Below are 70,964 nucleotides of genomic sequence, written 5' to 3' on the forward strand. Positions count from 1 at the left end.
GGGCGCAATGCTGAACGTACAAGACATTACATCTGTTCCCTATTCATTATTCTGTTACAACATTTTTCCTGACAGCGCCCTCTCAGTAGGCCTATATGCCAGATTGCCAGCCACACTGCTATGATATTAGAGCATGTCTGGTGGTGGAGAAGTGCTCTGTGATCTTTTTGCTTTGTGTTATAGGTCTCTATTAATATACCCTGTCATTCCCCTGCTGTACTGCTGTGTGCAGGCAGCCTTCAGCACACATACCTGCCTGGTTAAGAGCTTCTGTTCCAGAGCACACTATTTATAAAACAGAGCCTGTCTCCCTCTCTTTCTCCCTGCTCTCTGCCCCTCACATCATTGCTCCACTGCATCATCCTGTATTTATACCCCCTCCTCACTTGCTCTTTCTTTTCCCACTCTCCTGCTTTATTCCCACATGGCGCCCAGCACCAGCACCTGTTAGTGATTTTATTTTATTTTTTTTAATGTCTGTCTGTGTGCTCCTTCTCAGACACACTGTGCAGTGCAGAATCTTCCATTTGTCCGCGCTGGGCTTGATTTGTCTACATTACAGTTTGTGTGACACGTTTCTCAGCCCTGTCGCCACACTGCACCATTTCAACACTCTTGCACGGCCCGACGTTCGACATTTTCCCCTACCGTCCTCAAACGCCGTGTACTCCACTCTGTAGGTGCCGTCTCCCTTGTCGGTAATGAAGCTTTCTGTTTTGGTGCCAGAGGGGCTGATGACGTGCACCTTCACATGACTTCCTCCAACCTTGTTGAGGGCGCGGGCATCAACGATGAAGTGGGTCGTGACTTCTCGGAGGACCCCTAAAAAAAAAAGGTGGTTCAATAACAAAAAATAAGCTGAGCAACACATGACTTTATATTTCTTTACTGAGACCAATTCACCAGCTGTTGTATTCGAGGAACAATATAAGATCTTCACATTTAATGGATCCAATGCACACGATTATGTTTGACTAACGAAGGACATCGACTCTAAATAGCACTACTAATTGCGAGGTTATACTGTGCGTTACCTCTGGGCTCCACTCCTGGTCCGTAGACATGCACCCCGGTGGTGTCCACAGAGGGTTCAACCTGCAGGACCTTTGGAAACTGGGGAATCATGTGGCCGCCGTACTTGATCGTGATGGTGTGTGAGCCATGAAAGGAAGGGATGTAGGTGACGGAGAAAGTGCCCTCAGCGGTTTTCTGAATGTGCACCTCAGCTTTCACCCCGGTTTCGGACACAATCTCGATGGTGAGCTCGCCGTCCCCCGCTCTGGTGCAGTCCACAGTAAACGTTGCAGGCTCGCCTGCTTTCGCCTTCTCCAGACCCGGCCCGCTGGCTGTCACCTTGCTGGGGTCGAAGGCCGGACGGACGGCGGCTTTAAAAGGAGAGCCCGGAATGTGCTTCTCCGCGAACAGGATGTTGATGGCGTACTCGCCGGCCTCGGTGGGCAGGTAGGACACCGAGCACGTGCCGTCGCCATTGTCTTGGCACTCGATTTTCGCCTCACAGGGACCTTCCACTGTCAGGCCAAGCCCACCAGCACCAGCTCCTTTTGTGTCAATCGTGAACGGTGCTGGTTTTCCCACAATGCCTCCCTTCAGGCCAGGACCGTAGGCTCGCACCTGTTTGAGATACAATTTTACAAACCACATCAAACACTGCATCTTTCTTGTGCACTCCCAGTGCATGAAATGATACTTGGACAAATATCAGACTGAGATACAGTATTTTTTTTTGTTGTTGTTGTACTTTTACCTTTGAAGGATCAGCAGGCATCACTGCTTCAACCCCAAAAGGGCTTCCCATCACAGGGTTCCCATCATAGCTGACATCAACCTTGTACTGCCCCTCCTCTGGGGGAATATACTTCACACCGTGAGTGCCTTTGGCTTTGTCTGATTCAATCTTGCACGGGATTGGTCGTCCAGAGGGTGAAGTCATCTTCACACCCACATTGCCCTGCCCACCAGCTCCCTTTGTGTTAACTGTGAACTCCTGATCCTTTCCAACTTCCACTTCTGCAAGAAAAAAAAAAAAAATGATACACTCAGCCACTGCTTCTTTCTATTGGAAAATCTATGCAAGTGTACATAAATCAATGTTTGCAACTCACTATTGTCTAATCCCTCCACTTTTACTTTCCCGATGTCCAGAGCCGGAGCCACTGTGATGTTGAAGGGGCTCTTGGGAATGGGATCGCCTCCGTGAGTCACCGAAATCGCCATGTTGCCCTGAAAATTACAGAACGAGACAGATGTATGTTTACTTATGCAGGCTCTATTGTGAATGATCTCATTGGAATCATTCTGGATTTCAGAGGACTGCAGTACCTGTTGAAGAGCAGTGTACTTGACCGTGTAGGAGTAATCGTGGTTGTCGATGATCTCAAAGTCACGCACCGCCTCTCCCGGGCTCGATGCTGCGAAATGCACCTCAGGCTTGGCCTTGCCTGCTCCCTTCGTGTAGATGTTGAAGTGGGTTGGAGTGCCCACCTCCACACCTGAAACAGTGGCGTCGGCATCAGTGCGATCGCGGCCCGTCGCATTATATCACATCTGTGACATCAAGCCGCGGCAGTGGGTTTGCGGCCCAAACGCAAACACCTGTTACATTAGTATGCTAACAACAAACGTTTTCAAATGTAAATATTCACTCACCTGTCTTGTTGAGTCCCGGACCCTCGGCTCTCACTTTGCCAGCATCATGGGAAGGATCCACTTTGACTTTGAAAGGACTGATTGGAATTTCCTTAAAAAATAAAATAAAATAAAAAAGTCAAGTGATAAGTGTTAAAAACAAACAGTTTCATTTCACAGTTGATATAAGACAATCCATCAGTTCTGCTTCAGCTGGCAACTGTATTCTTACTTGGTCAGCAAACAGCACCATGATGGTGTATCGGCCCGGACCTGGGGGGGTGTACTTGACAGTGAAGGTGTCATTGTCATTCTTGATGATGTCAAATTCGATGTCAGCCTCGGCGGGGCCCACCACCCCCGGGGCGCACTTGATTCCAATGCTGATGTCTCCTAATGGCGCATAACAATGAGCACAGTTCATAAAGGTTATTCAAAAGGAGATGAAGTGAATAAATTGAGGCGGTCAGTCCGCCGCCTTGAGCTTTATCTTAAGTATCACATTTCTTATCGCTCAACCTGACATCACAGCTCGGCCTCGCCGACTTATCTGCTCTGTGTTCCGGGACTTTTTTTGTGCTTCTCAGTTCTTACCAGTGACACCATTCCCTTTGGAGTCAACTAAACTCAAGGATGTTTTTTTTTTTCACCCATCCACATCAACTCCTCACACAGGCTCACCTTGACCAGCCTCGCCGCAGTCCACAGTGAAGTATGTGGGCTCGTTAGCCTTGAGCCCCGTCTTCTCCACCCCGGGCCCATAGACCTTGACTTTGTCTGGATGACATCCCTCGCCGACCAGCACCTAATGAATTCACAGTGCACTTGAGACAGAAGCAGTTGGCTGAAGTACAGCTTCTGCACTCGTCTAATTTCGTCTATATTTAGTGAAGTATCATTACACTAAATTGACTCCGTTTGAAGTGTGGCTATGTGTGTGTGTGTGTGTGGGTCTACATCACCACGTCTCTTACCCTGAAGGGGCTGTTGGGGACATTGACCTCACCCCAGGTGATGATGATGGTGTGTTTAATGGGCTTGACAGCAGTGTATACACACAGAAAGGTGCCGTCTCCCTTGTCAGTGATCTTGATGTTGATGGTGCTGCCTTCAGCATCCTTAGTGGAGACAAAGAAAATCCTGTCAGTTCTGGTCCGTGCGGCCACATGCAATATAAATGATGCATTCTTATGAATAAAAAATGAAGGTTCTACAAACTAGTGCACAGAATACCTGAGCGTAGAGCTTGAGGTGACCCTTCCCAGCCATGCGGGCGTCAATGGTGAATTCAGTGGGCTTGTTCACAATGACACCAGTTGGCTGAAGACCCGGGCCAAAAGCTTTCACCTGAGAATATTTGATGAAGAATATAGGTCAGAATGAGTGCAGTGTAAAGCTGTTTATGTTTCATAATTCAGTAAGGTTACATTACCTTCTCGGGGAAAATGTCATTGGCTGCAGGGAGAATGTGGGCCATGAAGGGGCTGTCCTTGATGTCCTCATCATCACAGATGACGTGCACCGCATAATCGCCAGGCTCAGTAGGCCAGTAGCGCACATCACAGGAGCCGTCACCCTTATCGTCACACTCAATTTTCGCTTGGGACGGGCCTTCAATGGAAAAGCCTGTGCAAAGAAAGCATTCATTTTTCAAATAAACATATACGTATATAGAAATAACGCATCTTTTTAAAAGTCCCAAGGCGATGCGGGATTTGCATACGACTCACCCAGAGTTCCCACTTCGGTCCCGATGGCCTCCACCACAAAGTCAGCTGATTTTCCCACCATGCCTGTTTTGAGACCAGGACCCCAGGCCCTCACTTTCTGGAAACCTGCCTCCGGGCCCACCTCCACTTCGAAGGGACTACAGCACACAAGAATACGCAATATTACCTGACATAACTGTTATTGCATTGTGTTAATGACTCGCTGACCGCTGCAATAGGACCTTACCTGCGTGGGATTGGCTGACCTCCCCAGTTGATGCCGACTGTGTATTTACCGGGCTTAAGGGGGTAGTATTCACACTCGTACACGCCGTTCCCTGCATCTTTCACTTTCACTTGCTCTTCTGCTCCGGCTGAGGAGAAATAATATCGTCAATACGCGTGTTTATCAGCTCAGGGAGATTTCATGCATTTTCTTTAGTGCCATATTATATGCATAGGTAAATGCAGCCCTGCAGACAAAAAAACACATAAACAAAGGAAATAATTCCCAAAAAATGTGGGATTGAGGAGTGAGTGCTGATGCTGAGGAGAGAGAGCTGTCTGACTCACTTGGTCCTTTGACTGAGACGTTCAGTGCACCGCTGCCAGCTCCCTTGGTGAAAACTTTGAAGTCTGCAACCTCCTTCACTCTCACGCCTTTAGGCTGAAGCCCTCTGCCAGTAGCTCTGCACGCATTGGGATTTGTGGCTGAAAGGAATAACAACAAGTGTGAAAAAAAAAGGGAAAAAAAAAATAATGCACAAAGCAAAAAAGCTGCAAGCAGCCAGCACTTGACAGCATCGGCAGCAGCAAATTCCAGTTCGGCTGGAATTCCTTAAAGATTGGCTGAATTAACCTGGAAACTGAGAATGATGCACACGGGCAAGAGACATTACACCAAATACATGGATGCTGGATACAAGTCTTAAAAAAAAAAAGTACAGTATATTCAGGGAGCATCTGACAACATTTCAGTCAGTCGCTCTGAAATGTTGAAGACACACTGAATGCTGGCTGATGCAAATTCCGACATGATGAAAACAAACATGTCAACAGCGAAAGCAAAGATACTTAACAAAGAAGAACAAAGAGATGCAAGAACTAACAGGAATGCAAACGAGGACAATCTGTAGCCTATTTGTACTATATTACATCTCGTCTTTCTCCGAACATAACAAGATCATCAAGGCACGGGGTGCAAGAGGATCAAGCAAGGCGACCAAGCATGGTATAGCGCCACAGCACCCTAATCTGAGACAAAGCACAGAGGGGGGGGGGGGGGGGGGGGGGGGGACGGCAGGGCCCCGACACAGGGGAAGGCATTGGGGCGATCTGACTGAGCAGTGAGGAACAAGCCTCTCCTCCCAGACAATACTAACTTGGACGGCCAGGTTTTGGGGGTGGAGCCCCCTTTTTTCCAGGAGGGGTACGCACTGCCTGAGGAGCTATCTGCAGTGGGACTCCCTTGGGAGGCGCAACGGGCGGAGCTAGAAATGACAGATAGGAAGGGTTACGGTCTCCGCAGGGTGGCTGCTCCCGGGGAAAATGACGATGAGTGTAGATTGTGATGGATAGATCACCCTGACACGAACAGCACGCTAAGAAATCTGATTTGTCTGACAGTAATGTACAACACAGACAGATGGCTCACCCTCTGCGACGTTGACAGTAAAAGGGCTCTTGGGGATCTCCTGGCCTGCAAACAGCACATGGACGGTGTGGGGTCCCTCCATCACGGGACGGTAGGTGCAACGGAAAACACTGTCGCCCTTATTTTCCAGGACGAGCTCTACGGTGTCCTTCTTGCCCTGCGGGTCTGCGATTACGACGCTGACGTCGCCGTGACCTGCACCTGAATACGCCATGAGACAAGACAGATTGTCATATCATGAAACATCAATAAGAAGGAGAAACACTTTAAGTCTGCTATTACACCATTTGTTTATTGAATGTGTGTGAGTGATGTTTTTTTTTTCCATACTTACCAGCTGTGTAGATGTCAAAGTAGGTGGGTTTGTTGGCCACATTGCCGGTCGGCTCCAGGCCGGGTCCCCTGGCATGAACTTTGTTTGGGTCGCCCATAGCTTTCGCAACGTTCACCGTGTAGGGGCTCTTGTCAATGTCCTGGCCTGCGAAAAGCACTTTTACCTAAGGTAGAAGAGGAAAAAACAACAACAAATAACATTTAGATACTTTAAAATACATGTTTCTGAAATTGATGTTCATAATTATTATTGCTATTGCACACGTACCTTATGGACACCCTCAACTTTAGGAACATAGGTGACAGTGTAGATTCCAGTTTTGTCTTTGATGGGTTTAACTTTAGCCTGGAGATTGAGAGGTTCAGCAACAAAACATTCAATCAACAATAGCGACACTTGACAAAAATTCAGCACGAAGTCAGATTGTGTGAGCAGGCTTGAGGGCACTCTCTCTCTCTCTCTCGCTCTCTATCTCTCTCTCTCTCTCTCTCTCTCTCTCTGAGCATTCGTCACTTTCGTGTACAGTAAGCGGCTTGCCTCCTCTTTGTGTCCCTCAGGATCCTCCACATACACCAGGACTTCCCCACTGCCAGCTTCCAGCGTCTCCACAGTGAACACCGCTGGTTGCAGCACCTTGTTGCCATGGGGTTCGATACCTTTCAGGTAAACATGGAAAAGTGGAGATAAGTGTCAAAGAAGTTGGATACTGATTATCCAATCTCAACATTGACAAAAGGATTTTACTGAGTTTACAGAATTTATAATCCAAAATGTTTTTAAAAGTGCTACTAGATTATAATGACTGTAGACACAGGAGCAAAGTTTTAACTGGGTCGTGTTCATATACATGCAATAAGGGCATGTGGAGCAAAAAACACAGCAAAGCTAAGATTGGATGTTGTTTCCCATCAAAAAGGTTTGATGCAATGCAACATTTGTGGAGAAATACAACAAAGTGACATACAGCAACAAAAAAAATATTGGAACGATTCCCAGAGGAAAAGGCTTATACTATTGCTACCAGCAGAACTGCTTTATATTCAGTACTGAGCAGGTAAAAAAAAAGAAAAAAATCCATTATTCATTTTATAGTGTTCAAATGAACTCCTGTGAGCCATGCAAGCAGTCATGTTGAGTTACCCACCTGGTCCATAGGCTTTGGCCTTGTTTGGAAATAGCTGTTTGGGCTTGAGAGGAGCCCCGGGCTTCAGCTTCGCTTTAGGAAACTGAGACAGGTAAGTCATCACGGAGTGCTCATCCACATCCGGGTCCACGATTTCTTCGGGGGCAATCACCTAGGACAGGAAGTGGAGATTTAAATAAGTAAGTGTAATCAACAGGAATGGTAATGTACCCTTTAACTTGACTTCATGACTACAACCGGAGACGACTATAACCATGACAACACAGCTTGATTTAGTGAAGTGATTGTACTATAGCATGGGGTACTCTTTGTACAACTTTCCATTCTTAACAATAGTGCAATGGGATTGAAGAAGGATTAAACTTATTTATTCCCTCCACCTCTTGCTCTTCTTTCCCAAGGAGCACTTGTTTGCCTATCTGCCCCACACTGGTTATATTTAACCTCAGGACAGCGGGGTTAAGGATTGTTGCCCTAAATAAGCCGACCGGGGGGGGATTTATCCTGAGCCAGACCTCTCCCACTTCTCCTTAACAACACCACACTGGAATCCAGCCCCCGGGCCTGCAGAGCCATGACATACAGCCCCTGGCTATCTCACCAATGCTAAGCCTCACGGAGAATAGCTAACCCCGTGTCTTAGACAAACAAGTAAACAACCGACATGGTGCACATTTCAATATGGAGATGCAGTCCCACAAACGGGACGGGAAGTTCCTGTAGTCATGCTCCGTTCACGTTGTTATTCTGATGAGCACGGGCATATTTACACCTCTGTTTTAAGTGGCTGGCTCGCAACGGTGCTAAGAAATCTCACACCTCCACAAAGTCACAGATTCTCCGAAATAAAAACTCCTACACGCTGACTTACAGAGAGCTACAATAAAGCAAATGGAAACATTAGAAGGTAGCTGGGTAATAAATATTTCATGGCACCCTCCAGCATGATCTCCTGGAAAAAAAAAAAAAAGCACTGAGCTCCACATCATACACAGTACGGCTTTTTTTTTTTTCCAGTGAAGAATTGCCTCACAGTTATGTGGTGAGCTTTGTTTGCCTTTACAAATTAGGAATTGCGTCGAAACTGCTGGGTTTATTTGCACACATTAAATGTCTTCCTAAAGAGGAATGTCAGAAAGCAGAGCAAAGACTGGTGCTTTCTTGTCAGGCTGTCCGTTGAGACGTGTCCGTTCAGCCTTGCAGAGATTAGAAAAAAAGCACTTTGTGGCAGACGTCTTACCTGAGGCACACCCAGCCAGTCGTCAGCCTGTTGCATGGCTTCGCGGGCATTCTCCACAGGCTGCTTGGGGTCCCACTTGGCCCAGTCGGGACACAAACCTGAAAGAATGCAGAAGGGCAATTAGACAATGGCACAACGACCAGCGGTACACTGCAGTTGCTATAATAAGGCCACTTGGGCTGTCACTACTATCTCTTCAACACCTCTAACGACAACGCTGCATGACCTTACCCACACCGCCGGGGCCCCAATGCACTCAATACGTTTTTTTTTCAACTGTTGAAGAGAAACAACTTGGAACAGACGCCGTGGTACGTCCACTGCAGCTGAAGCTAGCCTGCAATGTGCTGCTAATACCTAAATTGGATTAGTGTTGGCAATGGAGTGGGCCACTCACTCAAGTGGCCCATGCAGGCACACTACAGACTACGATCATCCAATTAATATAAACACAGGACCACGGTATTAACGGGGTTGAGTCTGAATGAAACTGCAGGGAAGGAGTGTGTGGAAGCTTAGTACGGCTTGTCATTTCAGGAGGAAGCCGGCAGGGCCCTTCACCATGTCACTATGAATGCTTTCCAACATCACGGTAACGCGGTGAAGACAGGCATATGTCTTAGTTGTACAAGAAAACTGGATGTTACTATTGGAAACTAAAACTAATTGCCTGTCAAAACCAATAGCGGCCCTGTTTTAGGGTCAGGATCCTCTTTTGCAGATGTGAGGATCCTCTTTTGCAAACGTGTAAATGAGTGAAGAGTGTGTTTCTGTGTTTCTGTGCTTCAAAGCAGAGCTGGTTTCGTCAGTAGTGCTGCTGTTTAGTGTGAGCTGATGAAACAACACAACCTTGTATGGTCAGCGTTGCAGCACAGTGTTTGAAAGATGCGTCTCCCCTGATCAATGGCTCATATAAACACAGTTAAACACGCTGTTCTACACTCCTCTCCTCCTCCACCTCTTTGCTCTGTGGAGCGCAGTTAGGAGAGGAATCGCTAATGTTCAGCGTTGGAGGAACAAGCCTGGACTGGCAATGACTCAAACCGTGGCCTTGTGGTCCCTGGATCTGTGGCTTAGGCACCTCCCCGTGACAGATTACCCTGCATTTTGATGTAGGGCCAAGCATCCCCTTGACAGAAGAGGAGGAATGGTGCCCAAATTTGGGGGTGTAATATAGCGGCGAGGCTATAAACACTAACGCCAGGCCCGGGCCCCGGGGCCTGAAACCGCCAGCGCGATCGCTTCAGTCATTGTGGGACAGCTGGCAGGGACGTCCTCCGGCCATCAGCTAACCCTCCTCACCCCACTGACACTACCTGCTCTCCAGAGACAGATTACAACTGGCTGACATCTAAATCTGAATTTGGATGTGTGTCTCAGTGTGTGTGTGTGTGTGTGTGTGTGTGTGTGTGTGTGTGTGTGTGTGTGTGTGTGTGTGTGTGTGTGTGTGTGTGTGTGTGTGTGTGTGTGTGTGTGTGTGTGTGTGTGTGTGTGTGTGTGTGTGTGTGTGTGTGTGTGTGTGTGTGTGTGTGGACAGATTACCCCGAGAAACTGATACCGTTTCGAATGCACTGATTGGCAGATGCCTGACCTCAAACCAACATAGCAACCGAGGAAAACCGGCGAACACAGCAGGCCGGTCAGCAGGCGGTGCATGTAATTCTGACTCAGCAATCCCACCGCGCGGCCTGTTGCCGCTCGCTTCTTACCAGGGGCACAGTTGTCAACCAGAGCTCCCAGGGCCTTGCCGTCCCGCCAGTCACGGTTGAAGTTTGTGATGGGCAGCTGGGGCACCTTGTTCTGGATCCAGCCCAGCAAGCGCTGTTTGGGGGTCAGCTTTTTGGCCTCCTCGTCGTCCTCGTCGTCCCACATGGGCATGGAGATGGAATAGTGGAGGATGAGGGTCCAGATAAGACCGAGGATCAGCTTTAGATTCCCGTCCACGATGGCTTTGCTGTCTGGAGTTCGATAAGAGACAACAACACAGTTCGTGAGGATTTAAAAACCTGTGAGAGTTCACAGCGCGAGCCGGGAAAGTAGCTGAATGGATTTGGCACATTTCGGTAGTTTACAGGGCATTCTGATAAAAAAAAAACAATACAGGGCTTATAGTTTGCTGCTGGCCCTACTGACAAGTAAGATGTAAACACAAGTGTAAAGTAAGAAATATCTTTCTTGGCCAATCTGAAAAAGTTGACCGTCCCATTCCTGGTAGAAAAATAAACAATGATGATTGACTGCTGAGGAGACAAGAATCTAATGCTCCTCGCTGCTTCCCCCGAGCCCCTTTCACTCAGACAGCTGTCTGGCTGAGGACCCCTGACAATCTGTCATCCAGTCACAATGGTACTCTGAAGACAGTGACAGCTGAGGATATGTGGAAACAGATCCCTCTCTGCATAAATACCACTCGGATTTCAATTACCTCCTAAACTTGTAGCGCCGGAGTGCGATAAATCAAATAGGTGGAGATTAGTCTCATTGACAGTGAGCACGCAGCTCATTTCCTGAAGTTCTCTGAGGAAAAGTTTGTCAAATAAGCCATTTAGAAATCCACTCTAATTTAGAAATTCAGCCATTTAAACCAAATAACCTCAGAGGAGTGGTAGACTTTCCATCGACTAATCTCGTACGATACACTCCAGTTAATTCAGTGAGACTTTTAATACGAGAGGGCCTTTGATGCCAGTTGTTTATTACAAGGCTGTTTTGTTGAGGCTGATTTAACTTTTTTTTTTTTTTTCTCCCTGCAAATCGGTGGCCCCCTGACAGAAGCTAATGTTTGACGTGTCACTGTCTGACGGACAGCGGCAGGTGACACAGTCGGGCAAATGTGGCTTTGATCCTGCTGTGGCCCGACTTTAAGGGCAACTGTGTTGGTCAAAGAGACGTCCATCAAAGAGGATCTGGTTTCACACTGTGGCACATGTGCAGCTAATTTGGTGGTGATTTTTCATTTTTTGTTTTTGTTGTTTTTTGCATCCCCAGATCACTGTAATGAGCATGAGACATTATCTTAAAGAAGACTGCATTGACCTACTAGTGCCGCATGCTGTGGAGAGGGTGCCAGGCCTTTTATTATCACGCCCTGTTTCTGTCACAGCAATGTGAGCTAGTGTGTGTCTGTTTCCCCCCACCCGTAAAAAGACGCACGTCGACGTATCAAGTCCCAGACGCGCCATGCAGAACATCCAGACTTTGAGGTAATATCTGTGATTGTGACCTGTGGCCTTCAGTAATCATCGGGACCCCTCGAGATTTCAGATTGCCTCGGAGAGCTTCCTCTCAATGTCATCACACACACACACACTGGCTCAGTTCTTGTCCAGGTGGACACGCTGTGGCCTTCACAGTCCAACGGCCAAAGCCTCAGCCATGCCAGGAATTTCACTCAAGCGTGTGGCAGGATCATTAGACACCGAAACAGAAAAATGTCCTGTCAGAGCCTTTATAACTATTTGCCTGTATGACTTGTGAGGTTATCTACAGGTGTATAATGAAACCACTCATCTTCTTAGAGCAGCCAGGGGTTTTTCACACGAGACTACGAGTTTCTCCTGAGTCATGAAACATTTTTTTAAAAGGTGACACTCTCGTTGGAGCGAAGTCCAGCTATTGTGACTGGATAGATGTGAGGTGGGGGAGAGACTCCGCAAATCAACAACAATTTTATTGTAACTTCAGCTGTCTGCAGCACAGCCTGATCCCTCACATCCCAGCAGAGTTAATCCTCACCTCACAAGAGTTGCTGATATGCTCGGGACAGCAACTGGCTGTCAACGAAGCACCCCAGTGAGCAGCTCTGACCCCTGACCTCACAGAGACAAGCCTTGTGTGTGACTGTGTGTGTGTGTGTGTGTATTTGTCTATCCAGGCATGTGTGTGTGTGTGTGACTGCTGTCCATAAATATAAAAATGGTGTCATTCTCATTAGCACAGTCCTAATGAATTTGAAGCCCATAGTTTTGCCACATGGCTGCGGTGGGGAGTCGGCGAGAAGCAATGCAGTGGAGTCACTGGGTCCTGGCCTTGACACGAGTTAATGATGTCAGTGGCACCTCGGCAGTAACTTTCCAATAAGCTGTTGACCTCAACTCAACACGGCTTTACCGGAGGCCTGCGAGAGCCATGCCTCACCGCTGGCTGACACCTGGGCTGATAAGGCAGCTCCCGGATGGGCGTGACAGCATGTTTGTGAAGACATGACAGCATCGCGAATATCAGAAGGCACCAAACCTTACCAACTGGAATCTACTGTAATCTAATACTATGCAGTACTTAAAAGGTTTTGATGGTTTTTTTGCTGTTTGTTTGTTTGTTTGTTTGTTTGTTTGTTTGTTTGTTTGTTTGTATGTGATAGCAACTCACCTATGGAGACCAGCTTGATGTGTTCCCTGTCCAGGAACTCCAGAGCCACCGAGACATTTTCCAGTTTCATCTGGCGAAAGTTGGGCCTGACGTGATACTTCCTGTACATCTTCTTCTGGCTCAAAACCTCCAAGAGCGAGATGAGCTTCTGCCCGTCGCCAAAATCCCTCTGCAGGTCAGTGACGGTCTTGTTGACGCACTTGAGGTGCTCGTTGCACCACCTGGTGAAGGTGTTCTGCTGGATCTTCTTCCACGGCGCGTCCTCGGCCAGGTCCTTCTCCGTGGCCGGCATCTCGTCCTCCTCCTCTTCCCCGAAGTCGGTGCCCTGGTAGTACTGCGGAGGCAGCTGGTCGTCCCCGTGGTTGTTGCTCATCGTGACGGGCGGTCTTATACCTTGGGTGGGTCGAGGTGCGCGCGGAGACTTTTCGCGGCTCGGTGGCAAAGTGCGCTCTGGCGCTGCGTAAGGGGGAACTTGGCTGAGTTCAAACGGCCGCACAAACTTCTCACAAGTCTTTGCGAAGAAGCCACGTAAGTCAAGACGGTGATGGATTAAATTATCCGATTCTTCTTCTTCTTCTTTTTTTTAATTGGCACCCTCCCGACAAGTCGTCGCTCTCTGCTGAGAATGTGGCGGAGATGTTCGGTGGCGGGTGATCCGGTGCGTCTCGGTAGTTCGTTCCCTCTCGGTGTGTTTTTTCAACTTGAATGTTGGGACAGGACCCGGGACGGGTTTATAAAGGGACCCCGGGGGCCGCGTCACTCCGCGTCTGTGTGATCATAGTCTATTTGCTCGTCGGTCCGGGTGACAGGAGGGAGTCGGGGGTGCAGCGATTGGATGGACCCCGCGCGAGCGCAACAGTTGTGGCATGCGCCTTTATTTTTAGTCGCTCCTATTTGGGGCTGCCCGTGGGGCGGGGGGGGTCTGGGGTTTACCGATTGTTGTGAATGTGTGTCACTCTGCCCAGGGTCCAACAGGCTGAACAATCGGACTAAGAAAAGAAAGTGAAATCTGCGCTCTAACTTTTTTTTCTTTTTTTATATTATAAACTTTGAGGGGAAAAGTTCATAAAACTCCTTCACTGAGGCCGAGGAGAGGAACAATTCAAAATGATGAGATCACTGTGATAAAGATGAAGCAACTATGGCGCTGGTTTGAGAGTTATCTGTCACTGCCGAGTGAAATGCATTTCTGTGTAGATAATCAACACCCAGAGAGGTTTATTAGACGATCGAACTACTGGCAAACAGAGGCGGAGTTACAGGATCTATTTTCTTCATCTTGTTGTTATTGGGTTTGTGATTTAATCTCAGTGGTTCATTGGTTTGATCAACCATCTCACCCCGGCCCTGCAGGTCAAAGTGCCCTTGGGCACACACACTGGCTGCCATCACCTGTGGGTTTCAGTCCAGAACAGGCCTTTCAGTGATTTCTCCATATGCTCTCATGGTTTCCCCCACAAAAATATCCATTTGTTGACAGTAGATTGCAGGTCGGTGTGGATTTGAGTCTCTGTGTTTGACCCGTCCAGGATGTACCTGCTTTTCATCCATGATTGGCTCCAGTTGCAAAAGCAGAATAAAGTTGTCTTCATCAATATCTGGTTCTTGAACAGAATCAGGACGCTATTCAGCACAACCCATTGCAGCTTCAGCGGAGAGAAAGAAGAACATCGGTCATCTCACTGTGACAGATTTTCAGTTATTTACATTGAAAAACTTGAAAAAGTCAGAGTGAAGAGTTCTACACTACATTTAAGCTCCCCCTTGTGTTTTCTTCTAACACAATGATGGGTGGCGACTATACTGAATGATTGAGATCACTCTGGATTATTGACAATTGGAGACACGCCAGTGCAATCCTAAAAGCACCACCCATGTAACCACATTGTTAAAATTGAATTAATTTAATCGTCTTTTTTTCATGCTTCATTCAATTCACGTTGGAAAGGTGCTCAAGCTGATCCCACTGAGTGAATGAGGGTATATATATATATATATATATATATATATATATATATATATATATAAAATCTCCTGCTCCTTTATTCTCTGTTACCAGAACCGTGTTGTGGGTGTTTGCAGGAGTATTTTGTGCTTTATCAAAAGTAATAATTTAGAATAAGTCATGTACATTTTACACAATGAGTAGAACTACATACTAAAAATCACGCATGACCGAACAAATACCACATAGTACTATTTCATCACTATTTCAAACATATTTTTATGTTTTTTACTTCCGCTCACAATGATTTGTCTCAAAGAAAAGAAAAACACTTCACTCAGCGATTGATATATCCAACAATAATTTAAATTTCTGCACCATCAAGCAAAACCATATCAGCTTGTGTCGCAGACAAGATATGAGTTATTTCCTTTCAGTTCACTAAATTCAAATTTCAAAGCTCAGTTCACACATTAAAAAAAAAAAAAAAACACCTTTGGTTTGAGTGTGTTTTCTAGGCAATGTGGGAATGGGTGTCATCTCCAGCCCTGCCCCGTGACAACATGACATGATTCATTAATAGTGAGGCGGAGGACAGAAATACACCGATACATGCCCGGAGAGAAGGCGGTAGAATAAGCAGCCGTCTATAGGCTCTGCAAAATGAACCGTTTAGAGAAAACGCTGTGCTGACTGCAGGTCCGGGGTCTGTCATGGAGCTGTGACTCAGCACACGGTGAATATGTCAGTGACACCAGTTGCCAGTACCAGTCTTTATGAAGTAGTGGGAGGTAAGAATAACTGTGACACATGCAGGAGGCATTCTCAGGATAGTCAGTGTGGACTCCGCAGGGGTTCCGGAGTCGATGTCCCACCAGTTTCAAATGATGAAAATCTGTTTTCAGAATTTTTTTTTATTTTGTTTCGTTGTTTTTTTTTCTTCCCCTTATTGCAGTTTTAGCTGTTGGTTAATCGACTGTTCCAAACACAATCTGAGTCACGTACACTGTGAAGCCACAAGAATATATTTAGATCATCTTCTCACTTGAATGGAGTCAGAGCTTCCCGGGAAGCTGAGTGGACATTCAGTAACATTAGAGTGGTCTCCTTTCAGACAGAGGATTTACTCGTCACCCCCCCCCCCCCCCCCTTTTTTTTTTTATTTTATTTTTAATGTTCACAAACTGTCCTGAGGACATTAAAACTTTGCTCTACTCATATAACAAAGTGGGTGATTATAGCAAGACGTTTGCGATGCAGATTAATGGTTCACTATACTGCCAATATTCCTCAGTAATAAAGATAAAGAATGTGTTTTCTCTGCGGATTCAGTCAACAGGAAGCGAGACCAGCAATAATTCAAACAACAACGACATGAGCATCTCTTGTTTCCATCACAGCTTTTCCGTCAATAAAAAAATCTGATGGAATGTCTCATATGTCGCATGAAATTTGATATTTGATAATAATATTAAGGAAAGGCAAGAGAATAGAAGAAGTTTTACTTTGAAAGAGATTATTGATAGTGTATTTACAGAGGCAGGACATTGTGACTTTGTATATCTGGATAATTTTATGATGGATTCGAACCTAATTCCCCAACACGCAAGATCCAGGCCAAACAATTTCCACCGAATCTTTTCAGAAAGTTTCACTGACATGAAAATGACACCTACTTTCAAGTTTCGCTCTCTCTCTCTCTATCTCATAAGACATAGAATGTGTGTGTAAAGAACTTCAAGCAAAAAACCTACACCACAGAGCGAAATCTGTTAACCTGGACACTGCTGGGTCGGCATTATATCTCCAGAGCTTGCCCATGGCTGCTCTCGCAGTCAGATTTCTACCTTTTTTAATTAGCTTTTTCCCTGTTAGCCTGTCAGCTGAATATATCAAATATTTAAGAAGGGATTTAGGGTGAATTTGCTGGACAGATAGGCCTAAGGCCACGGGGCAGTTGATTAGATTTTGCTGTGGACCGGAACCTGACATTTCAGCAGTTAAGACACATTTTATTTCTTTGGCCATGATTCTGACTTGAAATGAGACAGAAACCCGATTCAGAATCTGAGGGGAACATTTGCAGACTTTGGAAACATAATATATGAAACCTCGCAGTGACAGATGGCCGTTCAGTGAAGGTAAACCACGACTGGATTCCCACAGAGCTGAACATCCAGACTACTTTTAGATAATTGGCTGCACTTAAACTTAGCAAACCGCGAGCCGTGACAACGGAGTAATGAGCGTACTTTGGAGGTCTCCTCGGCGACGTTGACACACCGGTTCCCCGCCGTCTGTAAAGACGCCGCGTGTCTGAGCTTATGTCACGTCTCTGGAGCGCACGTTATTAATATCTACACAACCCCTGTAATGTAACTCCAGCCAAGAGCCGCGTCTCACTCAAGTCGACTCCTGATGTTTTCATGAATGGGATTCCACGACACCTGAGACCTTGTGACTATGACGGCCGGTGAGAACATCGCCCCCGAAAGAAAAAGCAGTCTCTCAGACATCATGTGGTTTGGGTATATTTATTCATTTTCCAAGTCATTTACAGTGCAAAATAGACCTCCAGGTAACAAAATAGCCACAACTATATTGAAAACAACAATGCTATCCAGGTGTAAAGCAACAAGCTGAGAAACAGATACAGAAGCTTGTGATTTCATGGGATAAGCTGAGATATAATGAGCACATCCCGAATCAGACAATATTCATTAGGGCAATTGCCTTTAATGGGACTTCAGTTTGTTTCAGTTCATTGAAGCGACGGCGACATCTTGCAGTCAAGTGGCAAATCGTTTCCCTGGTTTGCGTTCAAATGCAGGAATACTCCTGTCAGACATTGTTCATCAGAGCTTCGCTTAATCACACATTTCCACATTTCATAAAACTTCAAACTGAAAGAAATCCAGAAGCCAACATGGGTTTTTTTTTTCCTGCATCCGAGGTCAACCGCAATCTAAAATGCATGCGATGGCGTCACCACTGTCGAACACAGAGCTCCTGAAAATGGTAAGCGATGTCAGCGACTCCTCGGAATGACATCACCATAAATAAACATTTATATACTGTAGCATACATTTTGGCTATCAAATATACGATGCTCTTTCAAAATAGATTAGACTTTCTACAAAGCTATTACAAATGGATTTAAGAAATATCCCTCCCATAGTGCTATATGTCACACCTATTTACACGTCATACAAAGTAACAGACCACATAACCAACATAAATTATATATTGTGCTTCTATGTGTTTTCTAGCATGCTTTTTGCAGTTCTTATACGTTTTCACACTAAAACATTTAACAAATGTAAACACATTCCTTCAATATATGTATACATTTTCTATAATTGATGGCTGGACCCATTCTTTTTGAGAACCTCCCATTTAAGTATCCTGGGTCCAAACGTAACATTTAAAAAAACTGTGGAGCTTCATGTCACTGCATCTGTGATCTGACCTGGTTTTCATCAGATCCGCAGATTTGTCACGTAAAGTTCATCTTTAGAAAAGCTGACGTGTGTTGAATTCTGTACCTTAAACAATCGACAGCCACTTTAAAATTCAGTCAAATTCAATAACAGTGAAAACAAAAACAAATTAAAAAAACCCAAACAAGCCAATGCAATCCCGATGGAGAAAAAGGAACGAAGAGTTGATTCCACCTCACTGAAATTGACATTGATTTAAAATGTTGAGAAAACAAGACGACACAGAACCAGAATCTTCTTCTTACATTAGCGTCCGAAAAACATCTGCACCGGCACAGAACAAGACAACGGCAAGTCGTACTATACTGTAGATGTAATTTTGCAGAAATGGCCATAAAATGTAGAAGTCAGAAGCACTGCTGTGATTTTTTTTTTTTTTCTGGCATTTTGATTACCTGTGAATTAAAAAAGGCAGGAGAAGAAAATTCAGGCCAGCACACGGGTGGCGTGACGTGCCTGGTTTGACAGGATATTAGTTCGTAACAAATTGTCTGCGTGCCATTTTAAATTTGTATTTACACATCTGATCAATTATAAAGGGTGAGAGTATCCATGGCAAGGTAAAACTGTGTAAATCTCCATCATTTCATAAAAATTTTGCATTTAAATGTTCTGCAGTGAACAGACCGGTTAATGCCTGTAGGGTATACAGTATGTACAGTACATTTCATTGTATTCAGTGCATTCAATGTCCAGACTTTTCCATTATTATCAGAGACACAACAACAGTTTAAGAAACAGGTAAATAAATTATAGTTAAATAAAGGTTTAAAAAAAGAAAAGAAGAAGAAGAAGCTCATTTGGTACACGTCAACAACTTAACTTCATCACATTGTCAAAGGAGACAAAATCATATCCACAGACACAGAGGAGGAATGACTCGGCACTATCATACACTGAGTGGACAGATCCGTCCTCGCGGCGTCTCTCTGCGGGCCGGCTCGTCCTCACCGCTATTTTCAATCTCGACTGTGACTGAGCACATCGACTCTCAGTCTGTGTGCTGCTTCTAGTACCGTCTCTGGTCACACTTCCCAAATGCTTTTTTTCTTTTTTTTTTTCCACTTTTTTTTTTTTTTATTTACTTTTTTTTACTACAGTTATCAGCTGTGTTACATTTCGGTCATTCCAGTTCAGTTCTACGGACGTGGCAGAGGAGGGAGCGAGGGCTGGCCTGAAGCAGACGTCCATCCCCGTGCTGTTTGTCAGCCGTCCAGTCAACTCCGGACGAGGGCTCTCAATAAGCTATTCACGGCTAGTAGTACTGCTGTGGCTGCAGTTATAGTCACAATGGACCTCCAGCCTACCTCACTCCCCTGAGGGAAGACATGAAAAGAGCAGTGTTACCAGTTGGCACAGGCGTCCTGTCACTCATTGATTAACCATTACCAGGCCCTTTTCACCCGCTTCGGAATTTTGTCGAGGGAAAAAAGTGCACCCTTGCTTTCTCGCGGAGAGGAAAGACGAGGAGGCGGTCAAGCCTCTGGTGGCCGTGTTCAGGTTGGTTTGACACTGGAGGAGAGTGGCTCCTCTGGACAACGGCTGGCCAAGACGAGGTCAGCTGAACTGTGTGTGAAACGCTTCAGTGGGAAAAGGAGGGCTTTTGATTTAAAAAAAAAAAAAAAAAAACTCAGCCTGTTTTCACTTGGATGCCCTGCTGGTGAAACTTCTTCATTCAGTCATTCGGGGTGTGTTTGCTCCTCTGATTAAAACCATCTCGGGTGTCTTTTTTTTTTTTTTTTGCAGTGATGCAATCTGTTAGTGGAAGTGTGACTGCTGCAATACGAACACGTGGACAGACTGTGTTCGGAAAAGCTCCATCCCTAAACCCACCAAGTATATCCGTCAGCCTCCTGTACGGCTTTTATTCAACGTGAGGTCATTCCAGTCAATTCCAGCTCGCCGTGGGGGGGAAAGCAGGGTACAAACCGCTGTTTTTACCTCTTATACGGAACAGTGAGTTCTTACCTGGTCTAAATGCCTGGTTTAAATTCGCATGGCCACATTGGGTCATTATAGATCCGCTGCGTTGCAGGATGTGTTTTGTTAAAATCATATAGTCTTATAGATTTTAGAACGCTAAAAGCAAATTAGACTATCTTTTTTTCCATTGTTTCTCCAAACTTGGTCGGCACCGAGGAACTGCAGCACAAGACTGGATCAGAGGATGCAGTTCAGTTTGTGCACTCTCCTCCTGCAGTCACACTCCTCGTCACATATCAACTGGCTATTAGTGTTGTGCCAACGAAATAGGGTTATTTCGGTTCCGCTGTTATATATTCCGCTGCCGGAGCACAACATTTGACCCCGGCCATCTCTGAAATATACACTTATTTACACAGACGAAATGTTCTATAGATGAACGTTTTGTGCGGCCGACACTGTAGCCTTTATTTGTATTGTGAGGTTTGGGGCTCTTATGGATGCAGCTGCCTCTGCTTCTGCTCCCTAAGTAGCCAAAATTGTGACTGCCGGGCGCCAGAATTGTTTCTCACACTTAACTTAATGACTGCTCCGAGCACACTGTATGGATAATCGCACTGCACTGCAGTGGGTCTCACTTACTACTTACTAACAGTAGGAATTCGCTTAGAATAGTAAGTATGTGTGTATAATTTGAGACAAAGCACTCCAAAAAAAAATAAATAAATAAAATGAACCAGGTTAGGAAAGTTTATATTTAGAAACAAAAGCTTCAAATCCAAATATGGTTTTTTTCAGTCACTGAAAGGCATTTTCTCCTCAAAAGGTCACAGATTTCCACACCTCATGCACTGCGCTTGGAGAGAGAAACTCCACATGAATAAGTGTTAATAATACATGCGGTGACTATTACTTGACAACAGCAGATTTTTTCTTTTTTTTTTCATATGCTCAGGATTTAAATGCTGCATCTGTTGTAGTGACAACCCCATGACTCTTAGTTCCCTCTCTTAAAGAACTCTAATTATTGTTTTACATGCCGCTGTGCCGACTGTTAAGCACACAGGCCACACTATGTTAATTAGTGAACTTCCAGGGTGGCTTATTCCTGACTGCTGCATCCTCCTGCTACTTGCTAACACAAATTCACAAGAGTGGCTCCAAGTCCTGCCATCTCCACCTGAGTGAGCAAACACCGAGGCTCCCACAATTAAATACTCTTGCAAATGAAATATTGTTCGAGACAAGAATGGTCATAATTTGCAAAACTGCCTACTCGTCCGTTGTCCGACCTTCCATAAATAGTTCTTTGTATTAAAGATATAAATCAACCAAGTCCTGGAATAAATGAAAAGGCCAGTTCACCCAAATTAGAGGAAATACATTTGATTATTGTAATATTAAAAGCATGGAGAGAATGTTCTATATTTGTTTTGGGTTTTTTTTTTTGCTTTTGTAATTTAACTATAACACACTTTTGGTGGACGAGATTTGTTTTTAATTTCTTTTGTTGTTTTTCTCTTCTTCTTTTTTTTTTTGAAGCAGTGGAGGGGGGACACACTGCTTTTGTACATTTTCAAAGGGAAAACATAAAAGGCTTCAGCCTTGGCATCAGCTGTTGCTTTTATGCCTCAAATTCACTCGTCCTATTGATTGCTCGTGTGTGCGCGTGCATAAATGTGTGTGTGTGTGCGTGTTTACAGGAGTTGTTTAAGCAAAATAACCTTGCTGGGATTGTTTCGGAGCTGCACTTTTAGATAAACTGAAACTACTACGACCGTTTACTGTGAAGCGTCTCCCGGGTCTAAATGATCCACTTTCTGCCAAAGTCGATTTGTCAATGAAATTTTTTCTCAGATTGTCTGTAGTAATCAGAAACAAAATTACCCTCTTTGCTTTTTACATCCCATATCTCTGAGCAGATGCAACTTTAAATGTCGTATTTGTTTTCTGCTCGACGCGAGTAAGAAAATGCTTTTGTGTTGATAATTTGGGTGAACTCATCTATTGCGTGTGCGTCAGACGGAGATAAGCTCCTCCCATACCTTGCTCTCTGGGACGCCAGCTCCGACAACCAGCACCAGACCACAGCCACAATTACTATCATTCCTATGAAGGGGATGGAGAGAACAGGGTGCTCAGACGGATGGATGAATCTCTGAGGAAGGGACAAAAAGAAAAAGAAAAAAAACAAGCACCATGGGGATGAAAGGGATGGATGAACGAATGAAAGGACTGAGATAACCAAATAATAAACCCACAGATAAGGAGATGTGACAACAGCACAAATGAATCGCCGCTATGAAAAAAACAACAACAACAACACAGAGACTAAATTAAAAGCTGCGATACCAAAGGGAAAGGGCCATGATGGAGTGATTTATGTTTGCCATTAAACAAACAATGCATAACTCATTGGTGACATAAATATCAACTCAGCGTGAGTTTGTGTGAGCAGTGCTGTGTGGCATCTACTGGCTGCTTGTGACGTTATGGCGGCAGAGAGAGAGAGAGAGAGAGAGAGAGAGAGAGAGAGAGAGAGAGAGAGAGACAGAGAGAGAGAGAGAAAGAGAGAGAGAGAGAGAGAGAGAGACCAGTATGTAGAAGTACATGAGTCTCTCTATCCTTGTCTTTCGAGATAGTTTGGTTTTGAAACGTTTGACAGGATTTGTGGTGGTTCAGGCTGAGAGGTCATGGACATTCAGAGAACAAGGACAGCAGCAGAGACATGAGGCACGAGTAGACAGTTTGACACAACAGCAGAGACATCCCATCACAGCTCCTGTTGACAAAACACACAGATTCAGATCCGGGGCTTGGTTTTTTTTTTTGTTTGTTTGTTTTTTTGGCTGCTCAACTTTATTATAAAGGACCACCTTAGTTGTTTTTTTTTTACATAAATATTCAATGTTACGGCATCTTTTATAAAACAAAATACAAATTCCCACATGTTGGTGCTTTGTTTTGGGTTCCTATATGTCCCCAACGACCAACATTTCTACCCACTCTATTTAAAAAACTGTATAATAATCAACTTTCCGAGCACTCAAGTCAGTCTGGGCATGAAAGCACGGTTTAAAAAAACATGATCTTTTTTTATAGGGTTTTTTTTTTTTTTTCAATAAATTGAAGTTTCATCTGCTAATGCAATAAAAAAAAGAAAGACAAGTAATGAGCGAATGTACCTTGACGTAATGAGAAATAAATCATTTAAATCAAGGCTCTTTTCGGTTTAAAAGAAAGTAGCAGCCGAGGTAGAAGTGTTTGAACACACAAATCCTGCCGGATTGTTTCAGATTACCGCTACTTCCAAGCACTTATTATGTAAGAGTTGCACAGGCGTAAATCGGCATACCGCCGATTGCATTATATTTCATTTCATTGCGAGTAGATTCTCATACAGCCTCTTATTAAAAGGAGTAGGCAATGAATGTAAAGAATAGTTTGTATCCTGCAAAAGTCCTTAAATTCCTTTTGCCCTAAATATGGTCTGCAGCAGTGCAGCGTGCATTATTTCCCTTGAGCCCAAATACTTTCTCTCTTTTTTTTTTTTTTTCACAGATTTTGTGTTTTTGTCTAACAGCTGTATTTAAGCATCGCTGTCACAGGGCGGTTAGGACACAGACACAGAAGGGGGGGGGGGGGGGGGGGGGTAATATCCCCCCGCAACCCAAGCACACAATAAATAGTGATATGGGTTGACAGGCCAGGTCAGCTCATATCAAAACATACACTTCTACATTATGGGACACGTACAAAAGTGGGCTCAACAGACAGAGGAGAAGCACAGTGTAACGTGAGTAGAGTCGAGAGGAAGGAAAAAAAAAATGTTTTATTTCTTCAGTCATGTAGAAAATCAGAGCTCGAAAATTGTTTTCCAGAAAGAATTCATAGCAGTTTGGAAGTGAAAACGACGACCGGAGGCTAGAATGCAATGAAGATAACACTAATACTACTGAATATCCTATTATTGATCACTCAGAGCTGCTGGCACTGACGTTGCGGCCGTGTTAGTGTCATGCCAACGGGACCGGATTGTGTTATTCGTTCCTCACCTGAGTTCCCCCCGACAGCTTCTCCAGCTCTGCCTTGCAGCACCGCAGCTCCTCCTCCAGCGCCGCCCGCTCCCTCTGACTGCTGTCATACAGAATCTGCAGCTCCTGCAGCTCCATCTTCAGCCCGTCACACTGTCGGACACAGAGGTCAAACCATCGATCTTCATCACCGACGTAATTGTGTTTTATTGAATTTAAAAACCCGCAAAAAAAAACACTGAACAATACTAGGCCTGGATTATTGACATGTTCTTGTATTCCCTATGACACGCTGTCCCCCCGTACCTCTCTCTGAACCTGCGAGGCCTTCTCCTCCGCCTGTTTCAGCTGGTCTCTCAGGGAGAAGATCTCCCCGACGCCGCCATTCCAGCCCGTCGGCGTCGCGGATTTCCCATCGAAGGAGATGTTCTTCTGGATGGAGGCGTCGACCAGGCGGCAGTTCTCCGACTGGGCCATGGTCATGTAGCTCTCCGTCATGACCTCGTCTGGGCCCACCTCGGCCTCCTTCCCCTCTGTGGGCCCCTCCTCGCCGTCCTCCTCTTTCAGGGACAGGTACACACTGGAGCTGGAGGGTGGAGGAGACGGTGGTTATTCTAATGTGCTGTTTTAACTCGTCTTCGTGTCCTATTGCAGTGTTTTTCAACCTTTTTTGAGCCAAGGTACACTTTTTTCTTTGGAAAAATCTCGAGGCACACCGCCACCCAAAATTTTTAAAATGTGAAACTCTGTAGCCTATATTAACAATATAAAGTCATTCCCATCAAAGTTTTATCAACATGAATCAAGTAAATACAGAAAAAAAGTATTTCCCAATTTCTTTTTTTTAAATTTGACTCACTCAGTGTGAAACCTGGACCTGATGGATGAAGAGCTGATATCCTGGTTAGCATTCTTCCTTTTCAAAAACTTCTCCATCACTGTCACTGACACAGTACTTTGATATAAGATGGTAGCAGCCGCAGGTGGTGGTGATTAACGAGACTGACGTCTTTCAGTTTCGATTTCAACAGCAAAGTTCTGTGCTGCCATCTAGTTGTGAAGAGTATTTATACATGATTACTCTGCAACACACTGCTCTCACAGCCGCTGTCGGCTGTGAGAGCAAATGTTTTTTAGAAAGAAATGTGAAATTGGATAATTTGCATGATCTCCCTGTGGATAATTATTGTCTGTAAACTGAACTTAGGTAGGGGTTTTTCTCCTTGTGCTTCAGCTTCCAACCAACATGCGTATTTTGGTAAACGTAGGTCTTAGTGCAGGAGTGTCCACGGGCCAAAACTGGCTCACAAGAGGCTCCAATCCAGCCCACTAAACCGCCAAGACAATGACAACAAGAACGTGCCCTCGGTAGAGTGCAGACCTTCACCAACGCTGCATCTGTTTGTGGAACTGAGTTATCATCGCAAGTATATTAGCCGCTAGCTCATATCGATGCGAACTCGCCCGCAAGATAGCAACATCACTGTGCAAAACACTGAGTGGGGGCACACAAGTGAGCAGTGAAAAGTTAGTCAAATACATACATACAGACCAATAAATTAATACAGCAAAAAGGAAAAACATGCTATTTTTTAAACAAATGTCTTAAGGGTTAGACTTGAGACTCACACTCAGATATCAGGGATGCTGCCAAACTAGCATCAGCCTCAAAGCCATGCTGCCGGGGTGAGTTTGTTAAAATATGCATAATACAACAGTTGTAGTAAGTTTCCATAGTAACCGTTTGGGTTTTATGGAAAAAAAATAGACATTTCCCTCACTCTCCGCCACAACAAACGAAAATGTTATCGTTTAAATTTAAAGGTTATTATGGTATTATTCTACCTGTCCAGCCCACTCAACATCAAATTGCACTGCATGTGAACTAAAATGTGTTTGACACCACTGTGTTAGTGTGTGTGTGTGTGTGTGTGTGTGTGTGTGTGTGTGTGTGTGTGTGTGTGTGTGTGTGTGTGTGTGTGTGTGTGTGTGTGTGTGTGTGTGTGTGTGTGTGTGTGTGTGTGTGTGTGTGTGTGTGTGTGTGTGTTCTTGTCTGTTTTTGCCCTTTAATAGATTGATGATCGTTCTCTGGTTCGTCATCTGAAATCAGCTACTTTGCTCGCCTTGTTTCTACATGGGATAAAGTGGTTGAATGAATAGATTGAATTAATATTAATATTCAGAGCTTGTGAAAGGCCAGATAAAAACTAATGAAGGCACTTGTTTGGTTGTTTTGTTTTTTTTGCCTGTGGAATTTCTATCCATCAAATAGTTCTAGTATTTTCACCATTACATCGCAGTGTCTCCAAAAATGCTATGAAATTAGTAAAAATTGTCCATTAAATATTTCAGAAGCGCTTTAATCATTAGGAATGAAGGATCTATCTGGAAATTAAATGTAATTGCTTGTCAGTTAAACACCAGATGGTTTTTTCTCACTTAAAGCGAAGTCTTCTTAGGATATAACACATTTAGAGCAGTCATTAAGGCAGGTGGCCGGTCCTTCCCGACTGAGACGCCAGGCAGGGCCTGGGCGAGGGGGAGGATTCCAGAGGGTCTCCCCTCCAGCTGATCCAGTGAGCACAGCTGATGAGCGAACAGCCGTTGACCTCTCACCATGTCCTCTGTCTCTGCAGCAGCTGCAGCCGCTCAGAGAGACGTCTGTTGTCCTCCTTCAGGGTCTGACACTCCTCCCTCAGCATACGGCACTCCTCCTTCAGCAGGACAACGTCACCTGTCAGAATGGGGAAGGTCGGCAATAAAGACATTTTTAAGGAAAACAATCAGAGGTCAGTGGAGCTCCGCTTTAGCTGCAGGTGCATTTGGCAACGTCAGACCTCGTGGAAATACACATTAAGGACAGAGCTTGACTGTTTTTCTAATAGGTTCATTTGCTCAGCAATTCCATCACAGGATTTAGATTGTTCCTGTTAAATATTTAATATACAGACACAGCAGAAATACAAGCCTCATTGTATTATTCTTATTCTTATAGTTGTTGTTGTTGATAATAATAATAATAATATGGGGAAAATGCAGAGTATATCTTCTTAAGGGTTAAAATTAGGATTTTAGCCTAAAAGGGTACAAGTTAAAGTCATTTACTATCAAATAATATTTGTGACTTTTTTTTTTTTAAAGTCAAACAATTCATTTCAAATTTACACCCAGTTGGAATCGTGCCATGCTTGAGAAGCAAATATATTTTGCGTGACAATTCCCTCAAAGAGTTGGATGAACATAACTCCCCTCCTGCAGTCCCACTCCGGGCTCAGCTGCACAGCCCAGTGCTGATGTCAGGAGTTGGACGTCTCTGTGTCCCTCCTCATTATGACCTCATGCTCACATGCTCTCTCTCTCTCTCTCTCACACACACACACACACACACACACACACACACACACACACACACACACACACACACACACACACACACACACACACACACACACACACACACACACACACACACACACACACGCACGCACACACACGCACACAGAGCAGTCCCATTGGCCCACGTTGAGGCCCTGCTCATATTTGATGTTCTGGGCTGCAGGATGTGAGCGTGTTGTGAAGGAGCAACACCATCTGTAACCTTGTGTTTTTATGAATACATTCATAAGGAATAATCAAACGTTTTGTGTACTAGTTGCGAGCTGGATAAATTGCACACTATATACTGAGAAACTGGGTAGGGTGGGGGGTGTTTATGTGTGTATTTTTCAGGAGCCTTATTCACCGACGGGGTGATTGCACAAAGTGAAAAAGAGGACAAAAACGAAGACTTGTCTTTGAATGCACTGAACGTCCGATGATGCATTGGCGAAGAAGCCATGTGTGCAGTCTAATCAGGCCACAGTCACCCTTCCCACGTTGGTGGTACTTTTTCTCCAAACGTCCTCCTTGTGATTTCTCTTTGTTTCCCTCATCCCTCCACCCTCTTCATCCCTCCGCCCTCATCCCTCCACCCTCTTCATCCCTCCACCCTCCTCGTCCCTCCACCCTCCTCATCCCTCCACCCTCCTCGTCCCTCCACCCTCTTCATCCCTCCGCCCTCCTCGTCCCTCCACCCTCCTCATCCCGCCGCCCTCTTCGTCCCTCCACCCTCCTCGTCCCTCCTCATCCCTCCACCCTCCTCATCCCTCCACCCTCTTCGTCCCTCCACCCTCCTCATCCCGCCACCCTCCTCGTCCCTCCTCATCCCTCCACCCTCCTCATCCCTCCACCCTCTTCGTCCCTCCGCCCTCCTCATTCCTCCACCCTCCTCATCCCTCCACCCCCTCATCCCTCCACCCCCTCATCCCTCCACCCTCCTCATCCCTCCACCCTCTCTGTCCCTCCACCCTCTTCGTCCCTCCGCCCTCCTCATCCCTCCACCCTCCTCATCCCGCCGCCCTCCTCATTCCTCCACCCTCCTCGTCCCTCCACCCTCCTCATCCCTCCACCCTCCTCGTCTCTCCACCCTCCTCATCCCTCCACCCTCTTTGTCCCTCCACCCTCCTCGTCCCTCCACCCCCCCATCCCTCCGCCCTCCTCGTCCCTCCACCCTCCTCGTCCCTCTACCCTCCTCGTCCCTCTACCCTCTTCGTCCCTCCACCCTCTTCGTCCCTCCACCCTCCTCGTCCCTCCACCCTCCTCGTCCCTCCACCCTCCTCGTCCCTCCGCCCTCCTCGTCCCTCCGCCCTCCTCGTCCCTCACCCTCTCTCCTCTCGGCCTCCCTGCGCTGGCTCTTCATGCTGATCTCGGCCCTCAGCGTGGTGATCTCCAGCTCGTACTCCTGGGTCTCGTCGCTGAGGCGCTGCAGCGCGGTCCGCCCGCGGCACAGCTCCTCCTGCAGCGAGGCGATGTCGTTCTCCCGCTCGGCCACCGCCTCCTCCGCCGCCTGCTGGAACAGGAGCGCCTTCTCCTGGACCGCTCGCAGCTGCTCGGCGGCCTCGGCCAGCTCGCTGTCCTTCTCCTCCACCAGGATGTCCATCTCCTCCTGCACAGAGCGCAGCTGGGCTGCAGGAGGAGGAGGAGGAGGCGGAGGAGAAGGAGGAGGATATTAGGTTGTTGTTTTTTTTGTTTTGTTTTTATGGGGGATGTGTGGGTGAGACTGCAGTGTAGGTGTGAGTGTAAATATGTGTGCTCTCACTTGAGTTTTAGCATGTGTTTGTGTGGTTGTGTGTGTGTGTGTGTGTGTGTGTGTGTGTGTGTGTGTGTGTGTGTGTGTGTGTGTGTGTGTGTGTGTGTGTGTGTGTGTGTGTGTGTGTGTGTGTGTGTGTGTGTGTGTGTGTGTGTGTGTGTGTGTGTGTGTGTGTGTGTGCATGCACAGTTTGAGAGAGAAGCTGATGTAACTGACGGTAACCGTCATGCTTTTTTTTTTCCAGGTTCAGGTTGAGCTTATTACTTCAACATTCCCAGGAAAACAAAATGGTCTCCACCTTTTTTCACCAGAACAATGCTGCAATCGCTTTCTCTCGTCTTATCAGTTAAAATCTCCTTTTATAGCAAATCACCTCAGAAACAAAGAAATAGTTGCTTTTCTTCTGTTTTCCATATTAGTTCTCTTAATCTTTCACTGCATGTTCTCTGAGCCATCACACATGGCTTTTGGAGGGATTCAATTCTCATTATATATTTTTTTTTTATTTGTTTTATTCGCCCTCACATGACTGAGCACAAATCCCATTAAGCCTTGTTTTTTGGGGAGGAAAATGAAACGGGGGGTGGGGGGAATGGTCACAAAAAAGACAATGTCCTCAAATCAATTAGCCCAAAGGATGTATCATTTTCTACTCAATTACATCCCCAATATGCACTTTCGGTCTGAGATTAGACGATGAGGGCTGCGAGACAACAGAAAATCCACAGAAGACACAAAAAAAGACTGAAGACATGGTGAGTGATTGTAATACTATGGGCCGCTTAGAGAAAAAGCCGCCCTGAGCGAAAGATTTAAGGGGGAATATACAAGTGGAAATGGATTTTTTTTTGAGCACCACCAATGTTGACACTGAAAAAAATGAAATTTCAAAGGGAAACCACATGTTGGCACCTTGTAGATTCTGGATCTGTCGCGTGAATGCCTCCGCCTGATGGGCGCTCGCGAGGCGCTCGTCCTCCAACAGGCCTGTTGGAGACACGGAGACAGGAGAGGGGAGTGGAGGGGGGGGGGGGGGGGAGGGGGGGGGGTGAGTGGAGAGAGGGGTGGGGGTGAGGGTGAGGGGGGGGGATAAGAGGAAAAAGTCAGTTCAGCAGGCCAATAGAAAGATGACAACTTGATAAGCTGCTCAACCTTGAGGCGCAGCTGAATGACACAGGCAGCTTTGTGTGTTTAATACAACGGATATGACTTTAAAGGATGTTGCATCGTATTAGCATGAGCAGTATTCATCTCCTGAATATATATTAAAAAAAAAAAAATTAAGAGGGAAGGAAAAAAGAAAAGTTGAGTATTTTGGCTGCCAGTTTCACAGCTTTTTGGTTCGCTGCTATTTTTTGCTTTCTATTTCTTTTTGGTCCCTTTCGGAACGTCTCATGCCAAATGATTTCTGTTGCACACTTAAGGCAGATTCTCTGATGGCTTTATTTCGACAGCAGTGAGCTAAATACAGATCACTGGCGAGTTAAATCTGCGCGCTGTCATCTTCACAGATCACTCAAAACCAAATAAAAGTACTTTTTGAACTGACTGACATAGTAGTTTCAATATGGGGCGAAGCCCAAAGTCAAAGTTATGGGGGGGATTTGAAATAGACTATACTGGTCAATAAAGTCAAGACAAAATGCAGTTAACAAAAAAAATAAATAAATAAAGAGTTTACTGCCAGCAGGTTGCTGTTCCAAGCATTTTAATATCTTCTGTCTCTTATCCCAAACTGACTCCATGACGTGACGATCAGGGCTCTGTGGGGGCAATACCATCTGTTGCAGGACTCCTTGTTCTTCTGGTGGCTAAAGATAGTTCTTTATGGCTGGACAATTATTTTGGGACGGATCAGATGCCTTGTTGATAGTGCTGTGCACATCCAACTCCCTCAACCTTTTTTTTCCCCCCAGTATCCTGCTCTTATTATTCACCTGTACGTCAAATCTATGCAGATTTATTGAAAATTTTAAATTTTGGGGGGGGGCACTTCCACTAATTGGATTCACACTCAACAAGCCTCAATTGGGCTTTTGAACACGTTGAATTACTCCAGATGTCGGTTCGTTGCGGATTACCTTGTAGAAGCTAAATACTGACGTGGTGGTTGAAACTCTGGCCGCGTGAATGTTGCAGGTTTAAGCTTCTTTCTTTGTGGAGTTTGCATGTCCTCTCTATGTGCATGCAAAAAAAAATGTGTTGGATGCTTTTTTTGGTGACCCTAAATTGCCCTTGGCGGTAAGTAAGTGTGTGTGTGATTGTCTGTCTCACTGTGTGTTTGCCCTGTAATGACCTGCTACGGTTGCACACCGCCTTCACTCATTGTTAGCTCGGAGTGGCTTCGGCGCCTCGTGACCCTGAATCGGCTGAAATGGTATAAAAGATGGATGGATGGAGATAAATTACTGGAAGCACAGAACTAATGACATTCACACCAACCGCAGGTTTAGTGTTTTGTGTTAGTGCCAATTAATATACAGCAAATCAGCGGAAATTATATGACCGCTGACATTTAAAATGAAGACCACTCATCACCTCCTCATCCCGTTAGTGGGTAAGATACATTTGAGAGCACGTTAAGTTTTTCTAAGAGGCACTACAAGGTTCAAGTGTAAGGATTCGAGCGAGTTTGGCAAGGACCCAATCATGAGCGCCAGGCGATCGGGCCAGAGCGTCTCTGAGTCTGCAGCTCGATCAGCGCCAACCAACAGAGGAGCTGCAGAAGTTATTGACGGCACTGGAAGGTGTCAGGACACACGGCGCGTCACAGCTCATTGTGCATGGAGGCGTAACGCAGCATGAGGTCATAATGTTTAGGCTGATCCGTGTATTTAAGCAAGATGCTAAATCTGAACTAAGACAATGGATGTAACAAACATTATATAGACTTAACATGGACAGTATAGTACAATAGATAGCTGTTGTCTTATTATCAAGCACAACCTTCTATTGTTACAGTCATCATCATCATCCTCATCATCATATTTTCAGGAAACTCAAATATGATTCACAGGATTAAAGTGCAATAAAACCGAGAGCAAGAATAAGAACTTGTTTTAAACACACAGTGTGCACAATAAAAGCAGTAGAGGTGAGTTTTGACTTTATATGTGGTCTGGTTCTTACAGTCTCAGGAGGTTCAAGACAGAGTTCCTGAGGGACGGGGCAGGATTGGGGAAAAAAAAAAATGTTTTGTGCCCCTCGGTGTGGTGCCAGGTCCTGCAGGGGGTTAATATCAGACATCAGCTGAGCAGAGGTGGAGGAGGTTAGAGAGATCCCGGCCAGAGTCGTCAGTTTTAAATGTATAAATAATTCGAAAAATGATTTATTCTTAAAAAGCAGCTGACAGAGATGGTGGTATAAGATTTCTTCGGGTTTCTAATTAACTTGGGACATGTACAGCTCAGTGCCTGCGTTTGTATATACGTACTGATGTGGGGAGAGAAACCTCAAACCGAAACTACAGCATCTGCACACATCAGCTGCTGACAGACGTAGCAGCTGACTGATCCCACAGGAGCGACACTGACTGTGGTTTGTCGTTGTGGTCGAGGACACTCGGTCTGGAAGCTTCCCTCAGCAGTTGTTGGAGGAATGCCTCCACCGAGGACACACCGAGAGAGTGACACGCCGTCTCTCCCACACACACACACACACTGAACTTTGTGCAGGCTCATTCCCAAGTACTTACTCACCGTTCACGTCCCTGAACATTAGGCTCATCATTTCGAAGGTATGATGTGACGGCTCTATTCAGTGACTGTGAGCAAAGGCCCGTGTAAATAACCACGTATAAACAGTTACGCCTCAACACAACCAATATGTTGTCGTGAGCAGAGTTGGCATGACTGTCAGAGGTGGAAAGTGGAGCTGGGAAGACGTGTGTGTGTGTGTGTGTGTGTGTGTGTGTGTGTGTGTGTGTGTGTGTGTGTGTGTGTGTGTGTGTGTGTGTGTGTGTGTGTGTGTGTGTGTGTGTGTGTGTGTGTGTGTGTGTGTGTGTGTGTGTGTGTGATGCAGAATGAGAACATTCTCTCTGATTGCACTTTGATGAGAGTTCATGAAGGTTAATGTATCGAGTTTTCAAAGGAAATGTTATATGACATGTTATATCATAAATGAAGCCACTCTTAATGCTTTAACCTCTTGGACGGTGGCCACAACGTTCTGGAGCTGCCTGATTTAGACTTTCACGTTTCAATGAAGGCACATAAGACATTTACTAGAACAGGGTCAACCTTCTTCAGTCTGAGGGCGACTTCAAGGTTGCAATGGGAAAGGCTGATGCTAAATAACTCCCGGAATCATTATAGTTAACCATTCATTTCAAAACTTCCAGGTTCACCCCAGTTGATCTAAAACGGTGATTCTCAAACGGGACGGCTCGACAAGTTTAACACAAGGGAGTGTTGAACAGGAAACTCCTGTCTCCAATGCAGACAAGGGTAAGCTCACGAAGTGAACATCGGGAGAAAAAAATGGCAGAGCAACGAGATGAAGAGGATGAGGAATCCACCAAAGTTATGTAGACTATGGCCTTGTTGAAGCAATGGACACAATTAGTACTGAAGGCATCTTTTGTGGTGAAAAACTGACGAATGAAACGTGCGAGATGAAGGAACGCCAGTCCAGAGTGTAAACCCAAATAGTTTCTCCTCAGAGAAAAGGAACTTATAATTACAGAGACACTATTTTATATATACTTTGTTATGAGTTATTCACTGTGGGCAGATCAAAGATCGTGGGGGGAGGGTTAGAAACGCCTTTTCCAGACAATATGAAGACACTTGAATAAGAGGCGATCTGAAGCAGAGCTCACACCCGGCCGGAATGTTTGACAAACGGCTGCTTCAATGTGAATTGCAAACAAATTTATGAGACTGGCTCTCGGTGTGGAGTTGTTTTCCACCGATAAATTGCGTCAAAATTAAAGAGGGTGGAAAATTACCTTGGCGAAAAAAAAAACGGCGAAACTGGTCCTGGTTGGCATCACATCACTGTGTCAAGCCTTCGATTTAACTTCTCGTGAAACGGATGTAAAATCACAGATTTCCTCTCTGGATGTTTTCACTTTATTGCAATTAATTTGAACAGGAATTAATTTTTATTGAGAGAATGATTGTTTTATCTTAATTCACTCAGAACTGCAGTTGCTCCAGTAAGCTTTTGTGCGTGTGTGTGTGTGTGTGTGTGTGTGTGTGTGTGTGTGTGTGTGTGTGTGTGTGTGTGTGTGTGTGTGTGTGTGTGTGTGTGTGTGTGTGTGTGTGTGTGTGTGTGTGTGTGTGTGTGTGTGTGTGTGTGTGTGTGTGTGTGTGTTCAACATTTTCCTCAAAGTTCTGAAGGACAAAAGCAAAAAGTCAGTCACCCATGTTGAGAAATGGTGTAATTTACCTTCACTGGTCATAAAAAAAGCCATTATTTAGGCAATGTGGTTGGGTGATGGAGGACATTTTGTGTGGAGTTCATTCTGAGGTTGACTTAAGGTTCCTAGATGAATACGGGGTTCGGGCACCCGGTCCCTCTCTCAGCTCTCGTCTGAGGCTGGACGTCTCACCTTGCAGCTCATGGAAACTCTCCTGGTGCTTGTTGGACGTCTCTCTGGCGTCGTCCAGCTCCAGCAGCAGCTGCAGCACCTGGGCCCTCAGCTCCTCCAGCTCCTCCTCCTCCGTCAGCGGCTCCCGCTCCTTCGTCCTCTTCTCCTCCCCCTCGCCTTCCTCCTCCTTCAGCTTCTTCTCCTCCTCCTCTCCCCCCTCCCCGTCCTCCTCCCGAGCCCTGTCCCGGTCCATCTCCTCCTTCTCGCTGCTCTCCAGGACGCCACGCTCCTTGGCCGTTATCTCGTTGTCCATGACGGGGCTGCTCTCGGCTTTTAGATCACTGGGGTCATCTGGTGGGGAGATAACACTGATATGAGACGGGGTGCTGACGGGGACAGAGAGAGTGACAGAAAGAAAGATTTCAACCCCCCCCAACCACCCCTCACCCCCCTAAAGTGAGATCCAGTCATGCTTGGGTGCAGCCGAACAAATTATCTTTCTTTTTGAATCAACAGCACCATCTTGTGATTACATTTGCACTGATGATTTTTTATTTTTTTTTCTGAACACCAACCTGAACATCACTCACACATCTAATTTATCTTCAATGCTGCTTTATCCAGCAACCAACCGCTCGAGCCAATCCCAGCAGACTATGGGTGAAAGGGCGGGGTCCACTCTGAACAGGTCGCAAGGCGAACCAGAGACACAGACAATTACCCACCAGGGGGCAAGTTATGCTCACCGGCTGGCCTCAACTGATTGTTTATGGGACTGCGAAGGGGAAACTGGAGCAGCCAGCCAAATAAACACACACACACACACTCATCATATGAGAACTCCCAATAGAAAGGCAGACAAGCCCAGAATCAAACCAGGGATTATGTCACTGTGAGGCCAGACTGCTAACCGCTACACCACCATGCAGCTCACTCAGCTGTCTTTATTTACTTCAAGACCCTCATTCTAGTTCACAGACAGACAGACAGCACACAGGACTCCATAAGAGACTATATTTACAACTCTGCATGTTTTTTTTTCTTCGTTTTGCTGCGAAGTATTAGTGCATTATGAAAACTTCATGAAATGTGGGATTTCAAAAATATGTTGGCAAAAGCCCAGCGCTCCGTGAAAATACACGATTTCAATCAGAGTGCCACCCCCAGCGAAATAAAGTGGAACAGCAGCCTAATGTTTTATGTTTTCGTTTCATGATTTCCACACTTTGGAAACTCAGGCCAGAATGGATCCTTTGGTGGTTCCCTTTTGGCCCGCAGGCCGTATGTTTCTCATTAAAATAGTTCATGTAAACGTACAAAGCAATGGGTGGCCATCGTACGTGTCTATTACTTAGACTGGACTCTCTCTCTTTCACACACATGCACTGGACCAGAAACAAGAAAACAAAAATTGTACCAGAAGCAACAGGAAGCGTGTTTTCAAATATTATGACAAAAACCACCATTTATGGAAGATGCATCAGTTACTTCCACATTAAATTTTTTTATTTTTTTTACAATCTGGCCAGTAGGGGGCGTGAGTTAGCTGACTGAAACTGAGAGAGGGTGAGCAATGGGGGAGGTGGGCTGCTCTGCTGAAGCAACCACTGTGACTCACCACTCAGCAATGCAGCTCAAAGTCCATAATAACACCAGCCACCACTCATAGTACGAGGGATGTGACACACATCTCACTCCTTTTACACTGTCACATCACATGGCTGGACCACGGTTTTGTTTTGGGGTTTTTTTTTTCTTTTTTTTGCAATCTCATTCAGCCTGGGATTGATTGGAAAGCTGTTTGTTAACATTGACTCAAATGGGATGTTTGCATATGAATGACAAAAACAAAAATAACTGGATTTGACGTCCTCACAGCTGCTGCTTGCTTAAGGTGAAACGTACAAACACGGGAACGGGTCAGGTAAACTGGGAAAGGGGAAGGAATTGATTCTCAGAGCAATATCATGATGACAAATCCCCGTTTGGAGTCATTTTCCATTAGTCAGGCTGAGGCTCCCAGAAAGGATGGAGCGAAATGGTGATTACATTCAGTGTGCTGGTCGCTTCTCAGCAGCAATTCGGAAGGTAAAAGATCACTCTGATGGCTGTCTTATCCTTTTCATTTCTACCTGCGTCTCTCTCTCACAACACACACACACACACACACACACACACTGGCCTGCTTTCATCCCACTCTTATTACCCAACAGGACGCCTTTTGGGTGTGGAGTCCATCTCGGGAGATAGATGAATATGTAGCGTTGTGGATTCATGTTGGAGTGGTTCTCTGAGTGCCTCCCCACTGCTGTTTGCACTCAGGAAGCTGTGAGCACAGGAGCAGGGGACGGTGTTTGCAGAGAGACGAGATGAGAGAGCGGGTGCAGCAGGGGGACAGACTGCAGCATTAACTAAAGATCTATCTAATTAAGACTGATGCTCACCAGTGTAATCTTGGCTCTGGGGATGCTTCCGTCTCTTGCGATAATTATTTCCCTGCCTTGTTTTTCTCATCTCACTACACGCAACTATTTCCATCACAACCTCTCACACGTGTCGCCTATTTTTCCCTCATACATCTGTGACGCCCTGCCTCCATCCATCCCTGTTTCGTAATAATGTTACTTTAAACAATGCAGGCCCTGCGAGGCTTGTGAGAGGTTTCATGAGCACGGGGCTATTTTGTCATTAAACTTTGATGTGGGTGTAATGAGTTAGTCATAAAGAGGGGAGCTGGGGCACTGTAGCAGAGAGTGAGCTGCTCGTATAGCCGGCGGCAGCTAAAGGCCATCAGGAGACAAAAGACTTCCCACTGAATATCGCTCACATCCAAATCCTTTATGATGTGGCGCTCAGGGTGCAATAACTCCGCCAGCTTCCACTCCAGAGGTTTTCCCGCTATATTTCAGTTTTAGGTTTGAAATGCAACTTTCACATGATTTACAAATGTCATATTACCAACTTAATCGAAGTTATTTCCCGACAGCAGTGGCATTAAAAAAATAATACTGGCTCCTGGAAGAAGCTGGCTTCTTTTTTTAAACGGCAAAAGTAAAAAGCAAGCAATCACATGTACTAGTATGCTGGCAAAACTGGACATTTTAATGTGGATCATTCACATGTTTATTGGAAATGTTGTTTCTTTTGCTTTTTTGGGGGGTGTAAATGATGAATTAAAACAAATGTGCTATATCTATTTAAAATGCCCAAAGGAGAGGTCCTACAGAATGACAAATATGATCAATCTGATAACAAATATTGTTGGTTGTGAGCAAGAAAAGCAATCATGAGAAATGTGGATAAAGAAACACCACCAACAGAGGATTGGTGGCTAAAGATAAAGGATTAGATGGAAAAGGTATCACATAAATGTAACAAAATGAAGGAAATGGACTGAATACGAGACTAAAAATGACAATACTGGATTATGAACAATGAGCGATGTTTAAACTTGCCTTTAAGATGAGTATAACATGAAGTCTGCGCCCAAGTGGCACTGCTTGTTGTGTTTGTACATATGTTTGTATCTGGAAATGTGCTAACTGATAAAGAAGTGGGGGGGGGGGGGGGGGGGGGGGGGGGGGGGAAATTGGCTTTTTCTATATATAACACAGCAAAAAAAGAAAGTAAAATTAATTACAGATCCTTCCAAAATTAAAGGAGTTGCTGCAAACAAGCCTTGAGCATAATGAAATGTCAGACTTACATAAATTAATACAACAAAATCATGTTTATTTCTTCTTGTTTTTTAAATTTATACCATGAAAAAATATGTGTACGTAGTTTAAATATAACATCAGGAATAACCTAAAACATTAGCCCAGGTGCTTTTTGCTTGCATGTTTATCATTGAGGTGATACCAAAGACATGATTGGACTGGATGATGTGCAAATTGCTGCAAAATGCAAATTGAATCTTCTTTATATTTGTCCAAACAACGTGCTCTCATCATGTATCACATCCATTAAGCTGCTTTTAACACTGAGGTTTTCTTCCTGTCTGCTGAATCTGCTGCAGCAGATTTATTTGCCTGAACTAAAAGCAAAGTTCTCAGGTGAAATGAGAAACATTTTGAGTCGGAGTTTATAAAATATTGCCCCATTAAATGCCTTAATGTTCTATTCCTTCTATAATTATTTGACTGCAATTAGCGCGTTAAGGAATATCCATAAAAAGAGTTGATTATCTTTATTAAAACTGACTTAATTTTTAGTGTAATGGAGACAATGTAATGTATATATATCCAGCTTTAGTCAGAAACCAGCCCTCTGGTGGAACAGCTACAACAGATAAACAACCAGATATTTCTAAAGAACGTTGTTCTATGTTGCTTAACCAATGTCAACATTAATATTTTGTCATGTGAGAAGAAAAACCCTGGGAAGTCTGACATTAGACCAAAACAGAAAGCATGTGTTTGGGGGTACTTGGAGAGATGCAATGTTGGTTCAAACTCTCCCTGATTGGTTTAAACAAACGGTGTTAAAAAAGGCATTAACTTAACAATCGCAATCTCTCCACTCACAATCTACACTTACATCCTTTTGGGCACCTAAAGCACATTTAACATATAATCTTTCTTTGATTGCATCATTGCAAAATAATTAGGTTCTTCTCAACATAATATATACCAGTCACGTCCAGATGTTTATATAATCATATCGACCTGCCCCTGCCGCCGTCTCTCCAGCCTCTTTGTTAATTATTTCCGCCCTCATTAAACATCTTTATTGTGTCACCTTGTGAGTGAGCGTCGACCACGTTGTGCGGCGGCAGCCACTGCAGTGACACCTGTGCACTGCATACTGCATACTTGGCACGTGGGCTCAGTCTTTCGTCACGCCGGGATTGCATTCGACATGCGTACCAGTGCAAGGACGGACACAGGCAGAGTCATCTCGGGGAGGAGGAGATTGGCTTCACATTCCTGCATGGTCACGTCGCAGCAAACGCAACATGAGGACGTCAACGCAAACGTCGGGCCGCTTCAGAAAAGAGGCCACAAGCAGTGCGTCACGTGCATTTTCAACATTTCCGTGCAAAGAACACCCGCCCATTGATTCTGATCCGGGTGCTCGGCAGCTCAGTGAAAAATGCAACGGCAAATTTGCATTTTGCCAAACTACTGTGCTGATTTGGTTGAAGTGAGTGAGATTCTGCAGTGAGACTTGACAGGACATTAACTCTGCAGCAGAGACCGAAACCAAATCTCACAGTCACAGAGTGGATAACAGTTGCTGAATAAGCCACGTCGATTCAATTTCTACATCCCGTCATTACTCGTGTTATTCAAGTCAGGTGTGATACGACACCAAATGTGGCGCAGGGCGTTTGTAAAGGAGTCGTCTGCGTAGCAGATGAGTCCACACTAATCCGTCCCATTGACTAGCGATTACAAATCTAAATCAGCTGTGTTTTTGGTGAACATCTGGAGTCAAATCAGCTGTGAAGATAAAACTGCAGCCCACTGACAACAGGAGCCGGAGGCCACCCTACAGGTGTTGGTGTGACGGGTGATTTGTGCTGAATTGCGTATGAAGGGGATTGAAGAGACGGGAGTTCACTGCAGTGGGACTGCGTGACGGTGTAACGAGCACCTTCCGAAAGGAAACAGCAAGATTATAATGAACATGTCAATAAAAGCTAGTTTAGGATGATATAAGATATCATTTGTGTTCAGGCTAAGGGGATGGTTCGGGGGTTAAACAGGCGGGTAGTAAAGTTTAAAGGGACGCCGCGCTACTTTACACATTTTTATCGCCTCACTGGTTCAATGCATTTCGTTCACTTTCCAGGGAACGGGAGCGGAAATGTTATTACACCGCTACACAATTATGGGAAGAACATTTGTTTTATGTGCTACATTGACAACACTACTTTGTTATCGTTTTTATTAATCAAAGTTGAGCAATTTGCACTCAGACGGGCACGTTTACGGTGCTTTTTGGACGTTTACTGGCACAGTGGAGGAAGCATCACCAAGCTTATTGGCTAACGTTCAGTTATTTGTGTATAGTGCTCAACTGAGCTATGCTGAAGAAAGGAGACGTCCAAAAACTCCCATTGTTTGCTGTTAATTCATATTCTTTTAATGCAACAGTTGCATTATTTTTTACCCCTTTGGTTATAAGGCACTTACACTTCATAATGAGGTGAAAACTGATTTTCTTTTGCTGAATAGATCAATAAATCCTTCCCTGATGATCCTGTGACAAATGCTGAGCCAGTAGATTCTGAAATCCAGATGTTTAATTATCTTACCAAGTCTATTAGAGGTATTTGATAACATGTGGCTGAATGAGCCTCCTGACATTGTCTGATGTGTGTTTTTGATGCCCTCTTACAAACTAGCCTCATTAAAACTGTGCATCTTGAACGTGTGGACAGCCCTGGACAGGTCACCAGTCCATCACCGTTCAACCTCTAATGACTGCAATGATGATTCAAATGTTCAAAAGCTTCCGTTCACTTGTAAAGCTGTCGTCCTCAACACAACACAACACGTCATACATTGGCTCAGCACAGTTGGGTACATGCAAGCAACACATTAATATAGTATACTTACTATATTATGGACGTACTGTCAATAACTCTTCCACTGCCTGCGCCTCTATGAAATCTGTGTAATTCAATATAATGTGCTCTAAAGGCGTGAAGACATGATGGCATGTGCGTTTATTTGCGCTGGAGGCCTGCGTATTGATGTGCGGCATGATCTCTGAGCCTTACTCCTGGTGCGCCTATACTACATATACACCATATGATCATACGAGCTGCATGCGCTCAGTGTGTGTGTATATATGTGCCATGAGTCTCTGTGTAGGAGGCCATGTATAATGCACACCACCCGCTCCTGCTCCAGCTTTGAAGTCGGCCCAGCTCTGATGTTGTAGCTTTCCCTCCTGCACTGGCACACTTCCTGAGGAACACATAATCCTGAGCAGCGGGAGGAGTCATAAAAAGCACGGGAGCAAAAGAGGAGTGGAGGGGAGAGACTATAAGGGAGACGCAGAGTTTTGATGCAACCGTAAGACATTGAAGCGACTGCATTAGCAGCGAAACGAAACAAGAATCAGGTTCAACCATACTCTCCATTGATTTATCTCCATGGTGACCTTCCGCAACGCCAACGGCCCAGGGCTTGAACGTATGGGAAGTCGCCATGGTAATAAAGCTGTGTTTTCGCGCACAGGTTTTGCTTCCACCACAGAAAACCTCCGTCGTTCTCCCGCAGGAGAAGCCGGCACGAATCTTATCGGGCGCGCCTTCGTGAGTCCCACGCGGTGAGATCACCATCATATGAGACTTGTCGATTTCAAGCCGCGCTGAGACTCACCAGCTTGAGTTGAGCAGCGCGCTCAAGGGGTGGCCGTATCAGCAGGTTAATGCCAGCTTATCGCCTCTCGCTTTCTCACTCAGCTTGAAAACTCTGGGGAGAGCGAGGAACAACAGCAGCAACAGCAGCAGAGGACAAGAGAAGAAAGTGAAACCACAGGAGTGGGGTTGTCTTAATCAGCCACTCTGTTATTTAAATGGAAAAGCCATGTTTGCACTTTCACAAGGGGAATGGGGGGGAAAGTGGGTCAGTGGAATAGGGAGGCATCGCAGAACATCCCATAATTTGGCCTCATTAGATGAGCATGCAAAAAAAAACGGTGTCAGTGTGTACATATTGCTGGAGATGTATTCAGGCGATGTGCTTTTAAATGGAAATGTGTGTGTGTGTGTGTGTGTGTGTGTGTGTGTGTGTGTGTGTGTGTGTGTGTGTGTGTGTGTGTGTGTGTGTGTGTGTGTGTGTGTGTGTGTGTGTGTGTGTGTGTGTGTGTGTGTGTGTACTTTCAGGGGTGTAGCAATTCCATTAAGGGAATATGAATAGCATCAGAGGACAAAGCATGAAAACAAGGTAATAATCCATTTGATCACAAATCAACGCCTCCCACCTGAACACAATCTCTCTGGGAGCTTTCACGTCACTTAAGTCGGAGAGGAAATTGGGGACACCACAGCTCGCCACCGCTCGGCGGGCCAAATCCAGAACGGATAAAGACCCGGAGGGGAGGGTGCATCTAATGATAGGCTGACAGTGCCAAACATTTCTGAGAGGGAGGAGAAGAAGTTAGATCCATAGAAAAGGGCTGCGGGAAGGAGCTGCATGAGTTCATGAACCTCCTCCATTCACTCAAAAGTTTTTTGGTTTTTTTTTAATTTCCATTATAGTAGCTAAGAGAGAGAGAGAGAGAGAGAGAGAGAAACATATGGCATACTCAATTTTGCCAGGGACCCATAGAGTCCCTTGAAAGCTTTATTTTTTTTTCCCTCCCGTTTTTTCAGATGAAGCACTTTAAGTTTGACAGGAAAGAATGGAGGGGAACATGGGGGTGCAGGGAGGCATGTCACACTGTTCAGGGCCCAGGAAATGGGGATTTGGGACCCCCCCCCCACCATGCAAGATTTGTTTTCATTTGTTGTTTTCTCTCGGGGGGCCCTCGGCCTCTCCCACATCTACAAAGTTTATCTAAGCCGGCAACTTTTGCTGTTTATTAGTTCCAGAGAGCTGAGAGAAATCCTGTTTGTGGACCTTTGGGGAGTATCGGTGCTGATGTGTGTTTCCAAGCGTGGGGGTGCGACGCTGGGGGGAGGAGGAGGAGAGAAACACTGTGTGGGCTGAGGCGCTGGCAGGTGCAAAAGGTTTGTGTGTTTGAGTGCGCGTGTGCGTGTTGGATGGCGTGTGGGCGCCGGCGAGAGCAGAGGATTACATGGGAAAGAGGGGGAAGAGAGATATTGAGTGGGAAAGCAAAAGTGAAGGATGTGGATAGGAATGCTCGGCGAGTCGCGCAAGTGGGAGGGAACCGGCATGGCATCCAATGGACACTTGATATACAGGCAGCCTGCAAATGTCAAACACGCCTCTGATGGCGTCCTATTGATCTGTGGGCGTGTGCGTAGTCCCTGTTGGTATATCCAGCAAGTGATCTGAGGGGCATTTTCTTTCAGCGGAGCGCAATTTGTCTTAGAAAACTAGAAAAGAAATACCATCTTTGAACAATCGCTTTCTCACAAGACACCAAACCGACGTCCACCTCAGCGCAGGAAGAGTGAATCCACTTTAATCCACCCCCCCGACGGCCAGTTCTAAATGATGGCAGCGATTATAGGCTGTTTGAAAAACTTGAAAGCATACGCTATGTCATATTTTAAATTAGAAACATTAATAAAAAAAAAAAGAAAAGAAATCCTTTCATAAGTCACAAAAAGGCCTCCAGTTAATTGAAAGGCGGGAGATCAGTGTGGGGGGATGAACCCCCCCCCTTAGCTTCAACAACATTGTACCCCCCAGGGAGACTTGAGTAGAAATGGGACAATTCTTTACACGTCGTCTACAGCTGCTGTTGCACGTGTGGTTTTCAAAGCACATTCTAGAGTTTGAGTTCATCAAATTCAGTCATACAAATATGTGTTTTAATGGAATCATTTACGGCTTTACCTTGCAAAGAATTCTTTCTTATCAGTTCTATTCTCAGAAAACGATAAGAAAGAACTCCTGCTGGGAAAAAGGCGTCCGACTGACCCCCAGACGTTTTCCTCTGAGCTCCCCTGAAGCTCCAAACTCAAACTGAGCCCCTCCGACTGACTGCCTTGTCTTGTTATAACACTTTCTAGCAGACTATGATGTTGGGTGTGTGTAATTTGCTCTCTGTTCAACACAACAACAGCCTGACGATAGCTCTCTGAAACAACTGGAGTGGGATCTGGACTGATCTCGACACTGGACTCAACCAAACAGCAGCATGAGTTAGTTATTCTAACTTTAAAATAGCCGGTTTAGTGTGGATCTTGTGGATTTTGTCAGTACGTTCTTGTCACAAACAGCCCGACAAATGTTGGCATGTCTCCTGTTCTCAGTTGAACAGAACGGACAGAGGACGTTTGAGACTGGTGGATGAGACGATAAACGCAACGGCTGCAGCTCCTGGTAACAACAAGAAAATAAAACAAACTAAAATGCAAACAATGAAGAAGTCAGACATCGAGTATGAAGGACAGTGTGTGCTACTGTAGGTCACCCAACACACAACAGCAGGAACGTATTGTACCTTTTAGTCCAACACTTGTCTTGGCTCAGCTTTTAGATTTCCGGCTTTATAAAAGCAGTGATGAAAGGAAAGAGGTCCCTGGAGTTACGACAACAGGAACCAGCCTGTTAGGGGGAGAGAATTTCTCCTGAGACGTGTTATGATGGTCAGACGTCAGCCTCAAAACGCTCTGTAACTCCACAACTATTCACTAAACGTGTGGTTTAATAAAGTCTCCCAGTAACTTTACAGAGGTCGGTTGAGACGACGACTTTAGGGAAAAGGGCAGTGCTGCACAGGAAAAGGAAGTCGGACTCTTGCAACCTGGAGGCTGCTGACCTGTGGTGGTCTCTGAGCCCCTCCACACTCATAAACATCCTCTGAGCAGCGTCCCGCACAAGAGCTACTCTGTCTGCTCTGGACATGCAGGAGACACGCGCTTCTGCCTTGTTAGGACACAAACAACACCAGAAGAAAAAAAAAATACATTCCACACATTCTTCTCGGTACTGATTCAGTTGAGGAGCAAAATACAGATAAAGATGCATTGTGTTCAAAGAGTCACAGCAGCATTCAGAGAGAAAAAGGAGCAGCCACCCAAAGTGTGACTGCAAATGTTCACAGCATGCACATTTAAAAAAAAAAAAAATAAATAAATCCAACGCTGCGTGACTCCACAATTAGCATGAGAAGAAACAGATTTAACACGTAATGAGTCGGCCTACATTATTCCCAAGCCTTCTGCCGCCAGCACTTCGTTACCTGGCCGCAGCGTCTCCTCCATCAACTGTCCACAGATGCCATACGTGACGAGAAACCCCACTTTGTCAATGTGTCACCTCCTAATAAAGACGACCCCCCCTCATAACCATCATCCCACCTCCCACCACCTGACCGGTGACCAGCTCCCTCCTCCTCCTCCTCCTCCTCCTCCATCGCATCTCCACGCTGAGGAGACAAACACAGACCACCTCTCTCACCTCCACGGGTCAACGCGCAGCGAGGCGCACGGACGCGGCGGCCGCGCGGCACCAGAGCGCACGGACACGCGGAGCAACCGACACCGACACCGACGCAAGACGCAAACAAGCGGCTGCACAGACCTGTGGAGTCCAGAGCCTCTTCTATGAGTGGAGGCAAGCGCAGACCATCCATAGCACCCCGAACCGGAGCGGCAGCGGGGAGAGAGAGAGAGAGAGAGAGAGAGTGGGCGAGAGAGGGTCAGAGGCTTCACACGCCCACCTCCGCTGCGGAGAGAGAGAGAGAGAGAGAGAGGAACACGGAAAGTGCGGAGCGCAGGGTCAAGTACGCTCGCGCGCGCGCACGCAATGCACGGACTCAGAGGGAAGGCAGAAAAGAGAGAGGGAGGGAGGGGAGATGAGAGAGAGAGAGAGAGAAACACGCTGCAGTCACCTCGGGAGTTTGGGAGGATCCAGGCAGCTGAAGGCTCCGGAGCGTGGGAGGGATGCCGAGAGGGACGAGGGGAGGAGCGGCGCGGGGCGGGGGGAAAGATGCTCCTTCACCGGCTCCCCTCCCTCCCTCCCTCCATCTCAACCTTTCATGGTTCAGTTTACTATTCCCCCTTTTTCTTTTTTTTCTTTTCTTTCTTTCTTTCTTTCTTTCTTTCTTTCTTTCTTTCTTTCTTTCTTTCTTTCTTTCTTTCTTTCTTTCTTTCTTTCTTTCTTTCTTTCTTTCTTTCTCTCTTTCTTTCTTTCCCTCCTTCCAACAGCTGTTTTTCTTTGTACTTTATTTTGTTGCTCCACTTTCTGCCTTTGTCTTCATGGACACCACACAGAGAACATCCACGTGTACACAACCACCTACTTATTAAACTTACTTTTAAGAACATTTCTTGCATTTTGCAAACACAAGGACTTTTTTTAATTTTAGACAGGTCAGGTCAGGATTTAGACCCACAGGAATGCACATAACCTTCAGCCTTGCAAGGTTACAATGGCAAATATTAAATTACATGCAATAATTTTTTTAGCACTTTTATAGCACTGCTGCAAATCAGGGTAGTTTGTTTTTTGTTTTTTTTAATTATGAAAAATATTTTTTTTATCGAAATCTAAGGAAAGATAAATCATTCCAGTAAAGCCAGAGATAAAAAAATGTACAAGTAGTGACACACGCTCGGATAAATCCATTGAAACAATGCACAGAAAAGTAATGACACTTTTATCAATGTCAAGACTCAACTTTATGGGCAGTTTGGCCATCGACAATCGATAATGATAAAGCTAGTTATTAATTATTAAAAGAATGGGATCTGATATAGTCGAACCTCGGATCCAAGAGGAACAATGTGGTTTTTGTCCTGGTCGTGGAACCCTGGACCAGCTCTAGACTCTCCACCAGGTGCTCGAGGGGTCATGGGAGTTAGCCCAACCAGTCCACATGTGTTGCATGAATCTGGATCAGGCGTTCGACTCTTGGGGGGAGGAGGGTGCTCCAGGAGTATGGAGTCTTTGTTGAGGGCTGTTCGGTCCTTGTACACCTGGAGCAGGAGTTTGGTTCACATTGCCGGCAGTAAGTCCGACCTGTTCCCAGTGCACGTTGGCCTCCGGCAGGGGTGTCCTTTATCACCGGTTCTGTTCATTACCTACATGGACAGAATCTCTCGGCACAGCCAGGGGCCGGAGGGGGGCCGGTTTGGGGACCACAGGATCTCGTCTCTGCTTTTTGCAAATGATGTGTTTCTGTTGGCTCCATCGAACCTGGACCTTCAGTGTGCACTGACGCGGTTCACGGCTGCATGTGAAGCAGCTGGGATGAGAATCAGCACCTCTAAATCCGAGGCCATGGTTCTCCACTGGAAAAAGGTGGCTTGCCCCCTCTGGGTCGGTGGAGTGCCCTTGTCCCAAGTGGAGGAGTTCAAGTAGCTCGGGGCCTTGTTCACGAGTGGGGGAAAGATGGAGCGTGAGATCGACAGGCGGATCGGTGCAGCGTCTGCAGTTATGCGGACGTTGTATCGGTCCGTCGTGGTGAAGAAGGAGCTGAGCCAAAAGACGAAGGTCTCGATTTACCGGTCGATCTTCGTTCCTACCCTCACCTATGGTCATGAACTATGGGTCATGACCGAAAGAACGAGATCCCTGATACAAGCGGCTGAAATGAGCTTCCTCCGTAGGGTGGCTGGGCGTACCCTTAGAGATAGGGTGAGGAGCTCAGTCACCAGGGAGGAGCTCGGAGTAGAGCCGCTGCTCCTCCACATCCAGAGGAGCCAGCTGAGGTGGCATCTGTTCCGGATGCCCCCCGGACGCCTCCCCAGGGAGGTGTTCCGGGCATGTCCCTCCGGTAGGAGGCCTCGGGGCAGACCTCGGACACGCTGGAGGGACTATGTCTCTGGCCTGGGAACGCTTTGGGTTCCCACCGGAAGAGCTGGAGGAAGTGTCTGGGGTGAGGGAAGTCTGGGCATCTCTGTGTCAGATTGTAGCCATAAAAAAAAATTCTAAATCTTTTCTGCCAAACAGCTTTTCTTTGTTGTTGCTTCTGGTACACAGATATCTGATAGTCAGCATAATGATAAGCAACGAGTCCCAATTCTAAATTCAGCATTTGGATTGCAGGGGGAAAAAAGACACAAGAAAACTTATCGCAGAGAAAAAGGGGAGATCAAGATGAAATTCATGCAATAAGTCAAAGTTCCATATCTACAGTCATTGGCTGAACTCTATTCTCCAAAATTACAATAAAGAGAGCAGGTTTATCAGAGACAACCTCCAGGATTTAGGAGTGGAGAGAATGAAATGACCTGCTGGCGGTCCTGATCTGACCTCCTCTGAACTCGTGGGCTCATCATGAAATGTGCAGCGTGACCAACAGAGCCACACTAGCCTCTTCCACACACTACTGAACCTCCAGTTTCATATATCAATATATTGTTAAAAAGAAAATAATTGGGCTTTCCATTCATAATAGAGTCTTATCAAATCTCCCCCCCCAAAAAAGACATTTGCCAAACACAATTATCTTGGCTTTTGTGTAGAGTTTATTATTAGATATTAAAGTTTACTTTTTGAACCAAGTACAACTTTTCTGAAGTTGTGTACCAACTGTCGCCGCTAAGATTAAATAGGCGACCATAAAGTTGACAAATAAAAACGCATTATTCGAAATTTCCACGTAGACTCATGTGTAGATGTTGATTTGTTAGCAATCCTTCACTATTTAGAAATGTGAGCATCTCAAAGAGCTGGAGAATATCGCAGAGGCGATGCACTGAGCTGCCAAATGTGCAAAATTTATCAGTATCTTGTCAAGTAATTTCCAGTTGGCTCGTCTGGCAGCGTAATAAACAAGACCGAGGGTTTGGGTTGACGCCACGATGAGTGCAAATGGATTTCCAAAAGTAGCTCAGAAAATCGTAGAACATATGCAAAATGAAAACAAAACCTACCTCTTGGCTACGTACAACATTCACCACTCGTCTCTGCTATTCCGAGTACAAATGCACACACACACACACACACACACACACACACACACACACACTCCTCTTCACTCAGTCATGCACATTTGGCTTTGGCCCTTAAGCCAAATGAATTTACCTATAATGAGATCCAGACAGGCTGCAGCGGTGGAGGCTGACAGCTAACACTGCAGATTAGTGATCATTTCCCCCTCCATTGTTCATTTCCTCCCTTCCACCTCCCCTCCTCAGACTCCATTTCTCTCTTTCTGTTTACTGCTAATGAACAGTGGCTCCTATGTTATAAACAGCATCCGAGCCATAATACCACCACCTTTTTACCCCCCCACCCCCCCCCCCCCCCCCCCCCCCCCCCCAACGACACGCGGCCTATGTTTGTCTTTCCGTCTCTCACCTTTTTCTTCCCCTCCATCTCTCTTTCTCTCACACACGCCTTCGGCGGCTCCGGCGTCACATCTGGCAGCTCGTGTGCCGAGTACGTAACAAGCCAGAAATGTGAGGTGTGTCGAAAATAAGTCAGCGGAGAGGGAGGAAAGAGGGGCCTGGCTCGAACGCTCACTGGCCCAGTTGGACGATATTCCGATCGCAGCACTGTCAGAGAGCAGGAAGTGCTTTGCAGACATTCCGACATGCACGAATATTGAAACGCATCGCTGCTCCTGCGACACTCCGAAAGAGGAAATGTCAACAGAAAAGCAGAAGTTTGCGTGACGGAAATAGAGCGAGGCGGACCGCCTGCGTCTGCTATCAGCGTGAGCTCGTTTGTACCTGTGATAAACAGCAAGTGATTTCTCACAGTCGGGGAAACAAGAGACGGTGGGATAAAAGCGAGCAGGTTGTAAAGAGGGATGTCTGCTGATAAACACTTGTTTTCACCTCTGTGGCGGTTTCCCAAGGCTGGATAATCCTCAGACGAGGAGGCTGTGAGCAAGGAGACGTCTTTCAGCGAGATGTGATCCTGTAGTCTTCTTTAACACACATTAAAACAAACCCCCTCCTTATTACCCCCCCTCTTTCCTCTCTCTCTCTCTCTCTCTCTCTCACACACACACACACACACACACACAGGAAGAGATGGAGCCGGCTGACAGAGAATGACAAGGTGTTGATAATGAGCTGACGATGTCAGGCTTCAGTCCACAAGTGTCACCGGCGTGTGGCGGCAGCAGAGTACCAAGGGAACACAGACTCTGTCGAACCCGAGTCAAAATATCTCCCAGTGTTTTGTTTTGAAAGGCCGGCTGAACCAGATGAGTGGTATGCGATTGTCCGTGGACAAGCAGCACACTCAGCCGCACAGATATTTGGTGAATGTACTCCTAAATGCAGCACAGTTGGAGTCCACGATGACAACCACTCAGATTTAGTTTTTTCTTCTTTTGTTCGACTGGACATCCATTGTGTGAGAAGGAATATTAGCGGACCGAGGCCTGGTCACTCTACAGCAGGAGTGCGTCAGAGATGAGCTGTGTTGTTCTGCAGAACAGAGCCGTCCCGTCCAGCGTGAGGTCATATGAAGGGAATCTCTCCCATCCGCTCATACTGCACTCTTTGTTTTGCACAAGTCCAACACGTCTTCCACATGGCGCCCCGGGCGGCCGTACGGACCTCAGGAATGTCAGCCTGTAATTGACATGCAACACAAATGAAGAGGCCAACAATCTCCTTTCTCTGAGCGTTTGCACAAAAAAAAACGCCTGCATAGCTGTGGTTTTACATTCGGGATCCTTTGTTCACATAATCTTGAGTGAAGCAGATGATACAAATAGGCTCTACATTAAAAAATGTGACATGGTGGATGCGAGGAATTTGTGCTGCGCTGGATGGTTTTAGTCACATTATTGGAATAGCTTTAACAATGAAAAACATGTTAATCCACGAGCCTGAGCTCCGTCTGAGTCCATAGCGAGACCAACAACAACAAGTCAACTGATGACTATTGAATGTCGTATCTCCAGCGGACAGATCACATTGACTTCGATCCTCTAAATTGGGTGGCTGTGGATTTTTAACCTCGTTCGTTAATTCAAGGCATTTGTCATTTTTAATGAGACACTGCTCAGCCCTACAAACTTTGTTGATTAATGCAGTATGGGCACTTTGTGGTGGTATTAAATGAAGACTGCCTTCGTACGTCTCTTCAAACGACGCTAATGAGCTCAAAGCTTAATTTTAGACTTCTTGTGAAAAGGCCCTGGAATTATGCATCAGATTGAAACATCAGTTTTATGCGTAGTTAATAAGTAATTAATTATGTACGTATGTGTTTAAAAAGTGGTGAAATAAAAAATGTAAAAAATACTGGGGCATTATTGCTTCTTTTTAAAAAAAAAACACAAAGAACTCGAGGGAAATAGAAAGTGGAGTTTTGAAGGGTATTTCACAGCTGTTTTCCATTATTTTAGGCAACAGCATGGGACATTTCTCTTGAATAAGTCATGATATTCAGTTCCCCCTCAGTCTTTTGGCTGCCACGATGTAATCTGGTCCAGTGATGCTGCTGATCTTATCTTACTTGAAATTAGTAAAGCAAGATAAATAACCTTTGTGTCTCTCACTATCCCGCTCTTGTTTACTTGAGGGGATCTTCAGTAAGTATAAACTGAGCCATGACAACAACATGAAAGATGCCTGTAAATAAATAAGCATGATCCTGTATCTACAACACCGGTGACACATTAGCTGCTTAAACCTTCTGGCTCAAATGTTTTCTTTCTGCTTCTGCACATTGTCATTCATTCATTCGTCTACATGTTAGAGTACTAGATTTTAGTTCAGGGGCCGCATACAGTGAAATCTGATCCCTAGTCGACCAGACCAGCAAATTATGACAATATATGGCAATACATGTAACAAAGTATAACAACATCTCTGTCTTTGTTTTAGTGCAACTAAATATGAATATATCATTAACAATATGTTATTTAATTAACTATCTTTTTACAGCACATGACAAACATGATATTTGAATATAGTAATTGCAATTTCAACAATAGTATACCTCAGTTTACCATGTGATTTGAAAATTACAGATCATAGTGAATTTTATTATATTAGTCATATTTTCAAAGGCATAAAACCTTTGGCCTCATGCATCTGAAATGCAAAAAAAAACAAAAACACCCCAGTATAGTAGGCTAGCATCATATTATGATGAGAATAACTTGTCAAATTCAAGAAATGATGTTTACTGGAGACACATGTCTGCATCTGTGTGGTAATCCTGGTCACCTGGACCGACTCACCACATAAGAAGAAAATAAGTTTCACCCTTCAGCACCCCTGGTGGTCAATTAAATATAATGAGGTTAATAGCATGCTAGCAAATTGGACCCTAGTCTGGTTCCGGCCTGTTGGCCGTACGTTTGTCACTCCTGTCTCTCAGTCATATTGCTCCTCTTAACCCACATAACTTAGTCCTCATGATGAGTGTGCCAGTAACACTACGACATGTGTGCATGAGTAAAACAGCCTCAGCGAGGGAGACAATTCCAAATAACACAAGAGTTACGTTTTATTTGTGGTCAGTCTGACCAAACCACTCTGAACGAGAGGCGGCGACTCATTGCTGCCTGTTGTTGTCTGATCCACTCGTCTTTTAAATCCTGTTTTCATCCACGTTAGACAATAGAGTCTACTGGAACTGACACTGGGCAACAAGCAAAGCACACCACAGGCAGGCTGCCAGTCCATCGCAAGCCTGAAACGGAAGGTCAGACTATCCATGCGCACATACTGTATATTCATGCCTAATTTCCAGAACGCAAGGAACCCTTGTGTTGGATTTGCATTGAACGCTTGTATTAGATATTGGTTTTGGATTTGTGGAAGGAATTTGATTTAACTCAAGAAAACTGGGTACTTCTTCACAACGTGAGAAAAGAATAATCACTAAACCCACCATGGCCCCTCCATGTTCCAATCCAGTTCATTCATTCAACCCATTTTGAAAAAGCACATAGCACAAAATAACATTTGCTAATATTTCCATTTAAATGTTGAGAGACAAATAAAAAAAAATACTTGAGTCCAATGCCAGCACAAGCAATATAATCAAGCATATTAATCAAACATTTGCCACTTTTTTCCCCCCCTCATCCTGAAAGTAAATGAAATTATTTGTGACCATGAGATAGTAGGAGAACGGCTGCCATTGTGTGCAGTCTGCGGCGAGCTTTTAGTAAGAGTATCGAGGTGATTCATAACGTGCCCAGTGGGGAAAAAGCAGATGTGGAAAAGACGGCAATGAGAGTAAAAAGACAAAGTATTGAACTGGTAGTTAATTGAGACCTGATGAAAGATAAGCATGGAATAAAAAGACACAGAGATCGATAAATCAATAAGAGGTGTTGTGTGTGTGTGTGTGTGTGTGTGTGTGTGTGTGTGTGTGTGTGTGTGTGTGTGTGTGTGTGTGTGTGTGTGTGTGTGTGTGTGTGTGTGTGTGTGTGTGTGTGTGCGTGTGTGTGTGTGCGTGTGTGTGTGTGTGTGTGTGTGTGTCAAGAGGCAGTGAAGGACAATGAAAACCAATAAATCCAATAAATTGCCCTTTCTTCAATAACCACATAACGAATAAATATGCCACAAGTGACTAAATCATGTAATTAGAGTGCTTTTCTTCTGACGCTGGTCAACTAGCGAAAACCTCTCTCTAACGATTCCTCCCGACATCATTTGCTCGTGGATCCGCCAGAGAGATCAACAGGCTGTACAATTACTCTGCAGCGGCACTGTATCATTGTCATTGTCAGCTGGCCATGTAATGGAGCCTCAAAGATATAAAAGACAGTGACTCACCCCACAATCCACTTTACACCGCTGGGCTGCCAGCCTTTAACTCCCAGCATCTCTGTGGCCCTCCACTGGTTGCCTAGCAACAAAAAGAAATTGGAAGTGCCTTTGAATTAGGGCGTTTTAAGAGGTGATTTATATGAGGACCTTGATGATAAATGTGTCCATAAATCTGAAATTTCTCTACCGGCTATTTCAAAGTATTCGTCATTGTAACTTTGAATTCTGGTCACAGACGCAGCGGCCACACTGGTGCTGCGGATCCGCGGCGTGCTGAGACACGAGACGGCAGGCGACACGACCGGCCGTAACATTATGACCAACAGATAATATTGTTGTGGGTCCTCCTGGTGCAAATAAAAACAACAGCCTTGGTTGTTGAGTCGTGGACTTCGTTAAACCACAACCAAATCTATGTGGTCGTTTGCATTGTTCTGCTGGAGGGGCCAATAGCATATAGGAATACTGTTCCTATGAAAAAGTACATCATCCACAGTAATACAAGGCTGTGTTTGTGAAGGATCATGCTGACATGCAAAACAGTTGAAGCTTTCCATGGTGAGCATGGATCAACATAAGAACCTGGTTCCCCTCACTGTGTCTTTCTGACATGTTTCCATCAGAACAGACTGAGTTACAGGAGCTCGTCTATTTTATCGTTCTTCACAGCTCAGCTCTCTTACTTGCCGTCCGTGACCCCGCCATTGGCTCCTCTCTTTTCCTCCCTTGAACTTCTGGACAATACTGGCCACTGCAAACTGAGAATACTTCTGACTGAGGTTATCAAGTCATCACAATTTACCCGTCTTTTTTTCCACTTCTAAAATATCAACTTTATAAACATTTTCGCCTGCAACTCTAACATATCCCGAACTGTTACCGGGACGACAGATAACTGGCGATATTTACACATGTCAGTGTTCATAATCTTATGGCTGATTGGTGTACGTTTTTTTTAATGCTATATTGTAAATGTACAGGAAGTGCGCGTGATCCGTTCTTATGCCACCATCAACAGGAAACGGGAAGCGAGCGTAAATCAGAGTGGAACGTGCCCGAGAGGTCAGATCTTTCCCATCGTTTTGAGTTCACGCGAGAGTGACACAGAAACACACAGATTCCAAAACAACCCCCCCCCACACACACACACACACACACACACACACACACACACACACACACACACACACACACACACGCACACATCCGTCTGAAATAGAACAACACAATTTTTGCTAGCAATATTTACAGTTATAGCAAATTCTCCTTTGTCTAGCAGGAGGAAAGACACTGAGAGCAGGAGTGAGGCTGCCGCCGCCGTCCTTTTCAGCCGGGCCTCCTGACGGTCACCATGCCAACCTGGGTGAGGAGGAGGAGGAGGAGGAGGAGGAGGAGGAGGAGGATGAGGAGGAGGAGGATGGAGGAGGCTTCACTGCAGGCCCCCAAAAGAGACTTGATGAGGTCCTGGGATAATTAGCAGCTCATTATGGAGCCCAGTGAATAGGCCAGCAGGCTCCGGCAGCCGCAAGGGGATGGAGCGACGGAAAGAAAAAAAAACACACACAGGATGTGTGCTCACATCAAAGGGAAGCGCTCACTTTTTAGAACAGCACCATAAAGAGGAGGCAGTGGGGGGAGGAGGGGGGGGCTCCCCATTCACACCCACAAATATAGTTTATAATCCCTGTTTTTATACTTCTGTGTGTGTGTGTGTGTGTGTGTGCGTGCGTGCGTGCGTGCGTGCGTGTGTGTGTGTGTGTGTGTGTGTGTGTGTGTGTGTGTGTGTGCGCGTGCTTTTGCACACACACACACACACACACACACACACACACACACACAGAAGTATAAAACACACACACATCCGTCAGAGCTCAGCCCTCCACTCTCAAACTGTAAAGTGAGAAACTGTGCAAGCGCCTATCATCCACATTCCCGTTTCCCATATCTCGCCGTGAGTCTGTACCCCCTGTTTGACATGCAGACAGCCACTAATGACACACACACACACACACACACACACACACACACACACACACACACACACACCGTGGTGACAGGTGAAGCGTATTGCAGTGTGGCTGAGTTTGACTCTTTGTTTACACTGTTAGTTTAGTCATTTCCCAACCGTGCAGCACATTTCATATACATATAAAAACCCGTGTCTGCTGTCGGAGCATGGGACCATTACAGAAAGGAGATTTTTTTTAAATGCACAAGAATTCTCTGCAAACATAATGTAACATTTATTCAGGTATTCACAGTCAACAATATAGGGAATATATGAATTAAAATGGATTCTTTCGGCACCGACTGTTTCCTCATCAAACCGTTTGCTATGGATATACAGGTGCACACAAAAGATACGTGCACAATCAATTAAAAATAATGCATAATAGTAAGATGCATTATGGCATATTGATGTTGTTTCAACGTAATTCACTTCAGGTCCTGTAGGGCTGCGGTCCTGCACGGTTCTACACATACCAGCGTTTCCACAAACAGGTGTGGCAGGAAGACATTGAAAACCTGCAGGACTGTGACCCTCCAGGACCCAGAGTGGTTCCAGAGCAGTGTCAGAGATCACACAGGGTGCCCGGGGCTTTGAGATACCCAAATCAGATTTGCACATCAAGAAGACTTTCTGGAATCAAAGCTCTACTTTTTTATTTTGAAGGGTCTGTAATTTGGCTTCATTGTAAAGTTTGAAAAAGTGAAGATGAGGTCAACCTTTCGAGGTCCAGTCGGGGGGAGTCCAGGGGAAGAAGAAAGGAAAAAAAGAAAAACCCCATACTTTATTGATTGGACTTTAATTTCCTGACTTTCAAAAGCAACGCAGTAACAGTGAGACATGCGGAAGTTATCGCAGTAAGTCACAACTCAGTGGTGCCCCATTGGTCAAACACATTTTTGTAGTCAGCTGAGACACTTTTCAAGATTTAGGAGAGAAAAACAACAACAACATTTCTCTCCTGTTCCTTGGAGATCGCCTCAATTTCTGAGATATATTTAGTTGGTCTGACATGCACAGCATGGCGAAAAGCTCCCAGCAGCTTTCCAGCTATGGCCAGGGGAGGACTGTGAACGCCACTGCAGGAGCCCAGCTCGTGTTTTCTTGAAGCAGTTCATGGGTGATTGTAAAGTATGTTTTTGGAAGATTGTATAAGAAGCAAGTATCTTTTTTTTTTTAATTGCATCAATAATTTGCAGTTATTTGGCAGGCTCCAGTTCCCTCTCAGTGCGCACAGCGTTTCTTACCTCTACCTGCCATACACAACCTTGAAGGAGGATATTTTCACCCTTGTGATTAACAGTTGGCAAGCTGTTATTTTCATCAAACGCTGTTCTGTTTGTCTTTGCCCAAACATACCTTTTGTGATTGTGGCCAGGGAGCAGCTTTATTTTTATTTTTTTTCACCTCATCAGCCCTACTTCACTTGTTTCCAGATTGAGCCGGGCCTCTCCAGACTTTGCGTTGCAGACTTGAGATGTTGACTTTGTAATCAGGCCGCAGGTAAAACGTCTCCCCGATGATTCATCCATAAAGACCCTGTTAGCATTCTCGGGCCTGATGTGTTGGGGTTTATTTTTTCCCTTAAAGAGATTTTATCTGAAAGTTTTCTAAGCCTTTCTGATCATGTCCTGATTTGCACAGTTCCTTTTAAAATGCCATTTCTTAATGACATCTCAGACGGGGGAAATTGCAGGCTGGAAGCACTTTAATATCTTTTTATAGCCCTCGTTTGTTTTGTAGGTATCAGTTGGCTTCATTTACAGGTCCTCAGTCAGTTGCTTAAAGAGGCGTCTGGTTGTTAAATCTTAACACAAGGTAACTCAGAAGCATCCATGAAATGTGGCTGAAATTGACATTTCAGCGTTCATGTTTTGATGATATTTGCCTGAGCTTTCATTACATTTTATTCACAGTGAATGAACCTGTGCTCATCTTCCTCCTGGCCACTAAAACATACACGGTAGGGAATCACATTAGTCCACAAAAAAAAAAAAAAAGGATCCCTTCACAACGAAACAGAATGACCTAGATTTAATGTAAATGAAATACACTGAGAAATGCTGCAGTGGAAACCTGCACCAAACTGTAGTGATGCATGGAGGCTGTGGTTTTGATGCGAAGCGACAGGGAACAAGTTTTCCTCATTACTGGTGGAGTCAGTGCAATGTGCCAAAATGGATCATTTAAAAAAAAATCAATCAAGGTGAAAAAGGGACGCAGAAATCCAGAAAGTGTGCATGAGGACTTCTCAGTCCATCCCAAAGTGTGTTTCTCATTTAAACAGCGCAGCACCTCTTCCCCCTAGTGGCAGTGACGGGGATTGCATCCTGTACCAAATGCAGGGCACATACTGTGTGCTCAATCCATTATTAAAGGGGTTTATTCTTCTCCTGCAAACATTTCTGAGGGAAACGAAGATCACACTTTCCAGAAAGAGCATTCAATGCATTGTCTTGATACATTATGTTTATTATTATATGTTTTTATATTACACAAACAAACAAAAAATAACCGCAGGAATGGAAGACAAGGTCAATGCCGGTTCAACGTGTATTACATTCTGAATTTAAATCATTTCTAAAGTGTAAACAAAAGGCTTAGCCACAGAAGGAATTTTTCCAAGGTCCTCAGTGTTTCTCAAACTGAGTATCTGTGCATCTGGAAGGTGGGGTGCTCCATAGTGTATTTCTCTTTCCATTCTCAAGTAGATGGAGGCTTCTTATTGAGACATTTTCTTCTTATTGCTTTTTGTTTGTTTTTGCAACTGATTATCAGATTTTGTATTCTGTACCTATGTTGTTTCTCGATGGTTGTTGGTAAATTCCCTAAATACATAAGAATGAAAGAGAAGTCTATATCTGAGCCTAAAACTGATCTGATTGCTTTGATCTTTGAAGTGATAAAGAATCTCAGGATGTTTTTTCCAACTGAATTCTCTCCACAGAGCCGGGCTGGAGGAGGACGACTGTGCTTTCCAGATGTTGAGCCAGTCTTCTTCAGTTACTTTAGTTTGTTTTAACTTATGGTGTGGAGTGACCTCTGTCCTGCTGCAAGGATGTGTACATCAATTTTACGATGGTGTTGCTTTTTTGTGCCTCCATAAATATTTTAATCACATTTAATCCTCCCTCTGTTGTCCATTTAATGTTTTTGTCATAGTAATTTCTCAGTTGAAGGTATCTGAAGACATCTTAATTCTCTAGGGTGAAAGGTGCTTTTAATTTGCTGAAAGGCCAATAATCCTTTGCCATTTGTTATTATTATAAATGAAGTACAGCTTCAGCATTTAAATCTATTGTCTCGTTCAGCAGGGATGATTTTTGTGTCATGTGTTATCCAGTGTTTTGTTCAAATTGTGTGTCCTTTTTTTTCCCAGATGTTCAAGGGGACTGTTATCTCGGGAAGCGGTTTATTCAAATCGGTATTTAAAAGACGCATGTCTCCTATTAACGAGGAGGGAGGTATTTTTACCTCCCATATTAGGTTTTGGAGGAAATCATTCTATTCCCATCATTAACCTGTTTGTGGGGTGGTATTTCCACCAGCAGTGATTGAAAGAGAAAGAGAAGTCGATGCAATATGTTTACTGTTTCTATTCACTTATACATGCTGACTGGTAATAAGTCACCACCTGTTTATGTCTGTTTAAATGTCTGCTGTAATGGGGCTTTAATTATTACCATAAATTGAGGTTAAGTCTTTAGGTATCTGGACACCTAAATAATCAATCATGTTGTTTTCCCATTTAAATTGACATTTTCTGGAAATGATTTCCCCACGTTTATAGTTGAAAGCGAGGCTCCGTGTTTTAGTTTAGTTTAGTCTGCATCCTGGACATGAACCAATATTTTTCTTTCTTCTACATTTCTCTACTTTGATAAGACTTGTCTCAGGACAAGTAAGCGACATAAGAATATCGTCTTCATATGCATAGATTTTATCGCTATCCTCTCTGACCGCCTGAATCAGAAGCTCAATAAATAAATAAAGCAAAGAGAGCAGGGCTGAGGGGGCGCCCCCGTCTGCATCCTCTCTCCAATCAATCAGGTTTGGATAGATTCCCTTTCATTTTTGATTGAGGCTGTAAGTGAGTGGCGTAACGATTTCAGGCATCCTAATATCTGTTGAGGACCAGATATAAATAATCCCACCTGACTGAATGGGATGCCTTCTCCACATCTAATCTTGTAACAACTGATTCTTTGTCACTTTATTTTTCTCATAATGTCAATAAGGTGTGATGCTAACCTTGCGTTGCCTCTGAAGAGCTCTGAGGAGACCCGAGGGTGATGACGTACAGGACCTGAGCTCCATGCTGGTTCAGAACCCGGCACGCCACACGTTGAGTTCCGCCTCCCTCCGAAAAACTCTTGGTTACGGCCTTGAGACTCTACAAGAGGGGACCTCGGGGGGGAACTTAACTTCAACGAAACCTTGGACTTCAGTTCACACTTGGTCACAAATGTTGAACATGTTTACTTATATGTTATGTTCTTTCTTTATTAGCAGACAGATGTTTTACTGTTCGGGTCATGCAGCGTTTCAACAAATGACTAAAACTTTGATTTTTTTATATAAATTCATGCTTCATCAAGAATACAAAGTTATTAAGCCTTAATGTCAACAGGCTGGAAAAACCTCATAACAAGAAGTACAGCGGTAAAATAATAAGAAAAAAAAAAGAAAAACAAGATATAATCTGTGTTTAAGGGCAGCTTGCATCCACAAAGTTGACTTACCGCCATCGGCTGGTTCTGTCTATCCACATTGTTTACCACAGAGGAGTGGCTATTCTAATTAGGAATAAATTAAATTTTGCTCCCCTCACAAATGAAAGATAAGGAAGGATGCTACACAGTGATAAAGGGCTTTATTGATAACAAGGAAATTACATTATTAAATGTTTACAGACCACCTGGAACCGCTCAGCCTTTAATCAAGAGGATTTTTGATATGATGTCTGGAGGCTCATCCAGTGTATTGATTTGTACATCACTGGAACACTCAGCTGCACCCCTCCCCGGACTCCTCATATAAAACAAAAAAGATCAACTCGAAGCGATATGCATTAGAAAACTAATGAAGGAAACCGGCATGGTCAGTGTATGGAGGGAATTACACCCTGTGGAGGCACATTTTACTTTTTTCTCCCATCCACACTATTTCCTGAGACAATAAATGAGTTCAGAAGTTTCAGTGTGCTTGCTTCAGTAAACTACACATCACACGAGAAGATCTCAACAAAGAGTCCAGGCATCAGTCACAGGCTGATTAAAAAGATGTTTAATTTAACATAAATTGTCAGACAAAGGCACGTAATGCATGGCAATACAAACGACTGATCACACCGTGCAACAGAGGGTGAAAGAGAACGTAAACCAGAACATGTTTTTTTGCATGTAAAACTTCCTCAAACTTGTCAAAACAGGAAGTAAAAAAAGAAAAAAAAGAAAGAAAAAAAAAGATGACAGTGAAACACAAAGGTGACGAACCTCAAATATGTTATTGTGGCAGATAAGTGGTCCATCTGTAGTTTCATGTGAAATGAAATTATAGGCAATGTTCAAGAATGTGCACATTGGTCAGTCCGAACAAATGGGCTCATGTTCGTCAGGCACCGACAAGAGAGCTCAGAGTCGCCCGCTGCTCCTTCAAAAAGAACATTACAATAGGATCGTTTCATTTTTTTCGCTTCGAGAGAAGCTTAGTATCACAGTATAAACCATCGCCTCTCCGTCACATTGGTAAGAGGAACATGGAAACCGGGCTAAAAACCCGTAAGACGTCGGCACACGGAGAGCCGAGCGCGTGCGGCACGGTAACGCATCTCGGAATTGATTGTTGACCCACGAGAGACGAGGCAGCTGGTTCTCATGGGATCCCAGCAGTGGCTTTAGTGGTTATGGATCTCTCATGCCCACCTCACCAGCACCCCAGCACCCCGTTGGGCTCCTCCCAAAACCTTAATGTAAAACTACCACTCCTGAAAGAATGATTCAAAAACAACAGTGCTCATGGAAATCAAATGTATTGCACTCTATACATCAACAGTTAACAGCGAAACGCGGAGGTTAGTGGCAGGGCTGATGGGGCACGAATAAAAGAAATTGAAAATATATTATTTAAAATTAAGATTCACTCCCGCCTCTGCTTTAAGAGTCCATGAATGTGAAACAGTGAAATATACTTCATATCTCATGCAGCCAGTTCATTTAGAGCGGTTTTCAAAAGTGGGACAGGATGAGCCCGACTTACAAAAGTAAGATATTATTACGAGGTGAGTCTTTCCATGGAATGCAATTAAGCTTAATTGATCATTTTTTATCAAATCATTTTTATTACGCGCTCCAACAAATCTAGTTCGCTTGCCCAATTTTTTTTTCCCCGGCGGATTCTCCCCACACACTTTGAAAACCACCGGCTGAGAGCAAAGTCTGGAAACACAAGAAAAACTTTAACCTGTTTTCTGACCCGAAATGTAACAAAAACTTCCGGTCGACGCTAAAACCTTTTAAAACAAATTGACAAAGTGAAGCTACACAGCTGATTGAGAATTAACTAACTGTGCCCGACTATTAATAGAAGGTGTTTGATTGTATTGTATCGCCGCGGACGATAAGATACGACAGGTGAAGTCTCCCTCCGGGAACATTCCTGCAGTGCAGGATAGGTTTTAATTTCATGGAAGCAAAATAGAAAAAAAAAAAAAAAAAAAAGAAATGCCAGTATTTCCATCATCTAAGATGATTTTTTTTCTTCTTTTTTCTTGTAACAGTGAGCTCCATGTCTTTGTGTGGTTTACAGTGAAAATACACTCCTCGTCCTCTTTACTAATACTTGAATGGACTATTATTATCTCCTCACCATTTCATTGCAAATCACCGGAGAAGTAGTAAAAGTTACTGTTATATAAATATCATTGTGAAAGATTATAGGAAACTGTTAGTCACACACATTCAAGTCTCAGACAAGAGGGGGGGGGGGGGGGGGGGGGGGGGGGAATAATCACCTGAATTTCATTTAAGTCCAATTTCGAAGAAAAACAGCGACTTCAGTGAACGCATGGCGACGGCGTCTTCTGACGATTGTACAACCAATCGTCTTGAGACGACCCCCCGTCCTGACGGCGTCGGTGTTCGTGGGACCTTCACTGTGAGGCGGGCACCAGCAGTCGGTCTACGGCGTACTGCAGACCCTCCCAGTTCTTCCAAAATATGGTGAGGAAGCACACGCCCAGGACGGTGGCCACCACGTGGTAGCGGCTCCTCATCAGCGGCGCCACGAACTTGGCGGCGGTGGAGACGCACACCAGGATGACGGTGATGATGGCCAGCATGATGTTGATGCTCTTCCCCAGCAGGACGCGGGCGTCGTAGCTCTCCAGCTGCACCGTCTGCTGCTGCTGCTGCTGCTGCAGCTCCAGCTTGGAGACGCGGGTCTGACACGACTCCAGGGCCTCCTGAGAAACACGGTGAGAAAGATTAAAGAAAAAATACTGCTTTAAGGATCAGTAGCTGATCTACGTGAGGTTGCAATGGAGTAAAACTTATGTGGGGAGTGGCAGGAAGAGCTTGTCATCTTTAAACCCCCTGATAATGTGTGAGAGACTCTAGTCTGCATTGCAAGGGTGTACAACTACTCTTTAAGATATTCAGTACAATGGTTGTGGATGATTTCCAGTCAGGAAAAAAAAAAAAATGTACCATGAGAATAAATACATGTAAAAATTTATTTTTAATGAGCTTGTTGAGAAACGACTGTAAAAAGTATTTAAAACCAAAAATTAAAAAATTAAATAAATATATCTATATCTATATCTATATCTATATCTATATCTATTATATAGATAGACATAGATACAGCTATAGATATAGATACACACACACACACACACACACACACACACACACACACACACACACACACACACACACACACACACACACACACACACACACACACACACACTAACAACAACAACATCCATGTAGCGGCAGCATTTAACCCTCAAGCTGTGGTTTAATTTATCACCTTCCAAAGTCATTAAAAACAAAAATCCCCTCTTCAAAAAAAAAAAAAAAAAAACCCCAACAGCTATCGTTTTATAATTATGTATTTTATAACAATGTATTTTTACAGGTTTTAATCCATCTGGATGCCAATTTAGTCACTCATTTTGTAAGAAATATTTTTATGTCTAATATTGACTTGGAGGGCAGCATTCTGTACATTATCAGATTTAAAATAGTAAAAAAGTAAAAAATATTACCCATCTTCTGAACGCATTAAGGATAAAAAAAAATTTCCATTTTAAAATGGGACTGAAGCCTCAGTACTCTGCTCGTTCACCACTTTTCAATTTTTTACGATAGATACTGACATAAGAGCTTGTTTTGGAGACGCTCCAACACGTCCATCTGTCCAAACAACTCAGTTCTTGTTAAATTCACATGAATGCGTCGCTTTGAGGAGAAAATTGTTCACTTTGCGCCGACATATCAGACCCACTCCGGTGGTCGTCAGCGGTTCATAACATTGTAGCTGCTCCAGTGAAAAGTAGAATTTTCAGACATTCCTATACTGTGAACAGACGTTCAGGAAAGCTGCTGATCTGGCATATTTTTCAAGATGCCACCTGAATGACAAGCCCCTCAGCCTGCTTCTCTTGCAGTGTCCGAATCCAGCTACTTTACATTCCTGCTCCATACCTGGATGTCCGTGGCCCTTTCGTGGGCCTGGTAGGCCACCCGCTCCTCGATGCTGGCCAGCTCCTGCTTCAGGTTCGCCATCTCGTGCTGGTGCAGTTCACTCATGTCGTTTAGTTGGTCTTCCAAACGCTCGTACCTGCAATAAGTCACAAGACGGCCCAGGAATCTGAGTTTTTCCAAGTTTCAGAGAACTGCGCACTCAATATGGTATCCGATATGTATATATCTGAGTGTGACTTTAGATTAATTAACTGCAGTATCCAACATCCATCTCAGAAAGTCGCCCAACGTTCACTATGACCACCAGTTTCCATCCTAATCATGGGCTAAAGGTGAGACTTTAGGCCTGGTGCGGTGTCCTGATTCACAAACATGGCTCACTGAGCCAAAGAAACGTACCTGTATCTTTCTAACTGCAGGGTTTGGCTCATGATGCCGTACTCTCTCTTGAACTGCACCTTTAACTCCTCGATGTCCTCTTCCAGCTGGCTCTGGGTCTCTTTGATCTCCCTCACCTCCTCCAGGCTCAGGGCGAGTCGACTCGGAGCTTCGCCGGGGGTCTGCTGCCCCGGACTGAGTGCCTGGGCCGGCCCCGCGGCCCCGCCTCCTCCTCCTCCTCCCCCCACCACCAGGTGCCCGTTGCCGTCAGAATTGGAGGCGCTGCCCGAGGAGCACTCGTCGTCGCTGGGGTACTTGGGCTTGTCCACCATGGAGGTGCTGCTGCTCAGCCCCTTGGCCGCGTTGTCGGTGGGCAGCGGGGGCGAGGCGTCCAGGCTGGTTTTGAGGTGGGCGATGTTGTCGGCGCTGCCGAACTTGTTCCTGATGAGGTTGGCGAACTCCCTGGGCTTGCTGAAGAAGAAAGGGGGCGAGAGGGAGACACCCGGCCCGATGGTTTTCACCTTGTCCATGGTCGGGTGGCGGCCGCTGCCCGTCATGTCCCTGAGCAGCTCTCGGGGCGACTCCCTGGGGATGGTGCTGTGCTTGTGGGCGTGCGGCGACGGGCTGTGTTGAACCTCGCTCTCTTTCATTTTGCGATGGTACTGCTCCAGCTTCTTCTGCATCTGGGAGATGTTCTGCGCCGACTTCTGGTTCTTCTTCTCGAACACCTGCTTGATGCGCCCGACCTGCTGCTTGTCGGCGCTGGTCACCAGCTTCAGGTACTCCGCCACGTTCTCATCCCGGGCCCTTTGCTCTATCTTGAGCTGCTCCGTGACCTTCAGGATCTTCTGCTGGAGGTTGTCCAGGCAGGAACGACTCCGCTGGACCTCGAAGCCCAGAGCGGGAGTGTGACCCCCATCGCTCAGGTCCAAATCCAGATGATTCTCTGAGGAGCCTCGCCGCATTGATCCAGTGGGGTTGAGGAAACTGCAGTCACTACTCCGGTCCTACAAGGAAGCAGAACGAGAAATAGAAACCGTATTAATGAAATGGGGGAACTTTAAAAACTGAAAAATGCTTACTCAGCAATAGTGGCCGGCTAGAAAAGCAATTGTTTGGCCTACAACTCCAATTTCATGCATTTCTTGTTGCTGTTATTGTTGTATTAACGCAAATTCAACAAATCCCTGCTATTTCAAATGTGGCCTGTACCTTTAACCAATCCAATGTCTGACACAAGAGCGGGCTCTTTTACTTGAACAACAGGAACCGATTGGGAGCCGATTCATTTTGATCTTGTCTTTTTTTTTTCTGTTAAAGTCGAACATGACTGGTTCAGGATTAATCTTCACCCTGTGGCTCTGGAGCCACATGTGGCTCTTTGGCACTGTTGTAGCAGCTTTATGAAGCTCTTACTAAGTTATACCTTGATAAACATTTTAGATTATTTTTATTTGATCCATACACCAAAGTCATTTTCAAAAGGACTGTTATCTTTTTTGGGATTAAAAAAGGCACAATAACCAAAATGGGAAAACAAATGCTAAAATGACAAAAATGTCTAAGAGGGGGAAAAAAAGCTTCAATAATAAGCAAAACTGCTCAGAAAAGAGAAGATAAGATTATAACTCCTTGCTGTGTTTTGGTTCATTTCATTCTTTCTGATCGTGAAATCTTGTACATATTAATATTTAAAATTACTTATTATATTTGAATCCTGTCTTATTTGATACTCAACTTCCTTTGTATTTATTCAGTGTGGAGCAATTCTCCAAGGACGTTCACTGCAGGAGGAATAAAGTATTTTTCTTGTATTTTATTCTATTCTAGAATGTGAAAATTGCCTGAAAAGTGTTGGAAAAGAAGGATGAAACCACGAGAATCAGGTACCAAAACAGCTGATAATGTAATGAAACATCTACCAGGCTAAATTGTAATTGAAGACACAGTTTTTGGACATGTTTCAATACTACTGTTTATACAAAACTTTACAACCTGTGTCAACCTCATTTTAAAGGTTCAAGGTGTTTTGCAGCACCAAGTAAACTTGACTTGGTGGAAAATCACAAAAGTAGCTCCTTTGGTCATAAAGGTTGCAGACCCATGACCTCGACCTGTTAGACTTCATTAAAGACAAAACTGTAACCTGGTTGCAGCTTTTTGTTTTTGTTTTGTATCACAAGTGTCTGTCACAGTACGAAACAAGGAGAGGTCAGGAGGGACTAGTGGCAATGGGGTGTGTGTGTGTGTGTGTGTGTGTGTATGCTGTGAGACAGTGGAATGTGCATTTTATGTTTTTATCTGATGTTTTATGTGAGATTCTGCGCCTTTTTAACTTTTGAACTGTGATTCTCTGTTTTTATGTGAAGGCCTGGTTCTGCAGGTTTTTCTTCCAAGTCTGGTTCTGCAGGTTTTTCCTTAGCCTGGTTCTGCAGGTTTTTCCTGATCCTGGTTCTGCAGGTTTCTCCTCTGAGTCTGGTTCTGCAGGTTTCTTCCTATTAACAAGGAATTGTTCCTTCCCACAGTCACCTATGCTTGCTCATGGAATTATCTGTTTTTTTCTGTAAAACTGCCTTGAGATGACTGCGTTGTATTTGGTGCTATATAAATAAAGTTGAATTGAATTTGGCAGCACCAAACACCTAAAAAAAAAAAAAAAACACAGCAACTTTAATCACAATTTTATGGAAAAGGTCCTGCAAAATCAGGGATTTTGGTCCACAAAAAAAAAAAAATCACAAAAATGCAACAAACAAGGCCGATGAAATCCTGGGGAGTCTGGCGGTGGGGAAGCTTGTATCATCGCAGCAGCAAGTGAACAGAATGAATAATACAAACAGTATGAAAAACATGTGCAATAATAGATCAAGATAACGTGGCAATATTTTAAATTCTTGCATGATAATGTTGGTGGTGATTACAAATATCCAGAGATTATGTTATTATTGCACAGAATAGATTAATTATAGCTCATCACAACCCCACGTTGAATGAAGTCACTATGTCGGAGACAGATGGACCGACAGTCACCAATTCCTATTATTTCGATGGCGTCTGTGTCACAAGACCAATGGAAGCGCAAGTTCCCTTTCGCCGCGTCGTTTCCTCTCACGAGGTCCCACTGGTGGACGATCCTGCTCCCGACACCGCAAGACCATCTGGGCGTGTCTGTAATGCGCTTACTTGGCACATCTGCTCGCTTCTACCAGACAGTTTTAATCCTGTTTGTTTATAGTATGAGAGACAGATGACAAACTTGAGATAGCGCTTATTATTGTGTGTGAAACAACTAGAGCATGCACATGAAATGTAGGTCAGTGATAATGTCACACAGAAGCCACAATGCTCAGAAAATCCCTTTTCCAGACATCGTTTTGTTTTTGACAGTTAATTACAAATACCCCATTGAAGTGTAACATGAGGCTCTGTCTTTAACTGCTGCGTCTTAGGAAATCTCTCCTGCAGATTTGGGGAAGTGAGGTTGATTTTAACAAAGGTCCAGTGGGCAACTTCAACAGGAAACACTGAGACACTCCGCAAAGAGGAAACAAAGCAGTGACTCATTCAGATGTCGTTTCAAATGTAAGCAAACTGTCGCGTAACAGCGGCAGAGCCGGGACACTGTATCCCGCGAGCCGATCACGGCGCCATAGCAGAGTAACGACAGGGAACGTGAGCTGGTAAATCCTTGTTACAAAGTGTTGTTCAACAAGCACTATGGGCGGTACAAAGCGGCACTAATCCCTCACAAATATAACACTGCTGGCTTCCAGCAAATAAACAGATCCCCGGCTTCCTCAGGCAGACTTAAGTTCGTAATGCTGCTTAGCATAGCATTTCAACATCACCACGTCATGGTCACATACTGACCACTAAGTACCTCCAGAGTTCCTTGCTGACATTTCTCAAGACACGAGTGTCGTGCGGAACTAGATACTAATTACACCTAATAGACACGCCGACGAAAATGAAAAAAGATGTCGAGCGGAGCTTCTCCTCTCTGTATTCGGTTTTCAAATATGCTACTCGCTGTTGGCTCTGTGATCTCACACTCAATCAACAAGTCCAACTTGTTTTTGATGCCTCGAGCAGGAACTTAATGTCACCTCTGGCATCGCCACTCGTTTGGAGAATGCGTCATTAGCAAGGGGGACACGAGAGCTGCAGCACGTTGGTTTGTCTCTCTGAGAATGACGAAACCAGCGTGTCATTTGGTTTAACACTTTAGTTGCAGATGATGAGTCTCAACAACACCGGGAGGATTGTCGTATCGTTCTGTGAAGAGAGCCACAGTGAGCAGAAACCATTTTCTTATGGTGAATTCCTTGTGTCGTGGCAACAGGGAATAACCTGTTTAATTTTTTTGGGAACAATCATTTATGGCATGCGATCAAAGAAATTATAAAGGAAAACCATCGTTACCATTTTTGGTCTATCTTCAAGAAACCAACAGACACTTATACACTTACACACGACAACATTTTAAGTGAAAACGGATTGTTTTTTTTTCGCATTTTCTTTTCAGAAATCTTTGGGATTTATACTGCAACATTTTGAAAAACGATGTCCGTCGACACAGAAACAGGAGGCTGGTTGAGGAATCTAATAGCAATCTCATGTGCTCGTGTTAAGTTATTAACGTTGACATTTACAAAAGGTTTAAAACTCTTAGTATTTCTTACTTCCATCGCCACATCGATTACATAAACTTCAGGTCCACTCTGCATTCTCCCTCTGGTTCCACTCCAGTACTTTACAGCCACACAACGAGCTGCTTACATCACTACGTAGTTGTATAAGGTACACCACTGGCCAATAATTACACACTGCATGTGTAATAATGTACACATTTTTTGTATGTTGTATAACCAGAGAAAGCCACACTTCTCTGGACAAGTGTGCCCGGGTGCCGGAGTCTCCCTCCTCATCCCACTCGCTCTGGCATCTGGCCCTGGTGAACACAGAACTCTTTCTCTGCACAGAAAAAAAAAAAAAAAAACGCACTTTGTCACGTCCTACCTCTGCACTGTCGTGCGCTGAGCTACTGCATATGGATTCACTGGCGTGACGCACAAGCAGAGCAGCCCTGCGTCCAATTACCAACCACGGGTGCCAGCCAGAACCCTCGCCTTGTAAACGGTCGGCGTTCGGACACAAACTGGCCTTTTGTTGTACCTGTGTGTGATGGAGACAGAGAGGGAAGCGCAATATCCCCGTTTTCTGTGAGGACGTTTAAGGCGGGCCGGTGTGCCGGTTGCTCAAATTACCGAGTCTTCTTAGTTTTCAAACGACAAACACAAAGAAGTGCCTGTTCGACCAGACAGCTTAGACTGCATGCTATTTCTGCAGGACTGGAACTAAGCCTGCCCCCCCCCCCCCCCGGGGGGCCCTTCTCCCCCCCATTTTGAAAGC

The 70,964-nt window shown here is 44.9% G+C and overlaps 3 protein-coding genes across 8 annotated transcripts in view; all 3 read right to left on the reverse strand.

Moving 5' to 3' along the window:
• The window catches only part of LOC308136916 (filamin-C-like), a 24,233-nt gene extending 10,447 nt beyond the window's left edge, over positions 1 to 13,786 (reverse strand). For 2 of the 4 annotated variants that reach the window (XM_080505461.1, XM_080505460.1), the window contains exons 1-23: positions 13,096 to 13,786; positions 10,437 to 10,685; positions 8,728 to 8,825; positions 7,488 to 7,638; positions 6,881 to 6,999; positions 6,611 to 6,688; positions 6,344 to 6,506; positions 6,010 to 6,210; positions 5,738 to 5,845; positions 4,929 to 5,066; positions 4,603 to 4,729; positions 4,377 to 4,513; positions 4,079 to 4,272; positions 3,880 to 3,993; positions 3,621 to 3,764; positions 3,328 to 3,451; positions 2,879 to 3,039; positions 2,668 to 2,758; positions 2,341 to 2,510; positions 2,124 to 2,241; positions 1,766 to 2,028; positions 1,035 to 1,632; positions 649 to 822 (exon numbers count right to left, since the gene is read on the reverse strand). In XM_080505461.1, coding sequence (XP_080361587.1) covers positions 649 to 822; positions 1,035 to 1,632; positions 1,766 to 2,028; positions 2,124 to 2,241; positions 2,341 to 2,510; positions 2,668 to 2,758; positions 2,879 to 3,039; positions 3,328 to 3,451; positions 3,621 to 3,764; positions 3,880 to 3,993; positions 4,079 to 4,272; positions 4,377 to 4,513; positions 4,603 to 4,729; positions 4,929 to 5,066; positions 5,738 to 5,845; positions 6,010 to 6,210; positions 6,344 to 6,506; positions 6,611 to 6,688; positions 6,881 to 6,999; positions 7,488 to 7,638; positions 8,728 to 8,825; positions 10,437 to 10,685; positions 13,096 to 13,468 — 4,093 coding nt within the window. In that variant the 5' untranslated portion in view covers positions 13,469 to 13,786. The remainder of the gene's footprint in view (positions 1 to 648; positions 823 to 1,034; positions 1,633 to 1,765; positions 2,029 to 2,123; positions 2,242 to 2,340; positions 2,511 to 2,667; positions 2,759 to 2,878; positions 3,040 to 3,327; positions 3,452 to 3,620; positions 3,765 to 3,879; positions 3,994 to 4,078; positions 4,273 to 4,376; positions 4,514 to 4,602; positions 4,730 to 4,928; positions 5,067 to 5,737; positions 5,846 to 6,009; positions 6,211 to 6,343; positions 6,507 to 6,610; positions 6,689 to 6,880; positions 7,000 to 7,487; positions 7,639 to 8,727; positions 8,826 to 10,436; positions 10,686 to 13,095) is intronic. The other 2 variants (XM_080505463.1, XM_080505462.1) reach the window with 1 other exon arrangement.
• Positions 13,787 to 17,575: 3,789 nt separating this feature from the next.
• On the reverse strand, positions 17,576 to 46,375 carry ccdc136a (coiled-coil domain containing 136a). 3 transcript variants are annotated; one of them, XR_013936817.1, is made up of 9 exons: positions 46,213 to 46,340; positions 35,180 to 35,509; positions 30,538 to 30,612; positions 29,199 to 29,501; positions 27,114 to 27,231; positions 24,804 to 25,083; positions 24,519 to 24,650; positions 22,509 to 22,572; positions 17,576 to 19,856 (listed from the first exon to the last, which is right to left on the reverse strand). XR_013936817.1 is itself a non-coding variant. In XM_080504223.1 (9 exons), exons 2-9 carry the CDS (start codon positions 35,469 to 35,471, stop codon positions 19,844 to 19,846), a joined length of 1,326 nt encoding a protein of 441 aa, XP_080360349.1. In that variant the 5' UTR covers positions 35,472 to 35,509; positions 46,336 to 46,375; the 3' UTR covers positions 17,576 to 19,843. The 3 variants fall into 3 exon arrangements, 2 of the variants coding, with proteins under 2 accessions (XP_080360349.1, XP_080360348.1); XM_080504223.1 differs by having other exon boundaries at positions 22,509 to 22,621; positions 46,336 to 46,375; XM_080504222.1 differs by having other exon boundaries at positions 22,509 to 22,621.
• Positions 46,376 to 63,499: 17,124 nt separating this feature from the next.
• Positions 63,500 to 70,964, reverse strand: part of LOC308137038 (transmembrane and coiled-coil domain protein 3-like) — a 14,065-nt gene continuing 6,600 nt past the window's right edge. Inside the window, exons 2-4 of the mRNA XM_080505599.1 lie at positions 65,574 to 66,559; positions 65,175 to 65,310; positions 63,500 to 63,925 (exon numbers count right to left, since the gene is read on the reverse strand). Of these exons, the coding sequence (XP_080361725.1) occupies positions 63,614 to 63,925; positions 65,175 to 65,310; positions 65,574 to 66,559 (1,434 nt within the window). The 3' untranslated portion in view covers positions 63,500 to 63,613. The remainder of the gene's footprint in view (positions 63,926 to 65,174; positions 65,311 to 65,573; positions 66,560 to 70,964) is intronic.

This window comes from Blennius ocellaris (genome assembly GCF_963422515.1).
Source record: "Blennius ocellaris genome assembly, chromosome: 11".
Taxonomy (NCBI): domain Eukaryota; kingdom Metazoa; phylum Chordata; class Actinopteri; order Blenniiformes; family Blenniidae; genus Blennius; species Blennius ocellaris.

Bases quoted from the DNA above. Each gene is read 5' to 3' on its own strand.
- ccdc136a (XM_080504223.1), bottom strand. From the start codon at position 35,471: ATGGACAACGAGATAACGGCCAAGGAGCGTGGCGTCCTGGAGAGCAGC. The intron at 30,613-35,179 runs GTGAGACGTCCA...TGTCTCCAACAG, and splicing joins GAGTTTCCATGAGCTGCAAG to GCCTGTTGGAGGACGAGCGC. The intron at 27,232-29,198 runs GTGAGGGACGAG...CCATTCTGACAG, and splicing joins GGAGGCCGAGAGGAGAGAGG to GTGACGTTGTCCTGCTGAAG.